Source organism: Ruditapes philippinarum, unplaced genomic scaffold (assembly GCF_026571515.1).
Source record: "Ruditapes philippinarum isolate M1 unplaced genomic scaffold, ASM2657151v2 ctg5360_1_1_1_1, whole genome shotgun sequence".
Lineage (NCBI taxonomy): Eukaryota > Metazoa > Mollusca > Bivalvia > Venerida > Veneridae > Ruditapes > Ruditapes philippinarum.
Window position 1 is genome coordinate 92,154 of NW_026862805.1, and position 65,270 is coordinate 157,423.

The following is a 65,270-nucleotide window of genomic DNA, read 5'->3' on the forward strand; positions in this document are numbered from 1 at the left end:
TATCTTAGCTCTAGCTCTTTGGGTTCTTTAAAAGAAGATTTTTTAAGTTTTTACTATATGCATATAGGGAAAATCAAAGACCCGCTAGGGCGGGGCCAATTTTGACCCCAGGGCTTTTATTTGAACAAACTTGGTAGACACTCATTAGAAGATATTTCAAGCCAAATATCTAAGCTCTAGCTCTTAGGGTTTTTTAAAAGAAGATATTTAAAGTTTTTTCTTTCGGTTGCCATGGCAACCAGAGTTCTGCATGGAATTAAATTCTTTGAACAATTTTTAAAGGTGACCACCAAAGGAACATTCCTGTTAAGTTTGGATGAAATTGGCTTAGTGGTTTATGAGGAGATGTCATTTAAAGTAAAAGTTTACCGACGGACTGACGACGGACGAAAAGCGATCACAAAAGCTCACCCTGTCACTTTGTGACAGATGAGCTAAAAACAAAAAATGATAATACAGAATTTATTTCATCAATATTTCTTTGATAAGTATATAATATATGAAGTGATTCATCACAAATTATAAAATTATAACATCAATAAGTTCTAAAGTGTCAGGTATCATATTGAGACAATAAAAAGAGACATTTTCCACTTAAAAATGACAAATTCACTTTAAAGCAGCACGTCTCTAGATTCTCGTAATTTTCATAAAAAATTTTGGAAATGTATTTAAAAGTAAAATAATGTGGTGAAAAAACAAAGTAATTTACATATTGCAGTCAGCACTTAGAACCCACAAAAATTACCAAACATTGGTTAATATATGCAAAAACAGCCCTTACGTTAGTAACACAGTAGAAATATATACTGCAAAATCAGTGTAAACCCGCCGGAAAATGTAAAATATAACTTGGATCTTAAATGTTTTTACCTTTCTTAAAACTTTAGTGCTTTTTTCTCAATATTGATTTTCTTGAAATAGTTTGGCTCATCTGGAGGCGTGCAGCTTTAAAGTACCTTTTTTGTAAATATAAAGAATAAACATCTAGCATCAATTAAAGGTTACCCTGCAGAATTTGGTTTACATATTAATTTTAAGGAACTACATTGAAGTCTATAAGCTTAAAAAACTAAAATTTAAAATTCTAAAATAGATCAACTGGGGCAATATGAAAATATAAAGATATGAAAAAAGATATTTAAAACAAGAGGGCCATGATGGCCCTGAGGTCGCTCACCTGTATATAGGCCCCCCCAACCCCCCCCCCCCCCCCCAACAAGGCAGAGCCAATTTAACCCAAGGGCTTTTATTTGCACAAACTTGGTAGACACCCATAAGAAGATGTTTCATGCTAAACATTTAAGCTCTAGCTCATTGGGCTTTTTAAAAGAAGATTTTTTTAAAGTTTTTACTATACACATATAGTTTAAAACAATGACACCCCTGGGGCCGGGCCAGTTTTGACCCCAGGGCTTTTATTTGAACAAACTTTGTAGACACTTACTAGAAGATGTTTCATGCTTAATATCTAAACTCTAGCTATTTGGGTTTTTTCAAAGAAGATTTAAAGTTTTAGCTAAACACATATAAAGAAAATCAATGACCCCCGGGGCGGGGCCAATTTTGACCCCTGGGCTTGTATTTGAACAAACTTGGTAGACACCTATTAGAACATGTTTGATGCTCAATATCTTAGCCATAGCTCTTTGAGTTCTTTAAAAGAAGATTTTTTAAGTTTTTACTATATGCATATAGGGAAAATCAATGACCCCCCGGGGCGGGGCCAATTTTGACCCCAGGGCTTTTATTTGAACAAACTTGGTAGACACCCATTAGAACATGCTTTATGCTAAACATTTAAGCTCTAGCTCTTTGGGTTCTTTAAAAGAAGATTTTTTAAGTTTTTACTATATGCAAATAGGGAAAATCAATGACCCCCCGGGGCGGGGCCAATTTTGACCCCAGGGCTTTTATTTGAACAAACTTGGTAGACACACACTAGAAGATGTTTCATGCCAAATATCTAAGCTCTAGCTCTTTGAGTTGTTTAAAAGAAGATTTTTAAGTTTTTACTATATGCATATAGGGAAAATCAATGACCCCCGGGGCGGGGCCAATTTTCACCCCAGGGCTTTTATTTGAACAAACTTGGTAGACACCCATTAGAACATGTTTCATGCTAAATATCTTAGCTCTAGCTCTTTGGGTTCTTTAAAAGAAGATTTTTTAAGTTTTTACTATATGCATATAGGGAAAATCAATGACCCCCCGGGGCGGGGCCAATTTTGACCCCAGGGCTTTTATTTGAACAAACTTGGTAGACACTTATTAGAAGATGATTCATGCTAAATATCTTAGCTCTAACTCTATGGGTTTTTTAAAAGAAGATTTTTTAAGTTTTTACTATATGCATAATTATAGGGAAAATCAATGACCCCCGGGGCGGGGCCAATTTTCACCCCAGGGCTTTTATTTGAACAAACTTGGTAGACACCCATTAGAACATGTTTCATGCTAAATATCTTAGCTCTAGCTCTTTGGGTTCTTTAAAAGAAGATTTTTTAAGTTTTTACTATATGCATATAGGGAAAATCAATGACCCCCCGGGGCGGGGCCAATTTTGACCCCAGGGCTTTTATTTGAACAAACTTGGTAGACACTCACTAGAAGATGTTTCATGCCAAATATCTAAGCTCTAGCTCTTATGGTTTTTTAAAAGAAGATATTTAAAGTTTTTTCTTTCGGTTGCCATGGCAACCAGAGTTCTGCATGGAATTAAATTCTTTGAACAATTTTTAAAGGTGACCACCAAAGGAACATTCCTGTGAAGTTTGGATGAAATTGGCTTAGTGGTTTATGAGGAGATGTCATTTAAAGTAAAAGTTTACGGACGGACGGACGCCGGACGGACGCCGGACGAAAAGCGATCACAAAAGCTCACCCTGTCACTTTGTGACAGGTGAGCTAAAAAATTTGTTTGAATTAAATAAAAAATGTTATTCTGTGCTTATCTGAGCCTTATGCAGTTTTCAATTTTGAATCATTTTTCATAATTCTATTACTTATTCTGGAAAAACATGGATGTAATGCAATGAGTGAATGCTCTGAATTTATGCATATAAGTTTTTTGGTCCAGACCAACATTAATGATATATAAATTTAAAAGAAAAAAATATTTCCAGTCCCATCACATCAAAACACCTCCTGATAGTGAAAAAATCTTGTAGCATATTTGAAACAACTTTTGAGACAGCTTTCTGGAACTAACCAGAATGAGGAAACATGTTTGGAAGTCTCATGACCACAATCGGGCTTGAACACGCAATCCCTGCTGAATTTGTATAAAAATGCATGCCCTGTTTTAAATTTGGAACAGCAAATGGCTAAAAATAGAATCAGGTCAGACAAATATATTGACTGGCATGGTTCTATACTAGCAGCAATGGTATGTAAGTAACCATAACTACCAGCGGCAAAGGTATGTAACTTGTAATCATATCTTCTAGCAGTAAAAGCATAAATATGGTGAATGTTTTCAATTTTATGGAATGTGAATGATTCCTGAATAACAATATAGATTATCATTATTATCCTGTTCACATATCCTAATTTTATAACAAAGCTAGTTGACTTGCTTAATAAGGAATACTTTCAGTAAAGATTGTTGAAATTCAAATGAGTTAAAAAAGTATCAAAGATATGTCCAAAAGTCCAGGAAAAAAACTTCAGTTTCCAGCTCAATATCAAAGATATGTCCACAAGGCCAGTAAAAAAAACTTCAGTTTCGAACTCCCATCTTTAACCTCTAGCTGTCAACGTCTCTTCCAAGACCTGTCCACTGGTCAGGTACAGGGAGAAAATACTTGGCCATGGCGTCCAGGAATCTTGTCCGGTACACTTCAGGGGAGACAACTGTAGGCATTTTACCTGTGAGAAAAAATACACTAGTTATCTCTTTAAAGTCATATTTGGAGTTACATGTATTTTATATGTTATCATTTAAGACATTATTTGAGACAATTGTTTTTATCAATTAATTAGGAAGGAAAAAATTGCTAAAATTGCTAATTTTAGAAGTAAAAAAAGCTGGTGTAAGATCAGACTTTTTTTAAGACTGCATGGGTTTTTAAAAAAAAAAAAACCATTTGGAAAAGCCTTTACATAGGCCTTTGTTATGTAAGGTGAAAAATTCACTGATTGCACGGTCTTAATTAATATTTTATCAATATTTAACTCCCTGTGTGATTAGCTAGATAGCCTATACAGATTTTCAAACCTGTATTCATGTAAGAGGAAAAGTCAATGATAAAGAAAAATCTTACCTTGCCCACCAAAATTTGTCTTTATGATAGTCTCCAACTTCTTGTCCCAGGTAAAAGTCCTTATATAATCTGTAAACATCAAAACAGCGTTTCAATGTTCATTATTTATTTGAAATAAACAACTTATTTATTTACTTTGTATCTTCACTTTTATCTTACTTTGTAACTCAATGAACAGCATAACTTAAGTATCAGAAAATTTATATGTAGATGACAAAATTTCATATATATATTTTTTTTACATAATCATCTCTGTTTCCAAAATAAAACATTTAACAGTAGCTGTACATCCTAATAGTTAAGTACCTTAATCTATCAAAAATAATGCAAAGATGGATAGATGGGGATTTCTCCTCTAGTACAGCTAAACAAAAGGGTCATGATGGCCCTGGATCGCTCACCTGACACAACCGCATCCAAGCAATGTCTAAAACAAGCATCATGGCCAAGTTTGATGACAACTGAGTCAAACATGTGACCTCAAGTGTGTTATAAAGATTTTTCCATATTTGGGCAATGTGACCTAATTTTTGACCGGACACAACCCATATTCAAACTTGACCTAGAAATCATCAAAACAACCTTCCTGACCAATTTCCAGGAAATTTGGATCAAAACTGCAGCCACTAGAGTGTTAAAAAGATTTTTCTATTTTTAGCTCCTGTGACCTAGTTTTTGATCGGAGATGACCCATCTTCAAACTTGACCTAGATATCATTTAAACAACCTTCCTGACAAATTTCCAGAATATTTGGATGAAAACTGCAGCCTCTAGAGTGTTAACAAGCTTTTTCTATTTTTAGCTCCTGTGACCTAGTTTTTGACCCGAGATAACCCATCATCGTACTCGATCTGTATTTCATTGAGACAAACATTCTGACAAAGTTTGATGATGATCCAATCAAAACTGTGACTGCTAGACTGTTAACAACCCAATTGTTGACAACGCACGATGCACGACGACGGACGCCGGACATAGCCCCATCACTATACCTCACCTTGACCACTTCGTGGTCAGGTGAGCTAAAAATTACCAGTTGACTTTATCATTTACACCATGAAGTGATCGTGGTAAAATATTTTTGTACTCTAGAATTAGATTGAGAAACCTAAAATTGCAGAGTTCCAAATAATATCTATTCACCACAGAAAAAATAGTTTACTCCAAGCTGTCTATCACCAATCCAATAACCAAAATTTACTAAAAAAAACACCACATTCTCACCAATAATTCCAACAACAAGTTCTTGTTTTTGCTCGTCCAGGCCGACTAGGAGAGAGTAATCCATTACAAGATTACTGGACAAGAATTGTGAATCATGACTGATGGCCAGCATCAACATCGTCTTAGAATGAGACAAAATATACAACGGGCAGTCCACACTCACTGAAAATATACAACACAATATGTACATGATATATACATGCTTATCACATAAACCAAGGTGCAGAAGTGTAATAAAAGATATCTTTAAAAAAATGATATTATATTAGCGTAATAACATTTTGATGTGATGTCATTTGCGTTACATACAAATATAGCTATAAAGCGTGCTAATGTTATTGTTAAACTATCTAAGACACATCAATGAAAAATGACCCTTTTTATCTCTAAACCGTTTTTATTTTGAATGTGATAAAAAGAATATTATATTCATTTCAATATTTGATTTATTGATCTTGCTGAATAATATGATTTATTCAACATGTTAAATAAATTAAGTATAAAATCTACCATCATTCAATATCCTCTATACATGTATATTGATTGTCATACTGACTATACAATGGTAGAAGATGAATTCTGAAACATTGTAAATGAAGTAATTGCTGTTTAGTTCATGTACATGTATGTAAGGTTTATTTTTTTTTGAAGTTATCTACTAAACAAATGCTCCTTCATTCTGAGCTAATGTTATCTTATTTCCTGCAACTGCTAAGCTTAAAAAATTAAACCAATGTATTTAAATTGTCAGTGGATAATGTTAAAACCTTGATTAATTCCATTCTAGAGTAGAATGCCCTGATCTTGCTTTGAATTTGGAACAACCCATCATAAATACTTTAATGAAGAACAGTCCTTTTCATTTCCAACAGTTTTTTTGGAAAAAAATCGGCCAATGTCAGTCTTTGTTGGTATGTGCCGAGCAAATCTCAAGAGTTCAATATCAAAATACAGTACTACGGTTCTGCAGCCAACAAAATGGAACCTGGTCAGACTGTACAGTTAGCAGAGTGCATGACCCTGTACTGCATGGAAAATATCTTAAAATGGTAAAATCTTATCATGCTGAATACCTTCAATGGACCTGTCCATTTTTCAGTCTGTACAAAAACATTGATCATATTTATGAAAAATTGTCAAAATATGTATTGATTGCATAGGGAACAAACAGCACAGATCATGATCACACAGCACAAATGTGCTTACTAATGTAGGTCAGAAATGATGGCATATATAGAACCAACTGCTGCCTGCTGGCAAAGGGTTAAATCAGGGTTCGTACAGACATCCAATGCCAAAATTCAAGGACTTTTTAAGCACTATTTAAGCACGATTTCCCATTTTTCAAGCACATTTGTTGCACACATTGACACAATCTTCAACCTATGATGGATAGTTTGTTCACCATTTTTTGTTAAATACACATTTTCTAACATTATAGAAGAACAACTAAGGGTGCATCAAGTACAGATTAGTTCAAAACTGCAATCTGTCCACTTACTGTTACCTTGAGTAAACATTTCATTGATTTTGATACTAAATTGGATCTTTTTTTTATTTTGTTAACTGTTGATTTTTATCATAACTATGTCTTTCTGTGATTCAAACATTTTCAAGCACATTTTTAGCAAATTTAAGCACTTTTTAAGCACTTTTCAAGAGAGTAATCAAATTCAAGGACTTTTAAGCACTTTTTTACATTTTTAAGCACTTTTTAAGAAAGAAACTCAAATTTAAGCACTTTTTAAGACTGTACGAACCCTGTAAATACATTGCTGTTTAAGGGTTCAAACACAGAAAAAAATACATAGCTGTAATGATATGTTTATAAATGAGAGTTTACCTTTTACAGCAGCAAAAGTAAAGTATAAAAACATAGAGAAACAGACTAACATCAACATTCTTAACCAGTTGGGTATCATATAAACTTGAGAAATTTTATTTTACCTCTTAGAAAGTTTTCATCAAGGAGTACCAGCTCTTCATCTCGTTTGCGTGTTGGTTTCACTAGACGATTTCTCTCTGACCCCTTCAAGTCAAATGTCTGAATCATATAATGATAAGATTATTTAATATTGTTTGCTAATTTAAATCTGTACATATCCTGCTAAGTAATGATTATCTGTGGGGAACTTATTTTCATGGTTTTCATGGATAGGTCAATCCATCAATTTAAGATCCAATGAAATTTCATTTTGTTTGCTGTAAAAATTATTTTGCATTGCATTATTTACATTTTACCTTTTGGAAAAAAAACGGTCCATGAATTTAAGAACCCATAAAAATGTTCTTTGTGACAAACTATCAAATTTAATGTCCATGAAATTAAGGGACTTGACGGTTATAAGGAATTACATTAAGAAATCTGCAATACATGAGGGCTAGCTTGATAATTCTAGGCAGATCTCTTTTTTGTTGGTACAATAAGAACACACTATACTTAATCATACAGACATGTTAAAGTGTATAAAGCTATATTTTGGATATGTTTTAAGTCAAATCAACACTGTCACGGTCATAATTTATTGTCACTTTCAAGCATTACTAGTTGAGGAAGACTTCAGGTGGCTCAGTGACCCTCCATGGATTATGCTAGGATTATGGAGCTGGCACCTTGTAGAACCATCAGTATTCCATAAGTTACATTTAGATGGATAGTTTCCTCCTATGAAAAAATCCAAAATCCATGTAGGGTTAGGATTAGATTTAACTCTTAGCAATGAAGTCCAAATGATTTAGTGACCCTTATCACTTGCCCGTAATGGCCCTGAAGTTAGGTATAAACATTTACCTGGGATATACACCGGTTATAGAATAGATTCTCCACCACCAATAAATCTTGTTTCATGGCATTGTTGGTAAACTGATTCCTGAATCCAATCCTATATACACCTACTATCTTAGCTAGAGCTGTTGGTCTCTGAAACATAAGATCACATGTTTCTCTACTGTTTACAACATTATGTTAATTATATCAAATTAAAAGCCATAAAATTGAATAGCATTTTTTATCACACAGAATTATTACCACAAACAAAGTAGATACATGATTATTACCACAAACAAAGCATTTACATGATTGTTACCATAAACAAAGTATTTACATGATTGTTAAAAGAACTATAGACCAGAATTTATGCTTTCTGTCCTATTTTTTTTTTTTGGTAAAACACACCACTCTATCTATATGTGTTGAAAACATTCATTGTTAAAATTAAGAAAATTTGGCACGAAAAAAAGCTCAAGTGAACAGCCAACGTAAATAGAGTCTGGTCAGACTGTACTGGTGTGCAAGCTGGGCTGGCCTGGCTCTATACTGGTGGCGGTGGTAAATCACTTACAATTCCAGCAGAGTTAAAGGTTAAACTAACTGGTAACTTACCTGCTGTTTTTCTACACTTGACATATACTGGAAATATTCGGGTCCAAATCTTTCAAATGACTCGACCTCCATGTTTGACATCTGCTTCAGAATGAATCTATCATCTAATTTTAGAAAGAAATTTACTAAGTAACTCAATAATGGTACAACTAAACTTTATGCATACTTTTTAAACAAATGTTACACAGAAGTATAGGAGTAAAAGAAAGATCTGTAAAAGATATCTGAGCATCCCACAGACTAAATTTTTGTATTTCCTTGAAAGGAGAATTATTTTGATTATCGCACTCTGTCATTATCAAGTTGATATAGGAACTTTTCAGCTTTACTGAGGGAAGAAGACTTTTTTTTTTGTTTTGATTGGGTTTTACATCACATCAACACAGTATAGGTCAGATGGCAACTTTCCAGGTGTTTTGGTAGAGGAAGACCTCAGGTGCCCCTCCATGCATTTTATTTCTGGCACTATGGACACCTGAGTAGAACGAACGACGATCTGTAAGCTAGCTGAATAGCTTCCTCCAATTTTAAGAGGTTAAAAACTCACTCACAATGAATCATTCCATAAAATGTCTGCACTTTATATCACCAATTATGTCAAAAAATTTCAGGCTTGCAAAACATAGAATTTTTTTCTGAAAATTATGTAATTTCTCCAATGTTAGATAGGATTTTAATAGATGTTAGATATATTTATACCATCTGTTTTGCAGAATGATGAACCAGATTTGCCTCCCTTTGCTTCCCAAGGTTTACATCTGCTCAGTGAACGAATATACCTGCAAATAATTATTATATGAAAATGTATATAAAATATAAAAATAAATTAGCTTAAAATAACCTTTGCAACCTAAAGATAGGAATTATGAAATAAATAATAAACATAACTTTTAGCTAATAATATCCAATAGATTTAAGATATATTCAGAAAAAAGTACAACTATCTTGGAACAGAGGTCTAATAAAAGAACAAGGAACAATGTAATAAATTCTACCTAAAATTTTCAACTTCATTGGAAAAAAAATATACTTAAGTTCGTAACTGTTTTCCCTTTGATTGTATCTCAAGTCTCACCTACATTTTACTAAATTATTCATTAAAATCATTGTAAATAAATCTGATCCGTCAATTTTACCATATATTGAGAACAGGATATTTATTATGTCCAGTGTATCAATTTAACATGGTAAGAGTTAAAAGGCTTTAAACTAAAGTGGTTACATCCTCCATCAATTCATCAATCGCTGTTTCGTCAAGTACAATGGAGACTGCTGTCAGTGACATGTATGATTTTAAAGTCATTAGACAGGTCTAAATTACAGATTTTGGAGTAGATATTATTGGGGTCGTTAAACATATCTCACAGGGAGTGGCTACAGGCACACCAGTTTTAGTACAATATGCTTCAGTAGGGATATAAAAAGGGTCACTGTAGTCAGAACATTGCTGAAACAAAATATTGGTAAGACTGTCATAATTATGTTCATAGGAAATATGACTGAGATATCTAGTTAGGTGTAAATTTACTTTGTAAAAAGTAAATTTAGTCAAAGAGGAGAAAAGAACAGAATTCAGCAAAATCATTTAAAACGTATATATAGTATTACATACATAGGATAGCAAATATTTCAAACAGATTTCTGAAAACTACAAGTTGGTTGAAAAGATCTAGTGAGACGGAAGAGTTAATGCTACATGTACTGGAGAATAAAGACGGAAAAATAAATAAAGGCAGTGGTGTTTGGAAAAAGCTGTTTTGAAATATTTTAAATTGAAATGAGCAGGGTTTCATATCAACTATTTGGGAATTTTATGTCAAATTCAAAGTAGAAGTGTTATGTGTCAACTATTTGGAAATTCTACATGAAAATCAAAGTAGAGGTCTGGTGTTTGTTGTCTTTTCTTTAAAATTTCCTTACAGATAATTTTATCAATACTATCCATGTGTTTCAAAAGTGTCTGTTAAGTTATAAACATGGCATTTGTCTAGTAATGGAGGGTACAAATATAGGAGATGATTTTCGTGTGATGAAATGTAGCATACATGAGGACAAACTAGTCGAATATTTCTGCGAGAAATGTGAGATTGTTTGCTGTGAGCAGTGTATACCACTTAAACATCATCAATGCCTCAACGTAAAAAGTATAACAGATATGACAAACAATTTCGAAATTGATGACAGTGTAAAAGACATTAGTGATGATTTGAATTCCATGTCACTTGAACTTGAATACTGTGGCAACACCATTGACTCTAACAGACATTCTGAATCAAACCTCCGGAAAAAAGCTATGGAAACACTCCAACTGCAAATGATCCAAATGAGAAAAGACTTTGACCATTTTGAGAAACAAACTACAGAAAAGATTAATGAAATTGGAAACAGGAACCACACAACACTTGATAATGCTGTAAAATTGCATGAAAAACTGCAAAACAAGATCTCCAAAATTAAATCTGATCTTGAAGTCAGAAATTTCAATGAAAATCCAGCTCAACTTTTTACTGCAATGATGGATTACAAGGCAAACATGAAACAAGAAATAGCAAGTGAAATTGAAGACTTGAAACAGAAAAGTAACGTTGAAAGATATAATTATGTACCTTCATCTGATGCTGGGAGAATTCTACAAAGATTACAGTTGGGTAATATACAGATAAAAACATCTGAGCAGCAAAAAGGTTTCATCTTTTGTTTTTCTCTGGACGTATTTGCAGGCAATGAAAAGGATCATGCGATACCTGAACTTGTTATTGTAAACGATACATTCATCGTTGCTTGGGATAAAAAGACCAAATCTATAATTGCCATTGACACAGTTAACAGGTGTATCACATCCAAGTTGACTGGTATACCTGCAACATGCTTCACAAGAATCAATGAGAACCAGTTTGCTGTATCAATACCAGACAAGCAAATGATCCAGTTTATAAACTTGTCACAGTCTGGAATTTTATCTCTGGGGTGTGACATCATCATAAAGGATGAACACTTTGTTCCATATGGGCTACGATATTGTAATGGTGTATTAATAGCTGCATGCCATTCTCATGTTAGAGTTTTAGACATGGACGGTAATGAGATAAGAATAATTGCCAACAACTCCACAGGAGCGGCTATGTTTAACGCAGCTTTCTGTGTCGCAGCAAGCCCCGATAATGAGACAATCTACATACTTGACTACTACAGTTTCAGTTACTGTCCCTCTCTGACTAGCATGACCCTGGATGGAAAGGTCAAGGCCGTATTCAAAGATAAGAACCTTGTTAAACCACATGCACTGTCTGTTGATAGAAATGGTAGCATTTATGTACACTGCCAAGGTTCACCAAATATCCATATGCTCTCTGCAGACTGCAATAAAGTCCAAGAAATAAACTTACCAAGTCTATACTTTGCGTTCTCGATGAAGAGCAATACAGTGTATTTGGTACAGACCCTGGCAAAAGCAATACATTAAAACTAAAAGGGAAAGGGCCTTTTTTTTGAAAAAAAAAAAAGATAAATACTTACAAACCAAGGAGAAAAGGCAGGTGGAAAAAAATTAAAAATGAAATAGGGATGGGAAATGGTATTTTAAAATACAAAATTTTTAACTCAAACTGGAGGAAAAGTTCTCTATAAAACGCATTTGAGTGTATGCCAGACAAGACTATGTGTCATAGATTAATATTTTTCAAATTGTAAACCTAGGTGAATTTGTAAGAACTGAGAATGGAACAAAATCTGAAATTAAATTAAGAGACTACTGAATGATGCATCACCAGCTCCAGTGTAAGGCAATACATAGTAGTACTGAACATGATTATTGCTGGGCAAAATAAAACCCTGTCTTAAGACATTTTTTGTACAAATTACCGTACTGGACATTCAAAACTGAGAGCATGCTTTTTGATAAGATTTTGTGTAACTATGCATAAACATGACAATGTAATGTAAGTCTGATAGAATTAAAAGATTATAAATGAAACTGATTTCTTTCCCATGTATGTTGTATGTTTTTTTTGTGTTTTTTTTGTAGGGGGTGGGGAGGGGGGTTTGGTGAATCTCACCAACACTGTGAAGATCTGATCATATGGTGATTTACTTTTATAGAACAACATGATTGCCATCTGGGTAAAACTACTGACCTTATGTAAGTTGGTTATGGTGTGAAATGATAATAACATATTTTAAACACAGAACACATAAACTTACGCATCTTCACCATCTGGAAATATATGCTTGCGTAGATGTCTGAACTGATCAGCAAAGTACACTTTACAATAGAACCTGGCAGTGGTGTCAGCAAACTCTGTAAATATATACATGACAATTATAAACTATCCATAGGCAAGCAGACGTTGGATATCAAGTTGCTTTATCAAGATAAAAAAAACCTGCTAAATATTTACGATAAACTCGTCCAGCGCTTTAATTTAATATGCTTGATTGTTAGATATGAATCTCACAATCTAAGTGTCTTTAAAATAAATATTGCAGAGAAAAATCCTCTACATGTAAACAAACAGACAAAACATTATATACCACAATATTTCCATAAGATACGTTGTACTGCACGATGGGTTTTCTTTCTTTCTTTATCACAAGAGTGTAATAAACCCATTTACATTTTGTATTAAAGACAATATTACACTAGTGTCAAAACAACGATATTACACTAGTGTCATAACAACGATATTACACTAGTGTCATAACAATGATATTACACTAGAGACATAGCAACAATATTACACTAGTGTCATAACAACGATATTACACTAGTGTCATAACAACAATATTACACTAGTGTCATAACAACGATATAACACTAGTGTAATAACACCTTGATGTGAAGTCTATTGTGTTATATATAAACATAGTGTTAAGGCACATTAATATAAGCGTGTCAATGAAAAATAACTCTCATTTAATGGAAAACAGTTCTTATTTAATACATGTCATCAATAGAATATTATATTCATGAAGATTCAACACTTAATTAAATGCTCGTTGAATAAAAAAATGTTATGCTTGTCAGAGGCTCCCATCAAACCATTTTATTCAACTTTTTCGGTAAATTTAGTAATAAATCTGCACTCATTTAAAAATCCTCTACTTCTTAAATGCTTATAAAAAGGGGAAAATAAGTTAAACGAAAGATAAAGATAATATTTCACTGACAAAATAACAAATGTTGATATACTTACGTAATTCTATATGATGATTTAGAGCTTGTTTTCCTGTTTTAGATTTATCATTGATCTCTTGCCCACTTTGTAAAAGCATTGACAAATCTGCTTCATCTGAAAAAATTAAACAAGTTATCACTTTAGAGTGCTAAAACCCAAAGTGATAAGTGATAAGTTTGGCGGCATGGCCAAGTGGTTAACACATCAGACTAGTAATCTTCTTTGTTTCTTTGAGCAAGAAACTTTACACTCATTGCTCAGTACTTGTTGGGTTCCAGGAACAGAATAGAAAGTGTGTCTATAAGCTTATAGCTTCCTACACAATCAAAATGAAATAAATTCATTAAGAAATCATGTTTTGTTTTTAATCTATGAAACTCAATATAACAGAAGAGACAAACATTCTTAAATAAACACACAGGGTACATGTATCTTACCTAGTGGACTATCTAGTACAGTACTGTCTACTTTATTCAGGAACCTAACAGAGTCTAGTGTATCAGCCCTGTTTACTGTCTCTTTACTGCTCCCCTTGAAGAATGACAATTTACTAGAAGATGGTCTCTTAGCTGTAATAAAAGTTTAAATAAAGGGCCATAATTTTGTCAAAATCCATGTTAGAGTTATGGGTCTTGGATAGTGACCGCCTATTATGCTCTGAAATAAGTGTGTGGTGTCTTCATGGAGATACCAACAATAACTAGCATGTAAAAATGAACCATAGTGTAAAGGCAAGGGTGTGTACAATAGCTCTTCCTATTCTTCAAATAATGGAGCTAAAAAAGTAAAATTGAGAAGCCAACAGTATTAAAGGAACTCCACTTAGGTTCATAAGCCTAAAAACATAAAATTTAAATTCCTTACTAGATCAGCATAGGCATTTAAAACAGAAAAATATGCAAAAGAAAATTAAGAAATATACTCTGATCTAAAGTCAAAATAATTTTTCTGTGCTATTCTTGCCTGATTTTAGTGAAAAGCGTTGCAAGGTCTTTAAATTTTGGGTCATTTGGCACAATAAGAATAATCATTCTGGAGAAACGGAGCAAGCAAATGATCTTAAATTTTACATATTTATTGGGCTAGACCTACATTAAAATGGAACATTAATCTCAAAAAATTTTTATTTCCAGTTATATCATGTCAAAAAAATCTCAGTGGAGTCACTTTAAGCCTGGTCTGAGGCTGGCTTCATTTGATTCTGTTGGTACAAATAAGTTATCGTCCCCCATTAATATTCACAGATTAAACTTAATTTCTTACTACAGAATTATTCTTATATGTATGTAACAAACATACACAATAAAGATTTACCTACCTAGCTCTGCTTGTTCATCTTTAGAAAGTCTGTTGGAATTCTCGATATCTGATTTGCTGTGTCTACAAGGAGGAATGATGTTCTACAGTTTATTGCATATTTTATATACCATAAAACTGTATGATCTGGACAATATACATTTATCTGACATATAAACTTCATTAAGAAATTTAAGGTAAGTTATAAATAATCAATTAAAGGTTAAAGGTTTACTATATTACTATAAATAGCTTAATCATCCTAGCAAAAGTAGAAATCTAGTTACATTTGAGCATACTAAATAAGGATGGTGCTATTGAATGAAACTTTTCAGTAAAGAATTTTCTATTGGGTTATGAGATGAATTGGTTTAACAGTGTTTCTTAAGTTCAACAGCCCAGGAATGGGCCTACTTGATTCATTTTGATAAACTAGATAAGGAGCCTTTATAAGATGATACATATCAATTTTGGTGAAGATTTATCCATTACTTCATGAGAAGACTTTGGTGCAAAGTATTTAAGAGTTATCCACACCTTCAATCAACAAAATTTATTTAAACAAATCTGATAGAAGGCTATTTAATAATAGAGCAAATTTAATAGAGTGTCAACATGCTTAAATCATCATTATACCTTTGTGCGGCTTGAATCTCAATCAATTTCATGTGGTAGTCATGGCAACTGAAACAAAGTAGAACATGTATAAGTAAGAATGTCCTAGGTTTACTGTAATTAAAAACATGAGGGCCATGATGGCCCGAGGTCGCTCACCTGTATGAAGGCACCCGGAGCGGGGCCAGTTTAAACCCCAGGGCTTTTATTTGAACAAACTTGGAAGACACCCATTAAAAGATGCTTCACGATGTAAAGTTTTTACTACACACATACATGTATAAGGAAAAACAACAATCTACCCCCTCCTTCTGCCCCCCCTCCCCCCCTGGCAGGGCCAATTTTAACCCGAGGGCTTTTAATTGAACAAACTTGGTAGACACCCATAAGAAGATGTTTCATGCTAAACATCTAAGCTCTAGCTCATTGGGTTTTTTTAAAAGAAGATTTTTTAAGTTTTTACTATACACATATAGTTAAAACCAATGACACCCCTGGGGCGGGGCCAATTTTGACCCCAGGGCTTTTATTTGAACAAACTTTGTAGACAATTACTAGAAGATGTTTCATGCTTAATATCTAAACTCTAGCTATTTGGGTTTTTTCAAAGAAGATTTTTAAGTTTTTGCTATACAAATATAAGGAAAATCAATAACACCCGGGGCGGGGCCAATTTTGATTCCAGGGCTTTTATTTGAACAAACTTTGTAGACACTCACTAGAAGATGTTTCATGCTTAATTTCTAAACTCCAGCTATTTGGGTTTTTTCAAAGAAGATTTTTAAAGTTTTTGCTATATACATATAAGGAAAATCAATGACCCCCGGGGCAGGGCCAATTTTGACCCAAGGGCTTTTATTTGAACAAACTTTGTAGACACTCATTAGAAGATGTTTCATGCTTAATATCTAAACTCTAGCTATTTGGGTTTTTTCAAAGAAGATTTTTAAGTTTTTACTATATGCATATAGGGAAAATCAAAGACCCCCTGGGGCGGGGCCAATTTTGACCCAAGGGCTTTTATTTGAACAAACTTGGTAGACACTCACTAGAAGATATTTCATGCTTAATATCTAAACTCTAGCTATTTGGGTTTTTTCAAAGAAGATTTTTTAAGTTTTTACTATATGCATATAGGGAAAATCAATGACCCCCTGGGGCGGGGCCAATTTTGATCCCAGGGCTTTTTTTTAACAAACTTGGTAGACACTCATTAGAAGATGTTTCATGCTAAATATCTTAGCTCTAGCTCTTTGGGTTCTTTAATAGAAGATTTTTTAAGTTTTTACAATATGCATATAGGGAAAATCAAAGGCCCCCTGGGGCGGGGCCAATTTTGACCCCAGGACTTTTATTTGAACAAACTTGGTAGACACTCATTATAAGATGTTTCATGCCAAATATCTAAGCTCTAGCTCTTGGGGTTTTTAAAGAGAAGATATTTAAAGTTTTTTCTTTCGGTTGCCATGGCAACCAGACTTCTGCATGGAATTAAATTCTTTGAACAATTTTTAAAGGTGACCACCAAAGGAACATTCCTGTGAAGTTTGGATGAAATTGGCTTAGTGTGTTATGAGGAGATGTCATTTAAAGAAAAAGTTTACGGACGGACGACGGACGGACAGACGGGCGGCCGGACACCGGACGAAAAGCTATCACAAAAGATCACCCTGTCACTTTGTGACAGGTGAGCTAAAAATGGAGTTTATCTCTTGAAGTGTCAAAATACCTTACAAAAGTAGAATTCTTTTACTTCAGCCATAATTCTGTCAAAATTCATGTCAGAGTTATAAGCCTTAGAAAGTGAGACCCTTATAAGCTCTCAAAGGTGTGTATGAAGAACTCAACCCATTTCCTTCAAAAGTTTTGGAGATACCAACTTGCAAGCATAAATTGATAAAGTAAACCTACTAAGTGTGACGTCCACTCCAAGTACAACAGTTCTCCTTATTCTATGGATAATAGAGCTAAAAAGTCCTTAAAACAGTCTGCAAAAGTCATTAGAACTTGAAAAACATTAACAATCAATTGTGCTAGAATTCAAGCATACTTATAACCCTGAATACAACCAGAATTTATTGCAAAAGATCAGAAAAAAAACCATACCTGAGGGAATAGGCGATGACTGAGCTTGGTTCATGATCATATACTATCACAGGTACACGATCACATGCTGGTAATAGATGATGATCACAGGGGTCACTGAAATATACAAAATATTATAACATGTTTAATAGAGTAATCCCCCTTTGTTGATCACATGGGTCACTGAAATCAGTGTATATTTGAAAGACCCTGCTGATATATACAAAATATTATAACATGTTTAATAGAGTAATCCCCCTTTGTTGATCACATGTGTCAATAAAATATTTAAAATATAAAATGGTTATTAGAGTAATCCCCCTTCGTTGATTTTATAGGATAATATTAAACAACATTATATTGATAGAGGCAGTAATCTCTCTTTGTTGATCACATGATCCACTGAACTATACACAAATTAATTAATCAATATTAATAGAGTAATATCCCTTTGTTTATCACATATGTCACTGAACTATAGGCAAATATAATCAATAGTAACAGGGTAATCTCCCTTTGTGATCACATGGGTAAAGGAACTGTTCTCCATTGTAATCAATATTTTTTGTGTAATCTATAATATGATAGTATACTCAAGTGAAGGTCATGTATGCTTGTGTGGAAGTGGTGTTCGCTTGTGTGGCAATCATAAACCATCTAGACACTGTTTCAAAGAAGCCAGGTTATAGCAATTAGGGGTGTTAGGGACATTCAAGGATCAGCAGTATTAACCCTGCTTATTAGAGAAACATGATAGTACATTCAACTGATGAAATAAAGAACATACAAAGGCATTTGTAACTGGAAGGCACCAGATCCCTGCCAGATAGTATTCCTGATAGTCTTCTTAATAACTGTCCCTAATTTGTCCCCTACTGGTCCCTCTGTCTGGTCTTCACCACCCACTGAAATACCAGATATTCAAAATGCAGCAGGCATTCTTTAGTTTTCATTAATATGAAAGTAGGTAAGTCTTATCAACAGGGTCAGATAAAAAAAAAGTTGGTTAACATTTTATTTTACATTTTTTTTTTGTTTTAAAGGAATCATTTGGTATTTCATGCACTGCTTTCATTGGTTTTTAACAGCAGTATTATTTCAAACTTGGCAACAATTTATCTATATTTATCTAAATTCAAATTACCTTTCTTTACTATAACATTGTCAGGCATGTTAGTAGTGCTATCGGGACCTTGTACACTGGTAGAGTCTGTACATCCCTGATTTTCTGTAGCGTCGTCTGCTGCCATATTTACACTGGTTTCTATGGAAACATTGTTTTCTGTCATCCTTTCTATAGAGTTTTCTAGGCTGGCTGGTGGAGGGGACAACACTGAAAATGTCTAAGATGAAATTACATTGTATATAAAAGCCAAAGTAACATTTTGTTATATTTTTATAATAGTTGGAGGTATCTTTAACCTAAAGATGACAACAAATAAAGATATGGACACAAAATATATTACTTACAATCAAATATTTATTGATATCTTTGTTTTGATAGGATTTCATTTTTAATTTGTAATAAAATTGATAGCAGAAATGTTATTGTTCCTAAAGATATCCTGTTTAATACTTAAACATATACCTGTACATTGTTTAACCTTTTACCCTGTTAAATTTGGATCACCAACATGCCATTATTTGAATTTGGAATTGTCAATTGTTATTTTTAAGTTGTTTCAATATTGATAAGCTTAGATTGAGCAGTTTCCAGTATATATTTTGGTGGTACTTCATGTTTATATAGGCTGGCCTGACTCTATTTTGGTGGTTAACAGGTCTGTTATATGAGATGCTAGCATAAAAAGCATAAATGCTATACAAGAGGGCCATGATGGCCCTGAGGTCGCTCACCTGTATATAGGCCCCCCCACCCCCAACGTTGCAGGGCCAATTTAACCCAAGGGCTTTTATTTGCACAAACTTGGTAGACACCCATAAGAAGATGTTTCATGCTAAACATCTAAGCTCTAGCTCATCGGGCTTTTTAAAAGAAGATTTTTTTTAAAGTTTTTACTATACACATATAGTTAAAAACAATCACACCCCTGGGGCCGGGCCAGTTTTGACCCCAGGGCTTTTATTTGAACAAACTTTGTAGACACTTACTAGAAGATGTTTCATGCTTAATATCTAAACTCTAGCTATTTGGGTTTTTTCAAAGAAGATTTTAAGTTTTTGCTATACACATAAAAAGAAAATCAATGACCCCCGGGGCGGGGCCAATTTTGACCCCAGGTCTTTTATTTGAACAAACTTTGTAGACACTCACTAAAACATGTTTCATGCTTAATATCTTAACTCTAGCTATTTGGGTTTTTTCAAAGAAGATTTTTTAAGTTTTTGCTATACACATATAAGGAAAATCAATGACCCCGGGGCGGTGCCAATTTTGACCCCAGGGCTTTTATTTGAACAAACTTGGTAGACACCTATTAAAACATGTTTGATGCTAAATATCTTAGCCATAGCTCTTTGAGTTCTTTAAAAGAAGATTTTTTAAGTTTTTACTATATGCATATAGGGAAAATCAATGACCCCCCGGGGCGGGGCCAATTTTGACCCCAGGGCTTTTATTTGAACAAACTTGGTAGACAACCATTAGAACATGTTTCATGCTAAATATCTTAGCTCTAGCTCTTTGGGTTCTTTAAAAGAAGATTTTTTAAGTTTTTACTATATGCATATAGGGAAAATCAATGACCCCCTGGGGCGGGGCCAATTTTGACCCCAGGGCTTTTATTTGAACAAACTTGGTAGACACTCACTAGAAGATATTTCATGCCAAATATCTAAGCTCTAGCTCTTATGGTTTTTTAAGAGAAGATATTTAAAGTTTTTTCTTTCGGTTGCCATGGCAACCAGAATTCTGCATGGAATTAAATTCTTTGAACAATTTTTAAAGGTGACCACCAAAGGAACATTCCTGTGAAGTTTCGATGAAATTGGCTTAGTGGTTTATGAGGAGATGTCATTTAAAGTAAAAGTTTACGGACGGACGGACAGACGGACGCCGGACGAATAGCGATCACAAAAGCTCACCCTGTCACTTTGTGACAGGTGAGCTAAAAAAGCCCTAAAAACATTAGCATAAAATGCAAATTTCTTGAATTTACATCCAAGGATATGAGCATCACCTTTTGATATTGATGGTTCCCATTAAATTTGTTGAAATGCAGTCAGCAATTGCCAAGAAATAGTAGAGAAATGAGTATAACTCAAACTCATACATATTGATACTGGACAAGATACTACACCCAGTGATTATGATTTATAATTTGTTCTGTTGACTACTGTTTGGACCAATGAGATTTCAGATATTCATAGATCATACAATAAGTATGGCAATGCGACAAAACCAGCTACCCATACACCAAATAATGTGGAAAATACAATTATACATACTTTATTGTTCAAATACTTTGTTATAATATAACTGTGCATCAGAACTAAAACTATGCACCACAACCATTTAGTTTTCAACACAGACTTGTTATATGTTATGTGGAGCACTTGGAACTTTTGTAGCTAATTAGGGTTTACAAACAAACTTTCACAGTATTACACTAACTCCTAGCAAATCCATGTACATCAAAAATAAGCACCACACATTGTAAAGTCTATTTTGAATGGTAGTGTACCACAAAGCTTGAACATTTCCCCCTAGATTAGATGGGGAAAAAGACCAACATTTTCTAAGTTCTGGTTATTGTCTTTTGTGACATCTCTCCCAGTTAATAACTAACTCCTTTACATTCATTCACAGCAAAATCAAAACATTTCACCAAAAAGTCAAGTATGTCATACAGGAATGTAAGTTTATGTGTCTTTTGTTTTATATAATAGCCAATAAATAGAAATCCAAAACACCACATACAAGTAAGAAGTATGCAGAACTTATACATTTTGTTAACCTGAAAAAAATTAAAGTTTGGATATCAACTGTAAAACTGTATTGTAATATCAAATTTTAAAACTAAAAATCTCGACTTATAAACTTATTTAAGGCTGAAATATATTCAAGACTGAAATTTACTCAAGGCTAAAATTTATTCAAGGCTGAAATTAAAGCTTCAATTTCACATTCAGGTTTCCAGTACCCATTTTAAAGCATAATTCACACATTACAATTCAGCTCAAGTCTTAAGTTTAAAAGCTGCAAATTAAAGAATAAAGCTACAATCTAAATTCAAAGCTCCAAAGTACACTTTAAAGCTCCACCGTAACATTTAAACACTTCAATTTAAAGCTGCAATAATTATGTAAAAGCTCTAAGGCTACAATTTTAATTTTACAACTGCAATCTCAACTTGACAGCTACGTTCTTATCTTCAACATGGACTGAACTTTAAGGCTGCAATTTGAAATTAAGATGGTAACCAGTATGTTAACAAAAAGTTTATAGGAATCAAATGTTAACTGTTGTAAGTCCTTCTTTATTTCATATAAGTTACTTCAGTTTTGCAGTCAACCCTAAAATATTATACTGTAAATCTTTTACCACTGTTGAACACTTCTTTTTTCTCAAACATCACTGTGCATGGATGGGGGTGGGGGAGGGGGAGAATATAACTCTGGTAGATATACATTATTTGTCGAAATACCATAAAACTGGCACAAAAATTGGATACAGCAGACAAGAGCTATATAGTTACATTTATAATCTAAGTTGAAGGATTTGTTAAAAAATAGTTCTATGAGCTGTACAAGCATTTTGTTTCACCTTAGACCTAATTTCTTTGACTGATGTAAAAATGGCTTTACCTCATATGAAATTAACAAAATACAGCTGTTTTAGTAACTATTATATTTTGTCATTTTCTTGAGATTCAACATTTTTGGAAATACTGTTAAATAATCAATTGTGTCTGGAAATACAACTTTATTGGAAACACAATCAATTGTTAGCAGAAATACAACTTTATTGGATATTCAATTTGTTTATATGGATATACAACTTATTTTGGAAATACGATTGTACAATTGTTTTTGAAATACAGCTGATTTTGCAGCTTTAACAAAATGAACAACAAACAAATGAGCGGTGTCACGACAAAACCAACATAGTGCGTTTGCGACCAGCATGGATCCAGACCAGCCTGCGCATCCGCGCAGTCTGATCAGGATCCATGCTGTTCATTTACAAACCCTATAGCAAGTATAGAAACTGATAGCGAACAGCATGGATCCTGATCAGACTGCGCGGATGTGCAGGCTGGTCTGGATCCATGCTGGTCGCAAACCCATTATGTTGGTTTTGTCGTGACGCGGCTCAAATGCTCTTAACTGAACACATGAGCAATAGACTGGGAGAACTAGCAAGTTGGTTACAAACAGAACAATATAAAAAACTCCAGTTCCCAATTATAAATGCGTGCAGAGATATACTTCTGTAGTAGATGTGTTGGAGTGCAGTGCATGGCCAATCACCTTCATCCCTGTGACAGACAACATAACTACTGGAGATATTGTCATGCCACACCCCTGCTGCAGAGATCCCCGGGGTCACACCATAAATATAGCTGTCAGCTGATGTTGTTGACTGTTTTTTCTTACCTATAGTCACACACAGTACACATCATAAAAAAAAAAAAATCAGGAAATTTAACTAAAATCGAAGATCCTACCACCTCTGTATGAATTCAATCCCCCTTTTTAATTTCATTTTTTACTAAGAGTTATGATCAACAGTTGTAAAAAAGTTACAGTCTGTTATAGTCTTTTCTTTATCAGTTAATTAAATAATTGAAATTTGTGTTCAGTCATGATAAATTTTGTTGCCCTTGGGCAATAATACTATCATCTTTTAATATACATTGTATCAAAAATATATATAACTAAATATGTATTATATTAATAGTGTGACATGCTTGTCAAGATAATAATACCTAATGAAAATTGTGTCAACCACTCTCTCCCCCCCCTATTGCCCCCTCCCACCCTTCCCACCTACATCCAGATTCTGCTTATTATTCAGCATAATAACATATTGCAATGTTTAAACGTGAAAATATAACATACGTATTGGAGGAGTAAAGTTTCCTATGCTGAAGTCAGATCTCCGCCTCCCATCGCCAAATTCTGATCCTGACAGTGAAAAAGTATCGTCAAACACTCGAGGAGGGCTGTGTTTCTGTGTGTCTAACTCTGATGATTTTAGTAAAGAAGATGGCAAACTCTGAAATGTTACAGATTTATGTAAATTTTGAGTCTTTGGTCTAAGAAATAAGAACATGTCCTCTTTCTTACCGAATAATACCGATAATCAGGTAAAAGGACCATAGAAAATTGCTCTTTGACTTTATACGTTTTGTTTTTTCTAATACTACGTAAATCTTTTTTCTGGTATAAAAATAAATACTTTTTTATACCACGGACCTTAACCTTATTTGATTTATTAATTTGGCTTACTCTGTCACTGATGGAAGTATTCTTCGTGCTTGATAGTAAAAACAAGAGCCTGGATAATGTAGAATTTTCTTAATTCAAAATGGCCATAATTCTGTCAAAAAATCCATGTTAGCGTTATAGACCTTAAAGAATACCCTCCTATTAAGCTGTTAAATAAGCGTGTGAAGTTCCAATCCATTTCCTTCAGTAATTTTGGAGATACGAACTTGCACGCAAAAATTTAACCAAAGTGTCATGCTGAAACCAACATCAATGCCTGGGTGAGTACAAAAGCTCCTGTTAAGAAACAGTGTTGTATAATAAAAATCGCTTTTTAACATTTCTGATAGGTCATATAGCCATGTACGTAACATTACCCTTGCCTAGAAGCTCCGGTTAAATATTCTTACGACTGTTTATGTTACACCATATAACCTGTTAACAAATCTTATAATGCTTTGCTTTTCATTGAATAATTGTGGCATTTATATTGATTTATATACCCAGCTGCTGTCAATTTGTGAAGAAATCGAACTTTTTTTTCTAAAAAAAATGATGCTTGCTGTATTATAAATTTGTTATAAGTATTTCTGACAGGTTATATGGCCGTAAATATGGATGTTTGCAATATAGCCTGAGCCATTATTTCCAAACAACCGTTCATATAGGACCGTGTAACACGTCAATAACCTTTATACACTCATAAAGTACATATGTACTATACCTACCCGGTCATCTTGTTCTAGTGTTGCAGTGCTGCTTACACTGTTCATGACTGGTTCCTTATCTTTCTTCTGATTGGTTCCCTGTTTCACCTTCTTTTGCTGGATATGTACATCTTGTAATCTTCAAAAATTAAATCAAAACCAAGATACTGAGATGATTTGGATTCTTCAAAAATAAAACTCCTTCAAAGTTTCTAAGACATAATTCACATCTTATAACAAACATCATTTTATATCTATGTGTATTTACACTTGAGTAATGTTTTAAGTCACAACACTGTAAATGTACTTTGGTGACTTTTCAGCTTTACTTGTGCAGGAAGACATGCCACCTAAAACAACATTTCATGTGCCAGAATACACTGGAGTAGAACCACAAACCTTTGGTACGCTACATAAATAAGCGTTCCATAACAAAATTTCAATAAAAGTACAAAATCATATCACATAAATTTTGTAAAATAACCTTTGAATTTGGATTTGTCCAACACTGATAAGAGGGATTTGAAATGCTGAAATACAAAAATTATCCTGCCAACAGTATAGTTCTGTCCAGACCAGTTCACCCTAAAGTACTAGTTAGTCCTTATAAACACCCTAAAGTACTAGTTAGTCCTTATAAACACCCTAAAGTACTAGTTAGTCCTTATAAACACCCTAAAGTACTAGTTAGTCCTTATAAACACCCTAAAGTACTAGTTAGTCCTTATAAACACCCTAAAGTACTAGTTAGTCCTTATAAACACCCTAAAGTACTAGTTAGTCCTTATAAACACTAACGTTTTTCAGGATTAATCCTTTACCTGCTGGAGCCGTAAGCGATTAGCCTTTGAAACCAGTATAAAGCCAGGCCAGCCTGTACATCCATGCAGTCTGACCAGTCTCTATACTATTGGAAACTCAATTCAGCCTTTATTTTTATTGAAATCCCTAAACATTCAAATGAACTTCTCCAAATTCAAAACAGGTTAAATTGCATAAATGAAGAAAGTGAAGGTTTTAAATGATTTGATAAACTAAACACATAAACACATAACTCACTTTACATTCCAGTTTGTCACCGACTCAGCTATAGATTTCTTCAGTAACACTATACCATCCTCGATCTCTCCGTATGTATGTTTCTGCTCACTGTTCAGTGTGAATTTCTTCAAGTCACAAGCTTCCTTCAGTAACTGCTCAATCTTCTCCTTAACACTGTGTGCCATCTCTCTAATGTGACCTTTTTCAACCTGAAGACAGAACATATTTATGAAAAAATATTATATACTCGTAGATTTACAGGCAAGAAAAGGTTGCAACATTGGAAGACATAATCATAGATGCATGAAGAAAAAGACATAATAATGATCAGGCAATAGTAGGTACTCAAGGAAGGAAAGTCAGTGGAAAACAGTGAAATATTATATATGAAGTAAGAAAAAGACACAATAATGATCAGGCAATAGTGGGTACTCAAGGAAGGAAAGTCAGTGGAAAACAGTGAAATATTATAGATGAAGTAAGAAAAAGACACAATTAATCAGGCAATAGTGGGTACTCAAGGAAGGAAAGTCAGTGGAAAACAGTGAAATATTATATATGAAGTAAGAAAAAGACACAATAATGATCAGGCAATAGTGGGTACTCAAGGAAGGAAAGTCAGTGGAAAACAGTGAAATACTATATATGAAGTAAGAAAAAGACACAATTATGATCAGGCAATAGTGGGTACTCAAGGAAGGAAAGTCAGTGGAAGACAGTGAAATATTATATATGAAGTAAGAAAAAGACACAATAATGATCAGGCAATAGTGGGTACTCAAGGAAGGAAAGTCAGTGGAAGACAGTGAAATATTATATATGAAGTAAGAAAAAGACACAATTATGATCAGGCAATAGTGGGTACTCAAGGAAGGAAAGTCAGTGGAAAACAGTGAAATATTATATATGAAGTAAGAAAAAGACACAATTATGATCAGGCAATAGTGGGTTCTCAAGGAAGGAAAGTCAGTGGAAGACAGTGAAATATTATAGATGAAGTAAGAAAAAGACACAATAATGATCAGGCAATAGTGGGTACTCAAGGAAGGAAAGTCAGTGGAAAACAGTGAAATATTATAGATGAAGTAAGAAAAAGACACAATTATGATCAGGCAATAGTGGGTACTCAAGGAAGGAAAGTCAGTGGAAGACAGTGAAATATTATAGATGAAGTAAGAAAAAGACACAATAATGATCAGGCAATAGTGGGTACTCAAAGAAGGAAAGTCAGTGGAAGACAGTGAAATATTATATATGAAGTAAGAAAAAGACACAATAATGATCAGGCAATAGTGGGTACTCAAGGAAGGAAAGTCAGTGGAAAACAGTGAAATATTATAGATGAAGTAAGAAAAAGACACAATTATGATGAGGCCATAATAGGTACTCAAAGAAGGAAAGTCGCTTTTTACAAAGATTAAGATATTTGCAACAAAGTCTATAAAACAAAATATAATCTAAATTGCAAAAACAATTTTTTTTTGGTGCGTTTTACGTCATACCAACATAGTATAATACAGTCATATGGCGACTTTCAAGCTTTACTGGTGGAAGAAGACCTCAGGTGCCCCTGTGTGCATGATCTCAGGTACAAAACAGCACCCGAGTAAAACCACCGATCGTTACCTTAGTGCAATAACTAATTAACGTCTATTAAATTTAGAAGGACCTATTCTGTTACTGCACTAAGGTGACATGATATTCCTTTACCTAGGTATCTTTCTTGCATGAAAGACTCCAAAGACACAGGTGTGGCTCGATCTATAGTGGTGAGAGGAAAGCTGTTTAAAGTCAACATCCTTAATCATTCAGCCATGGATGCCCTAATTTTACATTTAACACTAACAAGTCACCCTGGTTATGTGCACAAAAAGCTTTAATCATTTATAAATTTACATGATTTTACAGTGGTAAGTTTGAAAGAACAATTTACCTGTTGCATTGAAATGCAATCACTGACAAACTTGGCAAGATTCTCTGAACATGAATCAACTTTCATTTTAGTCATATAGTCCAAAACCACACTAAATAAATCTGTTATCCTGTAACCAATATAATATACTCATAGTTATATAATATTACTGCAATTTATAGAGTAATCAAATCTGACATTCAAAAGATAAATTTATATTCATTTTCTTGACTTATTTTCTATGAAGAAAAGTTCAAAAGAAATACAAACCAAGAGCTATCTTTAAGACAGCACAATTGACAGTGCTTGACAGAAAAAAGGGGTTTAACTCTGTGATAAGGAAACATGGAGTGCCTATCAAATCATAGACGTAAGTTTTGGAGATACCTACTGGCACACAAACACTTAGCCCAAGTGTAATGTTGCCTTGATTGAGTACAATAGCTCTCCATAGATGACAATCACTATAAAGGCCATATGGTGACTTCCCAGCTTTACTTGTGGAATAGGACCTCAGGTGCCTTTCTGTGAATTATATCAGGCATAAATGAGCACCCGAGTAGAACCACTGGCATATCGCAAACTAGCTGGACAGTCTCCTCACATGGAAGAATCTGAAGTTCCTTGCAAGATTTGAACCCGTAACAGTGAGGGACAAGTGTTTAAAGTCACCAACCTTAACCACTCGGTCACATAATTCAAGTTAACTATGGTAACACATATAAACAAAGTTTGGCAATACATGTACAAAACAAAGTTGGTCAAACAAGTATAAAACAAGGATAATACAAACTTTAATGTCAGTCTTTTCACTTCATCTTTCAGTCTATATAATATGATTGTCTCTATAACAGACTCATGACTGATTAACAGAGGTGGGACTTTTATCTCCTTTATTTTGATTGTAGAATATCTGAAAACAAAAATAAAGCATTGTCTATATGAATATCTACACAAACATTATTCTTACATTACATAAGAGGGAGGCTGTGGTGGAGTTGTCATGGGTAAGAGTATGTCCCAGAAAAAAGGCTGTCTGAGGCCCAATCCACTTTTTTCAGTTCTGGATATTAAATTTCACTTTCAATTACTGACCAATTTTATGTTTAGCTATTACAGGTTCCAGTGACCTTTCACATGAAAAATAATAAAAGGGCCATAACTCTGGAAAACTTTTGATAACTGAAAATGTGATGATATGCACAACTCGGCTTAGTATTGATCATTCCTGAAAAGTTTGGATAAAATTGCACCAGTGGTTTAAGAGCAGTCCAGGCAAGTTTTGTGACAGACGGACAGATGGACACACAGACATACAATGGAGAAGTGATCCCTATATGTCACCGCAACTCTGTAACAGGCAACAGAACAAGAGCTGTCGGTAGGACAGCACGCTCGACTATTCTAAGTGCTTGATAGTAAAAGAGCCTTGATAATGTTAAATTTTTTAAGTTCACAAAAGGGCTAATTTTTTTTTATAAATTCATGTTATAGGGCTTAGAGAGAGTCTAATAATACAGTATTGAAGGAAATGTCACAAGGGTGTTTTATTGAATATAATAATATTAATTACCTATGAATACATAAATTTGACAGAAAAGGTACAAAGGCTTGTTATTAAGATGTTTTATCAAGTAAATCACTGCTTTATTATCATGAATGCATAAAATTGTCCCAAAAAAAGGCACAAACCCTTCAGTAGTTGTTGATATAACAGCTTACAAGCAAAACTTTACCATGAATTTCTAAGTTGAAAAAAGGGGAGAAAAATCCGCCTAAATGCAAGATAGAATTATGGATCTTTGTCAGTGATCTACAATAATGACCCTAAATCATATGTGAAGTTTTAAATAAATATCTTTAATAGTTATTGAGATATGTAAAACTTGCATGTAAACATTAACCAAGAGACTAAGTAGAAAAGGGGATATGAATCAGCCTTAATGCAAGATAGAGTTATGGAACTTGGTCAGTGACATACAATTATGACCTTCCAATTATGACCCTAAGTGCATGTGTAAAGTTTCAAGTAAATATCTTTGAAAACCTTTAACCTTTAACCAAATTTCAAAGTTTCAAAGGGGCAAATAATTCTGCAAATATTGCAGGCAGAGTTATGCAATTTTGCAAACTGATGTACATTGTTACTATGAAAAAGTATTTTAAATTTCAATTGAATATCTCAAGCAATAATTGAGATATTTGACTTTACAAAAAAACTTTAACCATAATTCTAAGTTCCAAAGGGGGATAATTTTGTCAATATTGTAGGCAGAGTTATCCAACTTGTCAATCTGATGTACCTTGTTACTATAAATATGTATTGTAAGTTTCAATTGAATATCTCAAGCAATAATTGAGATATTTGACTTTACAAAAAACTTTAACCAAAATTTCTAAGTTAAAAAGGGGCATAATTCTGTCAATATTGTAGGCAGAGTTATCCAACTTGTCAATCTGATGTATCTTGTTACTATAAATAAGTATTGTAAGTTTCAATTGAATATCTCAAGTAATAATTGAGATATTTGACTTTACAAAAAACTTTAACCAACGCAGACGCGGACGCGGACGCCGGGGCGACTACAATAGCTCTCATATTCTTCGAATAGTCGAGCTAAAAACCAAACCTTAACCAAAAAGGTTTAACAACACCAATATCAAGACAATAGCTCCACTTGGAAGAAAAAAATTGGGGCATACCTTTTATACAAAAAATATTTTCATATAATCAATACATGAAAAGTTTTCAATTGAGAGCAAACACAAGTACAACAGAAAAACATTTTTGAATACCTGTGGACAGTTACCATGGCAGTAACACCTGCTTCATCAACAGTAGTTACCCAACTTTAAAAGATTCACACTTAAGACCAAGATATCCAAGACTATGATGTAATGTATAAACATATACTTACTTAAATGATGCTACAGTATCTTTAAAGCCAAAGTACTGGAAATGGTCGTGATGTAAGGAATGTGTACACGGTGGCTCTGCTCCAACTCGCCGCTGAAAATTGTTACCATGAAAACGGAATTCTAGGTATCGTGAAAATGACAGGTTCCATGTATCTGGGCTAATGGGTACCACTGGAGTGACCTGGTAAAAACAGATTTACATATTCACAATCTGCTGAAATTATCCTGTAAACTATGATAAATAATATTCAAACAAACATGATTCACACAGATACTAGCGTAAGAAATTGACAGACTTTTAAAATACATTTTAAAGGTCAATGGCCTTAATATTCAAGTGCCAATTTTAATAGGTATCACACAGATGTAAGAGTTGATACTTGTTATGTAGGTGCAACCTCAAAACCAGTAGTGACGTACATATATCCCTGTGTAAAATATTGATAGTTCATGATAACAATATTCTGCAGTGTTTATTGTAATATTATTTGCATTAAGTTTTATGCAACTATTTATCATTTAAGGGCCACAATAGTTATATTATTAGGGCCGCAATAGTTACTTCATATGAGTGTTACACCATAGATAATTCCGAAGCAACCACAAGTATAATAGCCCAAGTATTCTTTGAAAAGCTCTGATTAGAACATGTTTATTTACCTGTTTACACTTATGACACCAACTCCACACGAGGATACAGTTTTGTCCATTTGGTATAGGTTGATCCAATCTCTTCAAAACCAGGCTGATACATCCATACCCGTGTACGAACCTGCGTACATGGCGATCCATAGATGTGTTACACAAGTCAGAAGGACACACATATGAAGGTCTGATGTAAGATAAATAAATAAACCAATTAATAAAATCAATAAATATATCTTTGCAGGTATGCTCTCTTTTTTTCTTTGGAAATAAAAACTTTTAATCTTTAAAGTGTACTTGTAATTGCAACAGTATTTTTGTTCACATTAATGTTTATGAATATTAAACACACAGTATAATGAAAAAGGTGAATGATTACTATACTGTGTATCATCCCATTTTTGTTAAATGTTAACCGTCATTATAGAAAGAGACTGTACAGTTCTTTCAACTATTCTACTTTACCTAAAACAAAACCTCTCCAGAAATCCACCAAGAGTTGTATCATTCCTACCGTAAAACTCCATTGTAACCACCCTGAAAAAAATATTACATTCGGATGATTCCAAATTGTTAACATAAACATGAGCACAGCACAAAAGGGCGTAACTCAAAAAGTATTGCTTTCATAATTATGTCCCTTGCCTATCATCTGCACTTTGTCATAATAAGAAAGTATGTATATAAATTTCGTGTTGATAATTTCTAAAATGTTTGAATAATGGGCTATATATTTAAGTTTTTTGCATGATTACAACCACTACGTCAACATCACAACAATCATAATAGCCCGAGTTTTTCTTTAAACCAGAAAAGTATGAACATAAACCAATTATAATCAATTTCAGAATGAGGAAATTACTGTGAAATATACATGATAAGAAATGACGTCATCCTGAGCACACAACTCATTTGACATCAAAGTCTCGGCAGATGAGTCATATTGTGGGAAATAACTTTGCTACATGTTATATTTAACTTCACTAATTCCCTAGTACAGACATATAAGAAAATGTGTTTTTATATATCAATATCATTTATTACAGTAAATTTGTCTACTTCACATTTACATTTTTTGTCAATACATACCATGGATAGACACATGGACTTGGATGATTCTCTGACTCATAACTGAAACTACTGAACAGCACAGCTATTCTCTGATGTCTGAATGGATCGAGGCAGTCTACTTTTCTCTCTGTGCTAACTTCTGTCTCTCTCTTGCTCACATCTACTGAGAGTTGCTTCCCTTTGTTTACCAACTTTTTCGACTTTTTGTCCGACTGGGTCGGGGTATCAATAATACTGATTCTACCGCCATAGGCTCGGAATTTGGCAAGAAGGTACTGTAAAAATGTAGTTAAAATTCTAAATTTTTATCTTATTGACAATACTGTCATAGCAAAGGCTGTCCAATGGAGAACAATAGTTATGACCTTGTAAAAGCATGTCGCATGCAGAAGTAAATATGCATTCAATCCAAATTGGAGAGATTATCACTGGGCTCTTTTTAAGTTCTAAAATTTGTCTGACATTGGAAGTCACAGTATATAGGTAAAGAAGGAAAAGCATTGTATTTTGGAAGTCACAAGCCAAAATCAAGGAGTAGACTCCCACTATTGAAAGCCCTGTTATCAAATATAAATACATGTATGTTACTTCACTCTTCCAAATAAAAAAAGAAACAAGAGGGCCATGATGGCCCTGAGGTCGCTCACCTGTATATAGTCCCCCCAACCCCCACCCCCACCCCCAATGTTACAGGGTCAATTTAACCCAAGAGCTTTTATTTGCACAAACTTGGTAGACACCCATAAGAAAATGTTTCATGCTAAACATCTAAGCTCTAGCTCATTGGGCGTTTTAAAAGAAGATTTTTTTTAAGTTTTTACTATACACATATAGTTAAAAACAATGACACCCCTGGGGCCGGGCCAGTTTTGACCCCAGGGCTTTTATTTGAACAAACTTTGTAGACACTTACTAGAAGATGGTTCATGCTTAATATCTTAACTCTAGCTATTTGGTTTTTTTCAAAGAAGATTTTAAGTTTTTGCTATACACATATAAAGAAAATCTATGACCCCCTTGGCGGGGCCAATTTTGACCCCAGGGCTTTTGTTTGAACAAACTTTGTAGACACTCACTAAAAGATGTTTCATGCTTAATATCTTAACTCTAGCTATTTGGGTTTTTTCAAAGAAGATTTTTTAAGTTTTTGCTATACACATATAAGGAAAATCAATGACCCCCTGGGCGGTGCCAATTTTGACCCCAGGGCTTTTATTTGAACAAACTTGGTAGACACCTATTAGAACATGTTTGATGCTAAATATCTTAGCCATAGCTCTTTGAGTTCTTTAAAAGAAGATTTTTTAAGTTTTTACTATATGCATATAGGGAAAATCAATGACCCCCCGGGGCGGGGCCAATTTTGACCCCAGGGCTATTATTTGAACAAACTTGGTAGACACTTATAAGAACATGTTTCATGCTAAATATCTTAGCTCTAACTCTTTTGGTTCTTTTAAAGAAGATTTTTTAAAGTTTTTACTATATGCATATAGGGAAAATCAATGACCCCCGGGGCGGGGCCAATTTTGACCCCAGGGCTTTTATTTGAACAAACTTGGTAGACATCTATTAGAACATGTTTCATGCTAAATATCTTAGCTCTAGCTCTTTCGGTTCTTTAAAAGAAGATTTTTTAAGTTTTAACTACATGCATATAGGGAAAATCAATGACCCCCCTTGGCAGGGCCAATTTTGACCCCAGGGCTTTTATTTGAACAAACTTGGTAGACATCCATTAGAACATGTTTCATGCTAATTATCTTAGCTCTAGCTCTTTGGGTTCTTTAAAAGAAGATTTTTTAAGTTTTTACTATATGCATATAGGGAAAATCAATGACCCCCCCGGGCGGGGCCAATTTTGACCCCAGGGCTTTTATTTGAACAAACTTGGTAGACACTAACTAGAAGATGTTTCATGCCAAATATCTAAGCTCTAGCTCTTATGCTTTTTTAAAAGAAGATATTTAAAGTTTTTTCTTTCGTTTGCCATGGCAACCAGAGTTTCTGCATGGAATTAAATTCTTTGAACAATTTTTAAAGGTGACCACTAAAGGAACATTCCTGTGAAGTTTGGATGAAATTGGCCAAGTGGTTTATGAGGAGATGTCATTTAAAGTAAAAGTTTACGGACGGACGACGGACGGACAGACGCCGGACGAAAAGCGATCACAAAAGCTCACCCTGTCACTTTGTGACAGGTGAGCTAAAAAGAAATGCAACTGGTTAAAAAGTTAACAGGGAAATAACAATTCACTGGCTTTACCATTCTTAAAACATACATTTAGCTTAAGCCATATCTTCCAAGAACCAAGTGATAAGCCTCTGCTATCAAAACATGGTCAGGCTGGCCAGCACTTCCATGTAGTCTGACCAGGCTCTAAAATGATGGCTGACTAGCTTTAAATTTCCATCGTAATACCCCCAAAATTGATAATGGACAGTTCCAAAAAGTAGAAACTACACAATAAACACAATCCAAAGTGGCAGACAACAGACTATTCTTATCTGCTGTGTTTTGAGAAGATAACAAGCAGCAAATATCTCTGTATAAATCATAATTATGTAAAATGGCCGACAGGTCGTATATTCAACAATTATTTAAGTACCTGTGGTGTCAAAAGTCACATAAAAGTTTATATTGATATGAAGCTACGATTATGAGCTTTTCATTGGCGTAAGAATTTTAAAAATTGGACAATAAATCGCAAATAAACCAGCAGTTTAAATAAGGCCTTTTTTGTATTGTTTTAGTATTTCCAAGTTGATTTTACCCATTATTCAGGGCAGATATCTCGTGATTTTCAATCGATATTCCTAGGTCATTTACATAGTTCATATAGAAGACTGACCAGGCTCTATACTGCTGACAGTTCAATGTTTGTCTTTCCATATTGAAATCCCTTAAATTTCAAACAGACAGTTCCAAATTTAAAGCAGGGCAAATCAGTACCATATACAAATATAAAAGAGCCACGCCATGACAAAACCAACATAGCCATCAGGATCCATGCTGTTCGCTTACAAACCCTATAAGAAGTAAAGAAACTGAGAGTGAACAGCATGGATCCTGATCAGACTGCATGGATCCTGACCAGCCTGCGCATCCACGCAGTCTGATCAGGATCCATGCTGGTCGCAAACGCACTATGTTGGTTTTGTCATGGCGCGGCTCTTTAAAGAAGTCAAGGGTTATACTGAAATGTTATGCAATACCTGTGTGGATTTATCAGTTGAAGGTTTGATCAGCGGGCATCGTATAAAATCATGAGCCTCTGTAATAACAATACTAGCAGGTGCCTCCTTTTTCCTCGTCATATCAACGTCCGAATGTTTTGCTTTTGTTTTACGCTGACCTGATTTGAGACTGAAACAATAGTATGAAATATACACTGTATTGGTATTTAAGAAATGCAATTCTAACACGACCTGCATTTTTCCCTATTGAACATAGAAGAACATAAAGTGTGTGTTATTATGCTATAAAATCACTGTTTGACGTTCTATATTTAGACATGTGACGTAATCATTATACACGTGACGTAACCACTAAAAATGTGACGAGCTGACAATAAGTACGGACACAAATCAGGCGCAATTTAGCTAATTATCATGTACGGGCAGCATTTATTAGTTGATGTTGTATTAGAATCGAAATAATATATCCAAATCGGTGATTTTATTGCTTGATAACATCACTGTTTGTCGTTCGGATGCGCATCATTATATCACTCGGGCTACGCCCTCGTGATATAATTCCCCGCATCCGAACTCCAAACAGTGATGTTATTGAGCAATAAAATCACAGTTTGGGATATATTATTTCTTAAACATACATCATATTTAAGTCAATATACTAAAGTTGTGTAAATTAAAGTGTTGGTAATTGCTTAAAGCAGCACGCTTCAGATTCATGCTAATTTTCATGAATCTTTTTTAAATGTATTTAAAAGAAAAGTATTGTTAGGTGAACAAAGAAAATAATTTTTACATTGCAAACAACACTTATCCGTATTATTTACCCAAAAGATGTCAAAACATGCAAAAATAGCCTGAACTATGTTAGTAACACAGTAGAAATATGGTGAGAAATACTGCAAAATCGGTCATAAATCAAACATGACATGGAATTTTTATTACTTTTATCTTATATCTTTTTACTTTTCTTAAAATCTCAGTACTTTTTTCTCAAGTTTGATGTTCAATTCAGCTTGACAATGAAAATATCAGCACTAGTGGTCAGATTTAAAATTTTAGTGGGTATCATTATAAATCCAAACATGAACAAACTGCTAGAACTTACCAGAAGTTTGCAGACCAATAAATTTCCTCAGGGAAGTACTTCCTTAACTCACACTTGGAGCCTGTTTCTGTTTCTAGGTATGGAAGATGATACTTTATATATGGGGAAGTTGAAAGTGCAACATTGTCTAGAGCTTTCCTGAATTTTGTTCTGAAATATCAAACGCATGTATAAAATGTATTTTATCAAAAATTTGAAACAGTTTCCAATACCGTAATTAACCCTCAATCCTGGAACTGTAAGTGATCTAAAGGCCTTTGTGTGTTTTGTTTGTGTTTTGGGTTTTACGTCACATCGACACAGTATAGGTCATATCGCGACGTTCCAGCTTTACTGGTGGAGGAAGACCTCAGGTGCCCTTCCGTGCATTATTTCAGGCACGAACGGGCACCCGAGTAGAACCACCGACGTTCCGTAAGCTAGCTGGATAGCTTCCTCACATGAAAGAATCCAAAGTCCCTGTCGGGATTCGAACCCACAGAGGTGAGGGGCAAGTGGTTTGAAGTCAACGACCTTAACCACTCGCCCCCTATAAGCCTTTGCCATTAGTATAGTCTATATAGAGCCAGGCAAGTCAGCATTTCTATGTAGTCTGACCAGTCTTTATACTGATGATAGCTCAATTTTTTAAAATTTTAATGGGTGAATCCATTTCACAAATTCAGTATCTTATGGGTTAATATATACAACTAATCTAGGGTAACTCTCTGTTCTTGTTTTGGCAAAGCTAAAAAAACATAACTCTATGTAGAACAATCTATTTTTAGTCTCTGTAAACTTCACTTTTGCGCAACAAAATTAAAAGTTTTCCAAAGAATATAGCTCCTTAGGAGATACCAATACACCCACCAGCATTACAAGATATTTACTCTTTGATGTACTGTTGTACATAATATAAATTATTAAACCTAATTCACTATGTATTTTTTTGTATTCCTTTAGACCAGATATACAAAGTGTGAGATCTTACTCAAACAGGAACGTTGCTAAGTATAATCATGTACAATTTAATCAAACAAACGCACCTATGTGTAACAAGTTGTTCCTGGAATGTTATTGAAGAATGAAATATTGACTCATCCTGACTCATCTGATAACTGTACAGTGGATCAGAATGGTCAGTTAATTGTGTTATTTGTGACTTTCTTATAGGGCTTTTATCTCTATTTCCCCCTGAAGGATGTTTCTTTCTCAGTTCTGGGGTTAAACCTCCGCCTCTGTTATTATTTACATTTGGATCTAGACTAGTAACCTTTTCTTTATTATCTACATTTTCTAGGCCAAAAGTAACATTTGATCTGTCATTTACAGTGTCTGTATCAGCACCAGTTTTAGAATCAGCAGAATTTGTAACTTGATAACTTTTTGCTTCAATATTGATAAATGAAGATATCCTTTCTGAGTCAAGCACTTCTTTAGGTTCTTTAACTGTAATAGAACCAGTCTCTATTGTGTTTATTTTAGAACCAGTCTCTGCGTTACCAGCTATGCTATCAGTCTGGTTCAAAGCAGTCATTTCTTTTGTACTGGATTTCTTTACATTATCACAGACATGTGTTTGTTTATCTTGTTTGTTCACTAAATCCTTTGTATCAAAGTGATTTATACCCTTATTATTGTCATGTTCTTGTTTAACACCTATATCACTATCTATTGCACCAATTTCTGCTTTATTAACATTGTTGTTTTGTTTATTTTCATTACTATCTACAATATTGTCTGCACTATTATTCTTAGAACCGGATAAATTTCTTTTATTTCTGTCCACTGATTCTGTTCCATTGGATTCATTCTGTTCCTTTGGCTTCTTTGTTGACACCAAGGTTTGCTCGAGGTCAAAATTAAGGTCATCCTTCACTGGCGGTTTAAGAAACTCATCCATGCAGAATGCAATCTCCAGTCGGGAGTGGTACGATGCGTAAATCATGAAGTTGATAATTTTCTTCACCTAAAAGTCAGAAAATGAAACAAATCTAAAATTTTTGTTTATTGACAACTTTCAAAACTGTCCACCTGACCGTCAGTTTTCATTTTTTTTTTGTACACATGTATTTTTCAATATCAAGTGATGAACATTAATCTTTGACGCAATTATACAAGACAACAAGAGCTGTTAGTATGACAGTGCCCTCTACTATTCTCAGTGCTTAATGGTAAGTAAAGGAGCATATTTCTGTAAAAATATAAGTAATAAAGATTATAATTTCTTTTTTTTTTAAATTATGTTTTTTTCTTTTATAGCAAGTCTTTTTTGTACATTAAAGTATAAAAGCCTTAAAGAACATTTCTTCTTCCTCACAAATTTTGTAAACATGTAATACTTTTTGACATAACCTATTGTAAACCTTTATTTTCTTTAGATTGAGATGATGAAAACAAAGTTTTACAATTGTTAATATATCAAAATATTATACAAAAATTAATTATCATTAGCCAGTGACTGTCACTTACTCTTTTCAATTCTGACACAGATCCCCCTCGTAGAGTAATGGCGCATCCCAGATGTGTGGCACAGCCATCAAAGTACAGCATGTTACGAGTGTCTCCGGACGGCAAGTGAAATGTTTTCACAGAAAACGTATGACAGAAACCTAGTTTTACACCCCGTACTAAACTGTCAATTGACGCCACTATATCAGTGACCAGAAACCTTGATAATCTGTCCATAACACTCTGAAAAAGAGTTGATGAGAGAAATTAAACAAAAGGGTAAATGACGGCCTCATAACTCTCGCCTTTTTCATGTTTATTAAGTATCAAAATTTTTCAAAGTCTATCTACCCAATGCTAGGTGGGGCTTGGTTTATACAGAGTTTATTTTAGTTCTATTGTGTAGGAAGCCAGAAGCTTATAGACACACTTTCGAATCGGTTCCTTGAACGACCCGGTACTGATTGACTAGTGTTAAAATTCTTGCTAAAGGCAACAACGACTTGTCCTTGCCCATGCGGCTAGTGATCATCAGATTACTTGTCTGATGCGTTAACCAATCGGCCATGCCGCCAGAGTGATGTTGCACTTCCAAATATTTTTATTAACAGAATCCACAAAGCCCAAGTCTGCTTTGAACTATTTGTTTTTGTTTTCAAATATTGCTCTCGGGCTCCCTTTCCAATATGTTTTTACCAAACAGCTATGAGATACAAAGGAATCCGGGAACCAGTCCATAGATCTTATTGAATACATCCATTGGTTCTTTTACATGCCCAGTGTATAGCACTGATACATGTAAAGATAACCTGAGTTTCATTTCAGTATACCTCTTGGTAGGTGGGAAACACTGAAAGTGTCACAGAAAAATCTCAAGGGTGTTAACAAGGATCGACCCTGGAACCTCAGGAGTGACAGTAAGTGGTCAAACCCACTGAGCTATTGAGCCAGCTTAATCAACACATATTAACACAAGTAGTTTAATTGTTCTATATGATATCTTGATTAAACAAGGAATGATGGTTTATAAGATAACAGATTTCACTAACCTCTTTCACATTATAGATGAGGGTTATCCCGGCCTTCAGCAGAAAATCTTGAGCCAATCTAGATACCGATTTCTCCACAACTAGTACGTCAGGCTTAGGCTTTAAGGAGGTTATCTTCTTAATATTCTTACGAAGAAACTCCTCTTCCTGACAAAATAACATGTATCAAATACTCTAATATTGTAATATTAATATACAATTATTAACAATGTTACAGAGAACATTATCCACTAAAAATCTTGTGATACTGCGAATTCACTTATTTTCTTGGGCATGAAATTTCTAGGTTTTATCAAAACAGGCATTTTCGTAGGTTCTAAAATTCTTTGATTTTTAATCTCTTGTAAAAAATAAAATAAATAACCTAATGAAAAGTAATCTTACACTTAATTTTAAAGCAAGAAGTATTTGTTGGGATACAATTTCGTCGGATCTTAAATTCGTGGATTGACCTACCCACGAAAATTCGTGCCCCACGAATAATAATGATTTTACAGTACTTTTTATATTAATATTCTTTAAAAGACAGTGATTAGTCTTCGCCATCAGTATAGTGATAGTGGTGTCTAACTAGGCTCTATTCTGTCTGTGCTGATTTACTTCATATAATCATCACTCATATCCCTGATATCAGATAGTTGCAACTAAGACCCCAATGGTTACACGTTTAAATGGATTTGTTTAGATTTTCATTCATAAACGTTTACGATATTTTTACCATTTAATTGAAATGACCATATTTTCTTACAAAATATCTTAATCATTGACTGTAATCATGAATTCTATCAATTCTAATTAATTTATTCCAAAGTAAAAAACAGAAAATGGGTGTTTACAACACTTCACACAGCATTACCGTGCAATAATCGCTCGTGACATAAAACATTTTTGTAAAGTTGATTTTCATTTTATCTATCAAATAAGCGAAATGGGGATTAAATGAAGAAAATGTGTGCCGACTTAATCATGATGAGCCTTGAACATTATTTATTTGTATATGTGTTAAAATAGAAAGTAAGTCAGCAATTGGCGACTCGAATACATGGTGTAGTACAGTACATAGAAGTACCACCGTTTAAATGGCATCGTTTCGGTTCTCAACAATTGTGTAAACGTTTACAAAAAGTTGTAAACGTGGGAGCCTTAGTTGCAACAAGGCCTGTCCTTTGAACAGCATGCTTGACAATTCTCAGCATTTGATAGTAAAACAAGGGCCTGGATAATGTACAAGTTTCTAAATTCAAAAGGGGCCATAATTCTGTCAAAATCCATCTTAGATTTATGAATCATAAACAGTGACATCCTTTTATGCTCTCAAATAAGTGTGTAAAGTTTCAACCCATTCTCTGATACAAACTTGCATGAAATATGCAAACAAAGTGTGACACGGACGCCTGGATCAGTACAATAGCTACAACAGTGGTACAGGTACACAAACATACCTGTAATATCTGAGGTTCCAGGTACGAGATTTTGTTCTCGACTCTCTGATACTCTATAGAGCCTTGTAGTAGAAGAACACTTGGATTGTTTATTGTTTGTTTCATCTTCTTATGAGCCACGTTTTTTCTAAAGATGACACCATGCAGTAGTCCCGTCTCTTCTCTTGAACCGCCAGGAATCTAATTAAAAATTAACACAGGTGTGCCCATAACAATATATATCAAATTCATTTTTACATCTTTTTATATTACTAAGTTTTAAAGGGATTCAACTAACAAGGAAAAAGTCTGAAAACATAAAATTTGAATTTCTTACATAAATATAAACTTTGACACTTTAAACAGAATGATATGCAGAATAATTAAGACATATACTTGGTCTTAAATAGAAAACCATATTTTTGTGTTATTTGAAGCCAGACTTAAGTGAAAAGCATTGCCATGCTTTTCAATATTTGATCTATTTCATTATTAGAATAATTACTGAAAGTTTGTACACAAGTTACTGGTCTAGACCTTCATCAAATGGAACATTTATCTTAAAAAAATATTTCCAGTTCTGTCATGTCAAAAAACCTTAGTTGAGTCCCTTTAAGACAAAAAAATAAATAAAAAAAAGTAAGGTGCCTATCCTTGCATAATTTCAGGCACCAATAGAACACACAGGGATATTACCTTTTAATTCAATTAGTACAAGAATCATATCAATTTTGTTTTTATTTCACAAACTACAGTTTAGATTATGAAGAATGTTTTCTTTTACAAGCATATCATGAACACATCAAAATTATTATCCCCGCACCTTTTTTATATGAATGTACTTGCGTATGTCCATGTCGTCGGAGCTGTTTTTAACGTCGGGTTTAACAAACAAGCTGACACGATCCACTGTAGATATGATGATGTCAGCCCAACTTCCCGCCATATTCTCCTCAAACAATAACTGTTTAGTCATCATAGTTAAATGCTCATGGTGCTCATGTCTACAATATAAAAAAAAACATACCTCGACCATAAACATCAATTATCATAAACGTTGTTTATAAATTTCATTATTTTTTCAAACGAGTGTTTTTCACTTTTAACTCAAAACATTATTAATACTGTCAAGGTAAATTTGACGACTTTTACTGCTATAGAAAGACCTTAGTTATTCCCTTGTACATTAATCTAAGGCATAAGTCTAAGTCTGATAGAGAATAACAACCTTCATTAAGCTTGTTGAAATAGCACCGTGACAATTATAGGAAGAATCCAAAGTTGGTGGCTAGGTTCTGACATGCAAGAACAAATCTAATTAACAACATTTAGGAAATATTCCAATATAATACAAAATCAAAGTGTCAATCAAAAAGTTTAATGTTAACATCTGGATATCTAAGAGAAAAACATTTAAAATATGTACATGATTTCACTTGTTAAATTTTTATCTCAAGAAAATATCTTATTTTACAGTATTCATTTTCACTAGGTTTACAAAAGATTTACACTCACTGTAGTTTATCGAAAGTTTCTTTCTCTATAGAATCGTCAGTGACCATATTTAATGTCCTCCAAGATCCAGTCACTTCTTCTGCACATAGTGACTTCTCTGTTTCTGCACCAACATTCTCGAAGATCGGTTCGACCACAACTTCCTCGTTACCCAGTAAATTCTGACGTGGTAAAGGTTCATCAAAGTGCCTCTCATCAACTGAATTAAAGTCACAACAGAAAATGTAGTTCCAGCTTTTATATGGCAATAAACTCTTGACAACAATTTGTTACCTTAGTTCAGTAACTTGTTAACTAGTTATATAATTTTATTGGAGTTAACCAGTTATTACACTAAGGTGACAAATTATTATTTCATTTCTTTTTGTCTTTACCTAACATCAAACACATGCTATAATGCTTCAGGTAAACATTTAAAATTTGTTACATTAAAGTTGAGATCAACAAATTAAAATACATTCATTTTATCAAAATTATTCAAAAAAAAAAAACCCACTCACCTTTGATATCTCCTTTTGAATCCTCTGAGAGATCACTGTACGCCTGGCTAGCAGTTAAGCCACTGTCTCTATGTCTGTGTCCCTCACTACCTGAAAATATATATACCACTACATTTATATACTAGAGTAACAGACAACACATGTACACAGGGTCAGAGGCGACAAGAAACAAAAGCATGAACAAGAAAAAGAAAAAAAAGACAGAAAACACATCTATGTTAAATATGTTACAGGTTACCCACAGTTGCAAACAAGGTCTAAGGCAGAATATATAAACTGGGTCAAAAGTAACATGTGTAATACCCATATACAAGGTCACAGGCATCACATCTATACACTGTCACAAGCAACACTAGTTTACCAGATCAAGGACCACACATGTGCATAGTATCATGGGTAACATATGTACACAGTCATTGGCAACACATGTACACACAGCAACACATGTACACATGATCATGGGCAAAACATCAACACACCCTCATGGGCAACACATGTACACAGGATCATAAGAAACACATCTACACATGGTCATAGGCAACACATGATCATGGGGCAACACATGTACACATGGTCATCACATGTACACACAGTCAAGGGCAACACATGAACACTCAGAAATGGGCAACACAAGGCTGTGGCAACACATATACACATGGACATGGGCAACACATGTACACATGGACATAGGCAACACATGTACACACAGTCAAGGTCAACATAATTAACAGGTTATAGACAGATTTACTTTTTTAATAGGAATAAAAACAAAACATTTCAGGTTTACCTGTATAACAGTTATAACTTTCCAAGTAACTGCATACAGATGACACTTTCAAACCAATCCATAAAGACATGTGAAACATTTCTGTACAAATAACAATCTTATCAAGCAAGTCAGCTCAAGCTTTGACATTTAATGGATGAATGTTTAATAAAACTATGTTAACATTTTCTCAAAATTTCCATTCCTCTAATTTATCTCATATTCTTTTTCTTATTATTTTGCCTATTTTGTTCATTTATCATTATTTCATTCTCGATCCCTGCAATGTTCACCCTCTTTTCTTTATTATTATCTTTTACTCTGTTCCTCTATCATTATATCATAGTCTGTTCCTTTATTTTATCTCATACTCTTTTTTTCAATCATTATTGCATACATTTTCCCTTAAATATTGTCTCATACACTGTTTCTCTATTATAATCTCACACTGTGTACCTTTCTTATTATCTTATACTCTGTTCCTCTATTTATTATCTCATACTCTGATTACTCTGATCTATTATCATCTTTTACTCTGTGCCTCTTTATTTTTATCTCATACCCAGTTCCTCTTTTTATATCTTATACTCTGTTTCTCTATAATTATTTTTTCTGTGTACCTTTTTTATTATTTTATACTCTGTTCCTCTATTTATTATCTCAAACTCTGTACTATTATAATCTTAGACTCAGTTCCTCTATTATTGTCTTTTATCTCATACTCAGGTTCTCTATATCTTTTATGTTTTACTCAGTTTCTCTATTATTATCTTTTACTCAGGTCTTCTATATCTTTGATCTTTTACTCAGTTCCTCTATTATTATCTTTTACGCAGTTCCTCTATTATAACCTTTAGCTATGTTTCTTTATCATTATCTTTTGTCTAATACTCAGTTCCTCTTTTTTTATCTTTTATCTCAAACTCAGTTCCTCTATTATAATTTTTTACTCAGTTCCTTTATTATTATCTTTTATCTAACTCTCAGTTCCTCTTTTTTTAATCTTTTATTTCAAACTCAGTTCCTCTATTTTTCCATCTTTTACTCAGTTCCTCTGTTATTATCTTATACTCTCATCCTCTATGTGTTATCTCATAGTCTGTTCTTCTATCATTACCTTATACTGTTCATCTATTACTTTCTTATACTCCATTCCTCTATTATTATCTCATACTCTGGTTGCATTTCCTTCAATTTTAACTCATTGTTGAAAAAAAAATTTCTTTCTGATTTCACTAAACTTTAACAATGCATGAGTAATATTACAAATTTCCTAAATAATTTGTTAGGTTCATAAATAAATGAACAAAGTTAAAGTAACAACCATGCCTGAATACACAAAACAATCAGTCTCAAGACCATCAATAAACTTTGCAGTCAAACCATAGCGTTTTAAGAAAAACAAACGTTATTTCTATGATATATATATATTACACTTTATATTCCACCTTTAAAGAAGTGAGCTCTATTAGCTAAATTAATACATCATTTGTTTAGTGATGACCTGAGAAACAGACTTGCCTTGTCCTTATTTGTAATCTTCTTCAACTTTTAATTGTATTGATAACTTTCATAACAAAATGAGAGATAGCTTAAAATGTTATCAGTTCAATAAAGGTCACTGTCATTAAGGAGACTGGTTAATAACCTTTGTAGTTTTGTTTAAGACATATGCTCTAAACCTTTTTTTGTCTGTATTTTGAACTGTGTTTTTTTGTGGTTGATGTCAGGTGGTTTTTTGAATCATAAAAAAATGTAAAGATTTATATACAGGTTTGTTTTTGGAAGAAAACATTATGCATCTCTTCCAGGCACTATTTCAGACATCAGTGAGAACTAGAGTAGAATAAACAATCTTCAAGAAACAAAATTAAATCAAGTAAAAAAATCCAAACTCCCCGACAGGAATTACAGTGACAGGCAATTAACTGAAATTTAACCACTTAGTCATGGACAGTTATAATACACAGTGAAACTTAAAATAGATAGAGGATATTTATTTGTTTTGAATAAATATGCTATATATCACACAGAGAACAGGGAAAAGTGCAACATTTCCGTGATATTTTAGAGCGCGTAACACAAGTGAAAATGTGGATAATTTCTTACCTTTAAGTGTTTAGGTCACTGACCCATTCAAACTTCCAAAAAGGGACAAGCAAGTGATTTAAAGTCAGAAGCCTTATTTAAATGATTTAAAAATATCGTAGTGTCACATAAAGTAAGATTAGATTAGGTGTTGTAAAGTTAGCTGAGGGAAAGGTTACCTGAGATAATAAAAGGTTATGTGTTATAAAATACTATAAGGTGAAATGAGGTTATAAAAAGCAAGACTGAAATAAAGTGAAAACTTAAGATAAAGAAAGATAGGGCAGGGTGAAGTTATATTATTAGATATACAGAATTTTTAAAGGTTATATTATTAGTTATATAGGTTTTTTGTAGGTAATATGGCCATATATAAACAGTTGTTTGGAAATATATTGCAAACAACCATTTATATATGGCTGTATAACCAGTCAATAATCTTTATAATGAATCTATAATACAGCTAACTTCATTTTTAGAGGAAAACGTGAAATTACTTCATAATTTCACAGCAGCCATATATAGAGATTATATAAACATCACAGTTATTCAATGATTAGCGACATTACATCTTTATAATTTCACAGCAGCTATGTATATAGTTTGTATAAACTTCACAATTATCCAATTAAAAGTGATGTAACAAACCGTACAGTATTATAATCCATAAAAATATGTTTAAATACATACTATTGGCCTCTGAGGAGTCAGACTGTATCTCCTGGAACCACTGTGGGGCATTATCTTCATTCAGAGAATCTTCTAGATTCTCAAACTCTGGCGATAACATGTCAGAAATTGGTATCTGAAATAGATAGGAAAATAATTTGAACTATCACAAAGAATTTCCTTAAGCTTTGCTTGATTATACGGAATCATGATTGAAACAAATTGATGAAAAGAAATTTTGACGTCATCATACTACGTTTTTATTTATCTTCCCCTGAAAGTGAGTTTTTATATACCCCTGAAACAGCCTCGAACCTATTCTTAGGATATCAATCTCCCAGCAACCACCCTATCTCAGCAACCACTCTATCTCAGCAACCACCCTATCTCAGCAACCACACTATCTCAGCAACCACCCTATCTCCTTTCCTGCCCTAAACCCCCCTTCAAAAACAAACAAGATGAAAATAAAGAAAACGGGAAATATAATTGTTGTCTCAGAAATCATTTTTTAGCCATTAAACATATAAAAGTTTACATTGACTGATATAAAATAAACAACATGATTATTGTAGTGGGGCCTTATAGTACAATGTATTTATTTCAACAAAATGATTTCAAGTAAAGTTTTACCTCAGTGGGCCTGTACAGAGTGAAGTCATCTCTGAAAGGTGTGGTTATTGTGTGTATTGGGTCCAAAAAGGCTGCATCTATCAAAGCCTGTCCTATAGCTATTGCCTGCACTCTGAAAAAATAGCACATACTAATTTATTACAAATATAAATGAAGAGGTTATTGTATTACAAGTGTTCCCTTCTATTCATCAAATACATAGAGAATATTGAATGAGTGTAGATTTAATATTAAATCTACTGAACAAGTTGAATAAAATCATATTATGCCAACCTCTGGCAAGCATAATATTGTTTTATTCAACAAGTTCAATTAGTTAAGTATTGAATCTATATGAAATATATAATATTTTTCTACACAAGATGCTAGGAGTAGGATAACAAACACTTATTAATATGCTTAACACTTTTGCAAACAGACTTCAAAATTCCTTGATGTTATACTTTAAGTTATGGATCTGACAAGATTTTCTACTGACCTTTGTACTCTAAGCGTGACCCTGACCTTTAATCTAAAGGTCTAGTCTTGCACATTGAACACTGCTACACATTGGTTGAAAAAATCATTTCTTTATTTAAAAGTGAAAATTTTCCCTAAAATAGCATGGAATGGGACACAATTTAACACTGAAATTATGCTGCACAGAACAAATGAGCCGCGTCACATCAAAATCAACATAGTGCGTTTGCGACCAGCATGGATCCAGACCAGCCTGCGCATCCGCGCAGTCTGATCAGGATCCATGCTGTTCGCTATCAGTTTCTCTACTTGTTATAGGGTTTGTAAGCGAACAGCATAGGTCCTGATCAGACTGTGCGGATGCGCAGGCTGGATCCATGCTGGTCGCAAACCCATTATGTTGGTTTTGTCGTGACCCGGCTCAAATAATAAACCAGTTTCTCATGTACAAACCTATTAGCAACTTTATCTTGTTTCAGTAACCAGTCAACCACAGTATTTCCTGCAATACATTTCTGATATGTACGTAGCCTAACTCTGTAACTTTGAAACACCACACCTTTCTCCGGGTCATTCATCAGTGACCATAAGTTGCGAAGCTGTGACGAGTCCTTTAAAACAAATCATAATATAGTCATGGCACTGGTGTATATAATGTAACTGTAAAATAAGTTACAATTTAAATGGTAAAACAAGAGCCTGAATATTGTAGAGTTCAAAAAGAGCCATATTTTGTCAAAATCCATGTTACAGTTATGGACCTTGGATAGTGACCTCCTATAATGCTCTCAAATAAATGTGTGAAGTTTCAACCCATCCCTTTCATTAGATTTGGAGATAAAAACTTGCACGCAAAAACTTAATCAAAGTGTAACACCACTGCCTAGGTGAGTACAATTGCTAAACATATTCTTCAAATAGACAGGCTAAAAAGCAGAAAAGCAAAAATAAACAAGCAATTATCATAGTATTGCAAGCAATCCATAAGTCCCCTACCGGTTAGAACCCCAGCAGCATTCTGATGGGCCATTGGCCATTCAATTTTACCAGTGGATGAATGACATGAATGAACTTAAATCTTTTGAGTTCTAAGTTTGTATATATCACAGTAATGTGTTAAGTTTCCCTGCCTAGTAAGGAAATTCTGTTTATACAACCTTGTCATATTATTATGATGTGGGATTTTAAAGTAAATCCTATAAGAAATGAAGAAGTTGGAGTGAAAAATACCAATTTCTCGAAAAAAATCTAAGTTCAAGGGGGAGATAATTCTGTAAATAGTCTTGCTACAGTATTTAACTTTCTCAAAAATGTTGAGTGATAATAAGAAACATATATATGAAGTTTGAAGTAGATACATTAGGAAATAAAGAAGTTATTTAAAAAAGACAACATTTTTTTTTCATAAAAATTCTAAGTTCAAGGGAGGTAATACTAATAATTTTTGTGCTAGAGTTGTAAACCTTGTCACATATGGTGTGGTTGATGGCCAGAAACTTATATTTAAAGTTTGAAGTAAACACCTTAAGAAATAAAGAACTTATAGTGAAAAAGCTGAAAAATTTAAATCAGAAATCTTGAAATTCAGGCTATTTGTTGCCATAGCAACCGGAATTTTCAACATAGGAAGAAAAGAAAAAGATGTGCATAATCTCCAGACTGCCATCTACCCATATTTCAAGTTTCATAAAAATATTTTCAGTACTTTTTGAGTTATCACAGGATCCAGTTTATTAAGGGTGTAACGGTTTACCCGTATACCGATATATTGCAATATGAAAAAACAAATTTCGTACCGCGGTACACTTTTTGGAAAACCGGTATTTTATTAAAATCATATTTTTCCATTAATTGCCTTCTAATTTTGTACAAATTTCACATAAAATCTTTAATTGGCGAATTTGTTGGCACCAACGTAAGATAAAAGTAACCGACAACTATTACACTTAAAAAGTCAATAAGCGGCCGCATAATTTACATTGGCGGCCCAGATGTGAAAGGTCACACGCGACTAGTTTTGTTTATCAAATTGTGTGACACTTTACTTTCTATTTATTCCTTACATTTTTATTAAGTTTCTACTAAAAATATATACATATAATAATAATATATAAATGTTACTCCATCTTTACATCAAAACATATACATGACAATACGTATTGCAATATATTGCAATACGCTTCAGCAAAATGGCAATATATTGCAATACGGTTTTTGCTGTATTGTTACACCCCTACAGTTTATGTGTTAAATTTGCCATATTTTCAGACTATTTGTTGCCATAGCAACCAGAATTTTCAACATAGGAAGAAAAAAAAAAGACGTGCATAATGTCCATACTGCCATCTATCCATATATCAAGTTTCATAAAAATATTTTCAGTACTTTTTGCGTTATCGCGGGATCCAGTTTTGTGGACGGACTGACAGACAGACGGACAGACAGACGGACGGAGGGTTAACCTAAAGTCCCCTCCGGTTAAACCGGTAGGGGACTAACAACACCTAAAACAGTTTATAGTCTCCAGTTACAAAAGTGGTTTGATGAGGGTACAGAAACTAGCTTTTTTGGCCTGACCATATTACCTGTATAAGCATTTTTCTTTCAGATGAAAAGTTATCAGAAACCACAAATTCAGTCTGTGGAGTTAGATCAAATGGAGCAATACCCTCTATGCTGATATCTGGGTCACTTGGTGACCTGCAAACAAAAAAAAGTTCCAAGTTCATTTAAAGTCAAAATGTTCATTGGCATAAACAACATCAGATGTTCATCGCCAAATAGCAAGATTGGCCATTAAGAATTTTGAAATTTCCCTTTATAATGTGATCTTAAACTTAAGTCTAAAGAAGTCTCAACCCTTGCATGTAAGTTTTTAAACATTTCCTGCTCGGCTCCTTCTGTCAATACATTCAAGCCGCCTTCAGTTTTTCTTCAGGTTAAATTATGTTATTTGTTAATAAGTCGCCCTGTATAATTGTTAAATCAGAAGAATTAAGGTGGAAAAAACAAATCTGCCGACTATAATTTAAAATACATAACCAATAAGGAAACCCCTTGATACCTCTAGTCTCCTGGTTTGCTCTCTATATTTAAATAAGTAAAAGGGACGACTTGTTTCCCGATTCTTTTATTTTTAGAAACTAAAGTTACTGACATGTTATGAATAGCTGTTGGGACCAATTTTGAAGAAGGCTTTACAGTGACATGATGCAGTTTGGCAACATAAATTATCACTTAAATACTTAGTTTGAAACAACACAGAATTGTTTTTCTAACAGAATATAACAGCTGAGGGTCATTTTTTTAGGATTAAACATTATTAAAGTACTAAATTTAAAATAGAGATATGTGTAAAGCTTGAACAAAGAATTTCTATGAAAAATTTGAAATATAGGTTAAAATTATGCGATTGTATCATTTTAATTTTTTTTACCTCAAAGATGACTGAAGATCAAGTGTTGACCTTTTCTGACCTTTGACCCCAGAGTCAGGTGTCAATGATATGTCTGCTTGCAGATACTTGTTGAGGACCTCTTTTATAACATTTGGATCAGCAGAGGAGTTATCTTTCTTAGCATACCGATGCACTATCTTGAAACAGTAGTTACATACCCTGATACTTCCTAAAATATACAAATTAAAGTGGATTGTCTATAATGAGTATATTTTCAGTAAGTTTTTAAATACTGATAAAAACGATAGAAATGTTCCACTTCAATATGCTGATGAGATATATTGCTTGAAAGAAAATTTTGCTAAAGTTCTAATTTAAGAATTATATTTTATTTGGCATATCAATGAATAATTGAAACGGTAGATAATTTTTAAACACCCTGACATTTCCTGAAATTTATGAATTAGAAATTATACACATACTTAGTAAAGCTTAACAGCCTCCAAATACTTGCATTGCTATTTAAGTTGAAATTATCTGTATTTTTGTTATTAAAGTTAATTGGTTTACAATAGGCACATTTTCCATAAGTGCTTGAAATTTTGATAAAAACAAAAGAAATGTTGAAATTGGATAAAATATGTCATGAAAAAAAATGTTCATAGATTTCTAAGTGGATCACTATAGACATTTATATGATGAATAATAAGATTTTGTTCTAGAACAATTCAATATATGCTTTATATGTAATATTTAATCATAAATCTCACATATATCAACAGGCTCCATATTCAATTATTTCATGTTTTGTTATCATGTATGAATATAAACACTGTCAATATAATTTTTCATGGAATTACAGACCTTCCATGGATCAATTCACTTTATGCTTAAAACTTGTTTTTGTTTGTTTGTTTGTTTCATTTTACGCCTTTTCCCAACAGTATTTCAGTCATATAGGCGGGTAGTTTCCTAACCATCGTTCCTGGAGAGTTACACCAGTACTAGACTACCTTCCTCCGCGCTAAACTACCAAAGCATCTCCCTGGGATCAAACCCACGCCAGAGAGGTAACTGGATTAGAAGTCATCGACTCTAACGCCTCAACCACGGAGGCAGATAGAAAACAAGACAATATAATGAAGCAAAAACTTCATTCTCATACTTCATCCTGTATGGTTTTGCCATACCTTTGTAACCTATTACTTTCCCCGGCAATTCTTGACTACAGCAAGCATGGCAGAAAATTTGACCGCAGATACGACAATGGTGTCTGCGTCGGAATGTCGTAAATTTGTCATGGCACTCGTAACATTCTCTACAACTACTGTCTGGCATCCAGTACTGCTTGAAATCACTGTCCCTGTACACCTGTGGTGTCTAAAAATAGAAATGTATACATGTGTACTTTAATATGTACATTGTTATAGATTTTAAAAGGTTGATGAAGAAATATTGCTGTCATTTTTCTTTTCTGCATTGATAAGGCTTTGATTATTGTTCAGTCAAATTCTGATTTTTTAAAACTGAAAAGATGGACTGAAAATTATTCCTATTATTATCAGATTTATCTCCCTTTTAAAATCTAATATGACAGGTCTTTGTTATCATATTAATTCCTTTAAGCTGACATGTATGAAGTCTTATGACTGAATAAATCTAAATTTTTATAGTGATATCATTTAAACACTTAAACCAAATCACTAAACCAAAAACGGGCAGTTTTAAAACTGGAGCTAGACAAGTCCATTTCAGTATTTCAGCAGGTTATAAGTTAAAAATAAAATTGTTTCATGTAAAGAAACTGTTAGAAAACTTTTGATCAATGCTTGAAGTCAGTTGCAGACATGCCAAAATAATACCTAAAAATATTTACAAAGCAGCTCTTCTGTTAAAATACAGAAGAAACAACATTTAGTTAACATACCGGTGCCCTCCTTTCAAGAATGGCTGACAACCGTGTCAGGACACTACCTAGTGTTCTCTTGGTAGAGTATGTCTTGGTATCAACACCCTGAGACTCGGTCACTTCTTCACCAGTACCATCATCTTGTCGCAGTAGACAACTTTCTGTAGGAGAAAAGATTGATATGTAAACTTTGCTTTGTATCTATAACATCTGACATAGTTGCCTTAAATATCACAATAAACAAAATATTATAATGGTACTCCAGAAGAATTATAGATTATACTCACATACCCACTTTTGTCACTTGTCATCCCTTGTTTTTCTATGTTTTATTTAGATTTCCTATTTCTTTATATTACATATATGTTAAAATTTAAGCTTAGTATATCTCTAAGATATTAGACACATTATTATAACAAATACAGATTTTTTTCTCTCCAAAGCTCACCAAAGAAAAACTACATACACATATATGGACCTACATGTATAATAATTTACAGACATCAAAGTTATAAAGTAAATAAATAAGGTATGTGGCAAATTCTTTTTACCTGACTTTGTTTTTGTTGGAGAAAAATCAGGCACATGTCTGTCACTTATCTTTGAGCTCCTGTCAATAGATTGTTCCCGAGAATGTTGACTGTCAATGGAGGGCTCGCGTGAGAACCTGTCAGATGATGCCTCTCTGCTAGAAAATCTGTCAACTGAAGCATCCCTGCTTGGTGGTTTACTTCCCTCCGATGACTGATCTGATTCATCTATGCAAACAAAAAAGGTAGAATGACATTTCTTTATACCCAATACACTAGAAGAAACTGTATTGTCTAGCCGTACGGCACTTTTCAAAATTATATGGAAGTCGAACATGCATTTGTTATTTTGTGCCTCATTATTATGATTTGTTGTTTTATTTGTATGAAAGGTGTGATTTTTTGTTATTAAAGCAATGGAGAGATAATATGATCGGAGTGGATATAATAAAGACTTGAAAACAGGTGTCAGAAAGCAAAATATTGTTATTAATTTTATTGTGTGATATATTTTCAATACAGTTAGATAAATATCGACAATAAGCACATCCGTATATAAGCCTTTTAAAGCCTACCAGGACTGACAATAGAATTTTTAAAAGTGCCGTTTCATTGGACATGCAACTTTCATTCTTAATGATGAAACAAACTTCGTTACTGTCCGGTAAATTGACGCAATTATAGATCCTACAAGCAATATTTTTTCATTTTTAAGGTGTTCTAAAATTAGCTTAATTACACAAAACGAATTTATCAAACTCAAAATTTTGTAAACTATTTTCAGTCAGAGAGTTGTCCATTGACCTTGAAATGACACTTTGCCCTTCAATTTCAAAAACACTCTGATTGACCCACGGATTTTAACTGGAGGGTCAATTTTGGTTAAATCATAGATTGCCTTGTATTGATCAAAATCCCTCAGGATTTCATGGCTGATGGTGAACCCCTGTCATTGATGTTATTACTGCTTATCAGGTATTTTTCTCTTTGTAGTGGTGTTGCGCTTATAATTGATGGTGCATATTTTTCTACCTCTTCCTCTTCTGAAGGTTGAGACGAAAATTGCCAGATGACTGCCTCTGTGTAGGGGGACAATTGATGGTTAATGGATTGAGGCGTTTCATTTCCCATAGTGACATTGAGCTGGCTAAAATGCTTAAAGGATTAACTCGGACAGTCTTTAGTACGCAATTAGCATTTCTGAAATACAATTAGAAATTTTCAGATAGACAGGAATTTTTTTTTTTATTTGTCTTTTCTATTTTGGAAGTGGCTAGCCGTCGGCCCGTACGCTAGCAAAAGTTCTGCACGTACGTGAGTACACGTACGAACTAGCCAGGACACTGTATTGGCTGCCGTACGGACTTTTAATATTATATTGAGGTCGAAATGCATATTGTTATTTGTCTTTAACTAGATTTTATAATTCGCATTGTGTCCCTAGATGTATTCACTTGTAATAAAGATGCTCGCATTGTTAAAAATGAACACGACAAGCCCTTTATATCTCTTTTTGATATATTGTCAGTTGCATGTTATTGTTTAAGGTACATGATTTTCATGCTTATGATTTGTTGTTTTATTGTAGACTCTATGAAAGATGATTGTTATCATTTTGTTAATTAAGCAAATGGATCGATAAATAATTGATCGCAGGAGACTAATAATAAAATAATACTGAAAAAAAGCGACGAAACAGCAAAATAGTTAATATTTTTAAATCAGTATATAAATATCGAACTAGCACCTCAATTAATTAGGCTTTATTAAGCCTTCTGGGACTGACAATAGAATTTTAGAATGCGTTTTACGGAACATGCAACTTTCCTTTAGTGATGGAAATTTCTTAACGTTCGGTCATTGACGCAAGTATCAGAGCCAACAACAATTATTTTCAGTGTTTTTTATTTTTTCAATTGTTGAAGAATTAAACTAATGAGACAAAAGGGTCTTTTATCCAATTTTTGTAAACTATTTCAACGACTGTTATTGTTTAACTCTGCGCCAAAAGTATTTTTTCTCGACGTTTGATGACAAAATATATATTCGTTACTGTCTTTACTGTAGCACCAACGCGTTTCTCTTAAAGGACACCGAGCACAATTGGCTGTTTCTTGGTTAAAATCCTCGCTAAAGTAGTAAAACACATATGATTTTATCGATCATATAATTTTTAAAAGTGGTACGGCTGCCATTACAGTGTGCCGCAGTTCGTCGGCTATTCCGTAGTTTTTCTTTTCACAAACAACTTTCAAATTTATCTTTGTTCTTCAGTAATCCTACAAAAAAAGTTGTCTTTTTGTTCTGCTCGAAATTATCTAAAATTTCATTACACTTTAACAAACTTAAATATTCTTGGTATTCCGAACAGTCTAGTCGAATATATACACCTACAAAACAATTTGCATCATCATTTCTTTCTAATAATTACAAACACGTACCGTCAATACAGAAAAATAGATGTTTTTAACTTCAAGGAAAATAATTTCGATCGGGACCTGAACTTTTGAAAAACACACAAAATTCCCTTCCTTGTTGATCCCGTGCCTGTTTCGAATATAAATTTGTTTCGATTGTCGGCTATGAAGCCGTTGTCATACCGATTTTTTTCGATTTAGCCCTTGGGGGTGGTTTTTTTTTAACTTGATATTGCTATATGTTATGATTGATTTAATAATTTATTTTTAATGTTAGTAGTTATTCGTCGGCTACTTGAGTGAAGGGTGTAATGGGGGTGTGTGTGTTTGAAGGTGAATGATAGCGGGAGTGGGATGTGCTCCCTGTGTATGGTTGTCTTTCTTACTATTATAGACCAAAATTGCGTGTGTTACGCGTGCCGTGGGGCAGAGGGGTGGTCTGTGTGTGCGCAGTTGTAAGAGTGTTCTGGTAGGTTTATTGGTATTGTGTTAAGGTATTGCTATTGATTGATGAAGCAGTGTGTGAGAATGATAAAGAGATATTAATATTTGTGTCTAGTGTATTAATTCAAGGTCACAAAAATAATATTCTGAATCTTTAGGCAACCCTCGATCAATTCAAAAACATTTTATTGAATATAGCTAAAAGTACTTTACATAATTTCTGCAGCATTTTCATCAAATTGCATACTTTATCTTTCTGAGGTCTTCTTACGGTCAATGGTGGATAGTGTTCGAGGTGCTGTAAGTTAAGTGACTCAATGGGCATGTCTTGGGTTTTGTGGTTGTGTGTTTGTTTTTATATTGGTTTCCTTTTTTTTTTGTCTCGGTCCTACTTCTTTTTCTCACTATTGCATACAAACTGCAAGCATAGATTGCCACAGAGTCCGGTTTTTCATTGATGATCCTGTTTGTTATACAGCTAAGAACAGACACAAAAATGTTTTGAATGAAGGACCTAACTAGTGTTCACGTGGGAATCGATTATATCGCCATGTTAAAATGATTCGACCCAGTCTACAGATGTATAGTTAAAATCACCGATCAAAACACCCACCAATCAAACAGAAATCGATTGTCCTTACTAGAGACGTATGTAGTGCAAATATTGGGTTGGTTATATCACTTGTTGAGCTTTAGATAACACATAAACCAGGTCCGTCAACAGATACAAAACTCTTAACTTTATAAAAACGGAAACAAGACAATTGAAGGTTTATCTACACATTACACTGACCATTTCTGTGTCTGTAGCTCGTCGTAATGTCCCATTTACAATATACAATGAAATGGACGAGTAGGAATTGCTGTATCCTAGATCACTCCCGTCTGACACCGTTCGATTCAGCGCCACACCCAAAATTAACAGTGGTGTTCACGTGAGAAGATTGATGTCCTCATACTCATTCTATACATTATTCATTGGCATTAGAGTTTTGCTTACTTATGCCTCCTTTAGTTTACTCCTATCGGCTCACTAGAAACATAACCCCTTTCTTATAGACAATCTATATTGCATGTATGGCTATATAGTCGCATTTTAGCAAGTATGTTACATTCTTCTTTGTATTCTCTACGGTCAATGGTAACAAGTCTCCTGGAATCGTTAAGCAAGTGGTAACTATCTGTACATAGGTTTCTGATTATAGGCTGTTTCTACTTTTTAACGTTATTATTTTTGCATCTTTTTTACATAATAATTAAATTATTACTAACGGATACAAATTTAGTATAATTATAGTAACAATGATTACCTCGATTTACCACAAATATAGTTTTCAGATAAATAGATATGTATAAAATATATTCATCTATATATTCAATAAAATAGTAATTTACTGATTTTTTAGGTTTGTTAATTATCTACAGTTCCTCATTACATTATTTATAAGATAAGATAAAACACTACCACACTTGCTAATATTTGACAATAATAAATCATTTTGCAGAATGGATACCTACAAATGGTCACCATTTTTCAGAATATTTTTAAGTATTATAAAACATAAAATGATTATTCTCATATATTAAAACTTGCTGTTTCACTTGAAAATACGACTACTGATTATGTTCATTATTACTATAAATATTACTGTCTCTGTGTGTAAACACGAATACATATTACGACACAGCATCTGATCGATGGTTGAATGTATAAACGTGTTACAAATGTTATTAAGTGAATATATTCACTAATCAATATAGTACACTTATTCATAGTTAATTGAGTACTGTTCAGTGAAATATTTTTATTCATTTGTAAGTACTATTTAGTATTACTCATAGAGTATTACTTCCTTGAAAGCACACGCTATCTTCATTATATGATTTATTCAGAAGCATTTGTTTTTTGTTTGGTTTGTTGTATTTTTTTCTCAGGTTGTATAGTTCTAAGAATGAGCCTTCGTTGCTGAAGACCTTAAGGAGTCGATCAAACGTTCAACGATGAAAGTCTTTGCTCATTATTTTTTTTCTTCTATTCTTTAACGTCGTCTTTACATAAAAATTATTCCTTGTTGCTAGTTTGCTTCTGCGATTACATTAGAGTATCCTGTGAATACTATCAATGAGTACGGATTATTTTTTTGCCAACTCAGACACTCATGATGCGACAATCAAAATAGTTTCTTTATCATTTATTTTTTGTTGATTTGATTACTAAGCTGATTATCAAAACATCACTCATCATTATATTCTTAGGATGTGCAACGAATGCATTATACCAAATATGTTTTGTTTGATTCGCCATTTTGAATGTATAATTCGTTCATGATAGATGTTTCAATTACATCTGTATGGTTACAGTAGTTAGGCTCTGCAAAAAGTTGTTTTTCGTTTTTGAGATTTTTCTATTTAACAATAAATATATGTATACATGTAACCAGGGTCTTTCAAATAAAAGTCTATCTGAAAAACCCTGATGTAACTAAATAGACAATAATCAAAACTATCAAGTAATGTACATATGAATCATGTATATACATTTAGAGTTATGTTGTGGTAAATTCCGTCATATGACTCGCTCTGCGACTGTGCCTCATTATATATAAAAATAATTCTATCTATCTATCTTCCATATAGTCAAACCCCTGCTGGGGATAGGACCTAGACTTGACGCGCGTCAACTGACAAGAATGTTAGTAAAAGAGCTGAAATAAAAGAATATAAAAATAATGGAAATGAGTATATTGTTAAAAACAGGTTAAAATAGAGAAGGATTTTAGGGAGACGTATGTTCAATCGGCTTCAGCCAGATGAACTCGGGGCAGACAAGTGTATGATACCAGGTGGTAAAGCATTCCCGTGGACTATTGTTCTTGGGAGAATATGAATATTTATGTATAGTAATCAGTTTAAGTTTGGACTTGTTGGGATGCACGGGGTGGGATGTTCTTGGTGATCTTGTAGAGGGAGACGTATTTTTTGGGAAAAGGGTAGCCACTGTCATGCAAGATGTTGTGAAACATCGCCGAAGGTCAAGGCGCTCCATTGAAGGGGAAGTCAACATTGGTCAGTGACACCAATACGGCAAAAGTCTGTTTGACCCACTGCGTCCTTCTTGGACGGACTCTATCTGGTCAATGAGATTTTCCTTGTAGGGGGACCAGACGTGGAGCTGTACTCGGCTGGGGCTTGATAGTGTCTTGTATGCAGTTGATTTAACCTTTCTGTTGTGAACCTTTGATGTTTCGGCGTAGAAAACCAAGTGTTTGTTCGCCTTTGTTGTGATGTTTGTTTATGTGTTTTGTTCCTGTTAGATCATTTATCTAAATTAAGTTGTTCTATGAGCTTCAAAAACTTAAAAAATTTCAAGACGCGGCGTTAGCTGGGAAATTAAACAAACGTAATATATGGAAAAATTTGTGGTGTTCAAAAAAGTGATTTTCACGGAATTTGCCAAAAATTATCATTACGGCCCCCCCTTAAAACGGAAATGATCCATTGACCCAAAATTATTGGGGGAGTAAATTATATATTTTATTGCAAAAAAAGTCAATTTGGTCATTTTTTTCTTGCACGTTTCTTCACATGCAGAGTGATAGGAAAAATCATGAGGGGTACTGTCTATTATTAAAACATCAGGGAAAAGAAAATTTTTGCACAAATGTTTTTAACTTTTCTTTCAGTTTTTGTTCATCCATTTTTTTGATAACTTATAAATTGGCGTGTAAAATTTGGGAGTAAAGTTAACATTTCATGTTAGAATATCTAAAGTAAAAAATTTTTAAAAATAATATAAAAAAAATTTGGGTTTTAACTTGAAATATCTTTTCTAAAAAACGTAAATATTGCCTTTTCGCCAAGAAATTTTGGGTTGTAATTGAAAAATCTTTTTTACTAAAAATCAATTTGCATTTTTCAGCAAGTTCGGGGATGCAGAAACCCTCAAAATGTCAACTCACCCAACTCATAAACTGATTGCTGGAGACAAGTAAAATTTTTAAAAAGCACTTATGTGGGCAAAAGTTTTTTGTGACCCCCCAAAAACGCAAAAAAAACCTTTAACACGAAAAGGAACATTGCTTCATAAAGTATTGTTGTAAAATGACTAGTTATTTGGGCAAATTTTATAATTTTCAACATATATACTTTCATCCCAGGCCTATGTCCACTAATTAGACTTGTCCAAAATGAGACACGAGTAAATTTTGCGGGCGTGTCTTTTTTTTCAAGTCCAACCAGAACTGCATTTTTTTTGCACGGACGTTCCCAATTAGAAGTTGTTGGGAGGGAAAACTAGAAAAAGTTTCAAAGAAAACGGTTACATACCTGAAAGAGAATCGTTTTTTATGCAAGGTTCCAATTATCAATATTCAAAGTCGAACGAAGTTAAATATTCCACTTTAATTTTTTAATCGTTGAAAAATTATTGAAAGCGGGCCATATTTGGAAAAACGGGGTGGTTTTGGTTAATCCATGGTGTAACACAGGTATGCGGCAATCGATTGTATTTGCAAACTTTTTTTTCAATTTTTTTATTTTTTTTATTGAATTTTGCAGGAAAAACTCTTTTATTCAAACACAAATATTTCGAATTAAAAAAAATGTGAAAAAAAATTTGATAAAACCCACTTGAAAAAAATAGTTTTTGATGTCCCATGCAATATACTGCATTTAAATCCGTTTAAAAAGTAAAATTGATATAATTAAGTTGGGTTTTTTTTAAACTGTGTCATTAGGGGAAATTTTGAAAATACCTTTTTATTTTATAACCCCGCCTGATTTCCCTACAAAAAACTTAGTTGTAGGGACATCTTTTAATGATTATAAATTTCTATAAAGAGAAACAAAGAAAAATTTCAATTTTTTACATTATCAATTTCTAGTTTATTATCTTTAAAAGAAATTGAGGACGGTTGTGTAGGGGAAGAAGTTCAAAACAACCAAAAATAACTTTAAAATTCTGAAAAAAAAACTTTAAAATTTCAAAACTATAAAATGGAATTTCAGACAGTCCTCAGTAAAATAAATTGTCGCACAGATTATTTGACGGGGTTTATGATAAAAACGTCAGCAAGCGGAAATTTAGTGACGCGTTATTTAGAACGTTGAATAGCATAACAATGTAAGACAGATGGTATAGAAATGTAGAACGACTGACGCAAAAGGACACGCAAAACCTGATACCCATTAAAAATTCCATGTTATCTAGTTCCCAGTTGAACGGCACCTCGAATGTGTCACATTGAAAGTTTCCAATGATTACCGCGTATTATGTACACATCTGTGGATGTTGATTAAAAATTTCAACATTATTATGTTTAGTGATCAATTCTGTTTAAACCGGCGAAGGGAGCACTTGCACCTACCAGAGCCGTCTTTGGCACTCCTGTGTATTTATGTTTCGATTTTGCCAGTTTCAGGGCGTTTTTTTGGTGTGTTTTTTTTTTTTTGGAGGGTGGATACATGAATGTGGATAAGTTTTTTTCTGTTTCTTTCATTTCTTTGCTTGCTTGCCGAAACCTTGTATTGATAATCATTATCTGTTGTTACGGTTCGGCAACATGTTTTACAATATGATAAACAAGATGAACAAGAAAGGCGGCGTTCAATGAACGCAACCCCCACACGACCCAGGAACTGAACCATTGGCAAGGAGCCCAGGAGGATCCTAAATTAAAACGGGACAGGGGCGCAAGGGAGAGCACGGTCATGGCTTATGCACTAAAATGTAACTGAGAAGGAAATCAAAGAAAATAAATAAATGAATGATTAATAGGACCACTAAGTTTAACGAGCACACAGGGGAAGGGGATAGGAAATTCGGGGAGGGGCGAAATAAAAGAAATAAACTGGGGCAAAGGGAAGATACTTACCAAAGACGAGAAAACAACAAGGGACACAAACAAAAGTGTCACCAAAACCGTATGAAAACAGGAACACTAAGCTAAACGGGCACAGGGGAGGGGATAGGAAATTCGGGGGAGGGGGCGAAATAAAGAAATAAAACTAGGGGCAAAGGGAAGATACTTACCATTAGACGAGAAAACAACAAGGGACACAAACAAAAGTGTCACCAAACAGTATGAAACAACAAGACATACACCCTTATACATTTATAAGTCTCTTAATCTGTTCATTTTGAAAATTCTGATCTTCTCAAATGACTTTTTTTTAATATCCTCTACTTAAATTTATTTCAATTAAAAATATGTGACCCTTCCTTTATAGTTACACAGCATATGGCTGGATCACAATAAAGTTCCTTTTAGTAATTTAATAAAGTATGTCACGAAGACATTTAACTTTATCAATAGGTTTAATATGGTATTATATATCGGCAATCGGTGAAAAAGAGCTCTTGAAATATTATTTGTACAAATACTGAATAATTTGTGTATTTCAAATAGTTTCCTTCAATATTTCTTTTACGTTCTTAATTGTTATATAAATATGCATGTATAAATGAAGTCAGTATTTTATCCGAGAGTGACATTTGGCAGTCATTAGCAGTAAACAAGAAGGCAAACCACCAATTGATAAATGTTGAGTACATGTATTAAAATATTTAAAAAATATTAAACAACAGTACTTGTATGGAGCCTTTTTGCGACCATTGCATTTTAGGTTATATACAATGATACTTTTCAATAGTATTTAATAATGCACACATTTATTAAAAAATAATGAATAGATTTATTTCCCCCGATATTTTGTTTAATTTAATCTTCATGCGTAACCCAAACTTACCTGCTAGACACACTGGTAGCTACTACCAGCTTTCACGGAATCGATTTTTTACGATGACGTCATAACATGTCCGCCGAAGATAGAGTAGACAGTACAAATTTGAAATAAATCGCATGTATACGTTAAGACAGGTACAATCTAATATTTTTTCTAGGAGAAGTTAGTACTAAAAATTTATATTCTATTGATCTTTTAGAGGTAATTGAAGTTACTTTCAAGGTTTAAGCAGTAAAAAATCAGTCCAAACTATCGATAGTGTTACGGTAGATTTTCCGTGCGTAAAAATGACAGTTAAAATTAGGCGTAACGGTTTGACAGTAAGAAAAAAAAGTCTGTAAAATGGGTCAAACCGTTCACGCCGAATTAATTAGGCTAGCCACTCACTGGACACACTTTGAAAGCAAACTCCCTGTCTATGTGTTCATAGAAGGAAAGCTTGATGTCAGAGTAAATATTATGATAGTTTGTTTTGGCCCAAAATAGTAAAATTGCTCTCATTTGTTTGATCAGAAAGGGTAAGAATCTGTTGTGACCATAACTACCCACATGTCTTTACCTGGAATTTGTTGACTCCAGAATTACAATTATTTGGATTTGATTGACAAGGTGCAGTTGTAATACAAGGGTCATAACTCTGAAAGTTAAATTTTTGGAGTTAATGCCCCTTACACTGTGTTCCTCTTATTTCACGGTACTTTACAATTTGAAACATGAAATAAAATAACAAATGAATCTTGTGGTATAAAAATTGTCATAAACATATAGGTATTTTCTGCTATATGGCACAAGGAAACAACAATAAAATCAGTGAAAATCGGTTTTAATGGGCCAAACATAGATCATATGTAGGCCATTTTGAGAACAGAATGGCATCATTTAAATTGTGGTAAATGGTGTTACACTTCAGTTTTTTCATGTTTCAGTTAAAATTTCTTCATGTTATTTTGTTTAATTTTCAATATTAAAACTCTCTTTAATTTTTAACACAATTTTTTTTTTCAACAAACAAGAACAATTAGAAAATGATGATTGTTTCAGACGTATGCACACATTTAATGGAGTATTGTTGCTTTTTGCAGTTTTGTAAAATGATGTTCTATTTTACATAAAAATCTAGAGATATAAAATATTTTGCACAAAATCTTTGATGTTTAGGTGTATGAATAAAATATGTCAATTCTGACCAATTTTAACACTGGTCACATGAAAATATGCCATTACCGTGAAATAAGTAATGACACAGAATTAGTGATGTTGAGTATA

General features: G+C 33.6%; 1 protein-coding gene across 1 annotated transcript; it reads right to left on the minus strand.

Annotated features, from left to right (window-relative positions):
* Nucleotides 1-1,607: 1,607 nt before the first annotated feature.
* On the minus strand, nt 1,608-55,530 carry LOC132720281 (1-phosphatidylinositol 3-phosphate 5-kinase-like). Its single transcript, XM_060704380.1, has 43 exons — nt 55,365-55,530; nt 54,421-54,627; nt 53,888-54,030; nt 53,151-53,340; nt 52,000-52,189; nt 51,149-51,263; nt 49,017-49,174; nt 48,105-48,216; nt 47,493-47,607; nt 43,949-44,038; nt 43,449-43,647; nt 42,757-42,937; nt 41,955-42,134; nt 40,513-40,659; nt 39,485-39,706; nt 38,059-38,981; nt 37,034-37,183; nt 35,947-36,097; nt 32,749-33,005; nt 32,125-32,196; nt 31,675-31,846; nt 31,014-31,195; nt 28,889-29,008; nt 28,117-28,225; nt 26,202-26,392; nt 25,164-25,281; nt 24,067-24,223; nt 23,434-23,601; nt 19,187-19,375; nt 18,830-18,947; nt 18,064-18,159; nt 15,979-16,026; nt 15,365-15,426; nt 14,484-14,615; nt 14,065-14,160; nt 13,073-13,169; nt 9,572-9,651; nt 8,873-8,976; nt 8,282-8,410; nt 7,438-7,534; nt 5,491-5,652; nt 4,266-4,334; nt 1,608-3,870 (listed from the first exon to the last, which is right to left on the minus strand). The coding sequence occupies exons 1-43, from the start codon at nt 55,528-55,530 to the stop codon at nt 3,749-3,751; spliced, it is 6,786 nt and encodes a 2,261-aa protein (XP_060560363.1). The 3' UTR covers nt 1,608-3,748.
* Between the last annotated feature and the right edge of the window lie 9,740 nt (nt 55,531-65,270).

Bases quoted from the DNA above. Each gene is read 5' to 3' on its own strand.
- LOC132720281 (XM_060704380.1), bottom strand. From the start codon at position 55,530: ATGGGAAATGAAACGCCTCAATCCATTAACCATCAATTGTCCCCCTAC. The intron at 26,393-28,116 runs GTAAATTGTTCT...TTCTGTCTTCAG, and splicing joins ATTGCATTTCAATGCAACAG to GTTGAAAAAGGTCACATTAG. The intron at 19,376-23,433 runs GTATATCTCTGC...AGACATTTTCAG, and splicing joins CCAACACATCTACTACAGAA to TGTTGTCCCCTCCACCAGCC.